This window comes from Pongo abelii, chromosome 7 (genome assembly GCF_028885655.2).
Source record: "Pongo abelii isolate AG06213 chromosome 7, NHGRI_mPonAbe1-v2.0_pri, whole genome shotgun sequence".
Taxonomy (NCBI): domain Eukaryota; kingdom Metazoa; phylum Chordata; class Mammalia; order Primates; family Hominidae; genus Pongo; species Pongo abelii.
The window spans coordinates 9,634,264-9,706,352 of NC_071992.2; positions in this window are offsets into that span (position 1 = coordinate 9,634,264).

Consider the following 72,089-nt stretch of genomic DNA (forward strand, 5'->3'; position numbering starts at 1 on the left):
TCTATGCTGTGCTGGTCCACGCCGGGTGGAGCTGTCACAACGGACATTACTTCTCTTATGTCAAAGCTCAAGAAGGCCAGTGGTATAAAATGGATGATGCCGAGGTCACTGCCTCTGGCATCACTTCTGTCCTGAGTCAACAGGCCTATGTCCTCTTTTACATCCAGAAGAGTGAATGGGAAAGACACAGTGAGAGTGTGTCAAGAGGCAGGGAAGCAAGAGCCCTTGGCGCTGAAGACACAGACAGGCGAGCAACGCAAGGAGAGCTCAAGAGAGACCCCTGCCTCCAGGTACCCGAGTTGGACGAGCACTTGGTGGAAACGGCCACTCAGGAAAGCACCTTAGACCACTGGAAATTCCTCCAAGAGCAAAACAAAACCAAGCCTGACTTCAACGTCAGAAAAGTCGAAGGTACCCTGCCTCCCAACGTACTTGTGATTCATCAATCGAAATACAAGTGTGGGGTGAAAAACCACCATCCTGAACAGCAAAGCTCCCTGCTAAACCTCTCCTCAACGAACCCGACAGATCACGAGTCCATGAACACTGGCACACTCGCTTCTCTGCAAGGGAGGACCAGGAGATCCAAAGGGAAGAACAAACACAGCAAGAGGGCTCTGCTTCTGTGCCAGTGAGCTCAGTGGATGTGCCGACCCACACATAGGGGTGCGCAAACACACACACACACCCACAAGCACGCACGCAAACACACACACACCCACACAAACACGAACACTGCCAATCCTAAGTAAAGTAATGAGGAGCCCAAGTTTCTGTCTGTACAACACGGACAACGCAGACAACCTCTGGAGGGACTGTCTGTGTGTTTGTGTTCACGGTAGATGACTTTCAGTGTGTATTTCTGAATATGACCTGTTGACGTGTAGGTTTGCGTGTGAGGTTATTGCAGGGGACTGGGTTGACTATTTTCTCCTGGGGTGTGTTTCACTCGTCAGTTGTCGGTCGGCATGAGAAGGTGAAATTTTGTTAATGTGGGACATCCGTGGATCCTTCTCGCCATCTTGAGTCGTGGAAACTGGAATGCATTTGGAAGATAGGAACGGTGCTCTTCTTTCTTACCCTGACTCGCCGTTTTTACACTGGTTTTTGAATGGACCTCAGGCGCCCTAGGACTTGTGCTCTTGGTGGAACCCACAGAACGCCGGAAACAGACAGACCGACTTGCCTGTTTCACGGTGTCCAATTCCAATGAGTTGAAACGGAAAATTTTCCCACTGGCATGTAAGTCATTTGGAAGTAAGTCGTATTGATAGTCAAGGAAGTCACACACAGGAGTGTGTGTCTTCAACGAAACTAAATTCAGAAAGCCCTGAAATCAATCTCATTTGGTGTGTTTACAGACGGCATCTGGGGAGATTCCGGGTCATTCGTCCAGCTGCGAAAGGTGCATCTCTGAAGCCCAGTCCCTGTCCTGCAATCAGACTTATTTATCCGACGTGGTGTTTCAGTGGAAATGATTCTGGGAAATGACCCCTTCCTTTTCTGTATTTGCTGATTAGATTTCATGGTCCCCGTCTCGTTAGGTGCAGTGATCAAAATTGACCAACCCCTGAGGAAGGTTGTCCAGTGCACAACCCAGGGCTCGGTAGAACCGCAGAATCTTGGGTGCAACCCTGCTCAAGCACCCAAATGTGCACACGAACAGGGTTTCTGTGTGACGTGTGTGAAAACTACAGTGTGATGCGAATGACTCGCAGACAGTTTATCCATTGGGCTCCCCTCAAAATCAGTTATGAGCATGAAAGGACACCGATGCCCAGGTCCCGGCTCCAGGAATAAGACCCTCCAGGGTCTAGTGTGAAGCCACGGCATCTGGATTGCTCAGGCTTCTGGGGATCATTCTCCTGAGAATGGTGGCTCCTTTCTCCCTGTGGAGCATCTTTCAAAACAGTGCTCCTTTCTTCCCCCAGGACACTCGACATCAGGCGCAGGAAGCCTTCTGATTGAGCACACCTGGCCCATGAAAAGACAAGGGAAAGAAACGGGGCCGAAGGTCACAGTCCTCTCATTCCACCATCCTTCTTCAAATCATCCTAATTTCATGGGCCCTGAGGCCAGGGCTGTTTCTTTACACCTCGAGGCCTTGGCGCCGGGACTCAATCCTGCCCTGTTGCTTACTGTCTGAGACATTTTGGGAAAATCCCTAGAGCCAGGATCTCCATTCCTGGTAAGCCAGAGAGCCTGAAGACACACCCAAATTCTGACCCTCTTAGCTCAGGGAACATGTCCACCTTCGTCAGCATTAAAATTTTTGCACCAGATGTGCTAACTGCAATTCCACCCTACGATGCCTAACTGGAAATGGAGGCAACATCTCAGATCCTGAACAATTGATGCGGGAATCCGTGAGACACACGGCTTATTTGGGCCTTTTGCCACTGAAACAAGGGCCAGTATTAACAACGTTATACAATCCTCTGATTCACTCCCTGCTTTTCAATCTCTGCGATGCTTTCTTCTTGAGACAGGGCCTCACTCCCGTCACCCGGGCTTTTCTACGGTATAATTTTCCTTGTTTGCTTTTGTCAAATTGAGAACTTTTTATTTCATCTCTATCAAATGTTGATCCATTATCACATACGTATGAAAATATTACCACCCATACTGTGAGATATGTTGCTTTTATTTTCATCATTTCTTTCATAAACCAAAGGTTTTAGTTGGGATACCTTCTGATATCTCAAGACTTTTGTTTCATGTTTTCTTAAACTGCCGTCGGACGTCTGAAACCGCTGACTGTAGCATGTCATGACTATTTCTCTTTTCTGGTAAACCTCAATTTGGGGAATGTCATCAATTAGTCTCTCGGTGATTGCGTGATTTCACGAAAGTCTTTCACATTCTACTTTGTGCACTGGGTATCTCTTCAAACTTCAGTGCATGTTTCTACCACTTGATGCTTTATTATATGGGAATCTAACTTTCACAAGAGCATTTCAGGCAAAGACTTGTCTTGTTCCCCACTGGCAGGCAATTTCACTCGGATACACAATCAATAGGCTGAGCATGGAAAGGTTATCGCTGGAAGGTCTGTTTGATTCCACGGATCTCTCCTTTCTTATTGAGGAAAAAAAAATACGCTGTGCTAATTACTGTACTTCATTGACTATTCTCCAGTCAGAAAGCGCACTTCCGACTTCTTGTCCTTCAATCGCTGAAGGGATGATGGTATCTGCCAAAAGCACACACTTGAAAGTACATCCCAGCACAAACACACACACACACACACACACACACACAAACACGGACACACACACACAAGCGCGCACACACACACGGCTTCATAGGTAAAGATTTCTTCCCTGACATTGTTTTACCTAAAATAAGGCAAGTGTGTGGCCACTGTCCCAACCCGGTTACACTCGTATTCTACGTGCCTATCAGCCTGAGGAGTAATTGGATTCAGGTGCTCTGGAAAGCATGATGTGGGCTGTGTCTGTTGAATTCCCAGCAATGCAAGGGGACACACCCTGTGACTCCTTCCTTAATTGAGTGCTGATATTTGATTGGTTTATCGCGCACCTGATGGGTGGGTGGGGTGTTCGCGGTTGGTGGGGGTGAGGTATATAAGGGCTGATGCGGCCAGACAGCTCCTCATTTGAACACCCTCTCGGCAGAGATAGCGTCTTTCTGCAACCCGCGGTCCCAGCAGAAAAACCTTGTGATCCTTGTTCCAGGCGACATGGAGGACGACTCACTCTGCTTGGGAGGGGAGTGGCAGTTGAACCGCTTTTCAAAACTCACAAGTTCTGGGCCAGGTGCAGCTTTTGCTGAAATCCAGCGGACTTCTCTCCCTGAGAAGTCACCACTCTCATCTGAGATCCGTGTCGACCTCTGTGATGATTTGGCTCCTGTGGTAAGACAGCTTGCTCCCAGGGAGCAGCTTCCTCTGAGTAGCAGGAGACCTGCTGCGGTGGGGGCTGGGCTCCAGAATATGGGAAATACCTGCTACGTGAATGCTTCCCTGCAGTGCCTGACATACACACCGCCCCTTGCCAACTACATGCTGTCCCGGGAGCACTCTCAAACTTGTCATGGTCACAAGGGCTGCATGCTCTGTACTATGCAAGCTCACATCACACGGGCCCTCCACCGTCCTGGCCATGTCATCCAGCCCTCACGGGCATTGGCTGCTGGCTTCCATAGAGGCAAGCAGGAAGACGCCCATGAATTTCTGATGTTCACTGTGGATGCCATGAAAAAGGCATGCCTTCCCGGGCACAAGCTGGTAGATCATCACTCTAAGGACACCACCCTCATGCACCAAATATTTGGAGGGTACTGGAGATCTCAAATCAAGTGTCTCCACTGCCAGGGCATTTCAGACACCTTTGACCCTTACCTGGACATCGCCCTGGATATCCAGGCAGCTCAGAGTGTGAAGCAAGCTTTGGAACAGTTGGTGAAGCCGGAAGAACTCAATGGAGAGAATGCCTATCATTGTGGTCTTTGTCTCCAGAAGGCGCCGGCCTCCAAGACGTTAACTTTGCACACTTCTGCCAAGGTCCTCATCCTTGTATTGAAGAGATTCTCCCATGTCACAGGCAACAAACTTGCCAAGAGTGTGCAATATCCTGAGTGCCTTGACATGCAGCCATACATGTCTCAGCAGAACGCAGGACCTCTTGTCTATGTCCTCTATGCTGTGCTGGTCCACGCCGGGTGGAGCTGTCACAACGGACATTACTTCTCTTATGTCAAAGCTCAAGAAGGCCAGTGGTATAAAATGGATGATGCCGAGGTCACTGCCTCTGGCATCACTTCTGTCCTGAGTCAACAGGCCTATGTCCTCTTTTACATCCAGAAGAGTGAATGGGAAAGACACAGTGAGAGTGTGTCAAGAGGCAGGGAAGCAAGAGCCCTTGGCGCTGAAGACACAGACAGGCGAGCAACGCAAGGAGAGCTCAAGAGAGACCCCTGCCTCCAGGTACCCGAGTTGGACGAGCACTTGGTGGAAACGGCCACTCAGGAAAGCACCTTAGACCACTGGAAATTCCTCCAAGAGCAAAACAAAACCAAGCCTGACTTCAACGTCAGAAAAGTCGAAGGTACCCTGCCTCCCAACGTACTTGTGATTCATCAATCGAAATACAAGTGTGGGGTGAAAAACCACCATCCTGAACAGCAAAGCTCCCTGCTAAACCTCTCCTCAACGAACCCGACAGATCACGAGTCCATGAACACTGGCACACTCGCTTCTCTGCAAGGGAGGACCAGGAGATCCAAAGGGAAGAACAAACACAGCAAGAGGGCTCTGCTTCTGTGCCAGTGAGCTCAGTGGATGTGCCGACCCACACATAGGGGTGCGCAAACACACACACACACCCACAAGCACGCACGCAAACACACACACACCCACACAAACACGAACACTGCCAATCCTAAGTAAAGTAATGAGGAGCCCAAGTTTCTGTCTGTACAACACGGACAACGCAGACAACCTCTGGAGGGACTGTCTGTGTGTTTGTGTTCACGGTAGATGACATTCAGTGTGTATTTCTGAATATGACCTGTTGACGTGTAGGTTTGCGTGTGAGGTTATTGCAGGGGACTGGGTTGACTATTTTCTCCTGGGGTGTGTTTCACTCGTCAGTTGTTGGTCGGCATGAGAAGGTGAAATTTTGTTAATGTGGGACATCCGTGGATCCTTCTCGCCACCTTGAGTCGTGGAAACTGGAATGCATTTGGAAGATAGGAACGGTGCTCTTCTTTCTTACCCTGACTCGCCGTTTTTACACTGGTTTTTGAATGGACCTCAGGCGCCCTAGGACTTGTGCTCTTGGTGGAACCCACAGAACGCCGGAAACAGACAGACCGACTTGCCTGTTTCACGGTGTCCAATTCCAATGAGTTGAAACGGAAAATTTTCCCACTGGCATGTAAGTCATTTGGAAGTAAGTCGTATTGATAGTCAAGGAAGTCACACACAGGAGTGTGTGTCTTCAACGAAACTAAATTCAGAAAGCCCTGAAATCAATCTCATTTGGTGTGTTTACAGACGGCATCTGGGGAGATTCCGGGTCATTCGTCCAGCTGCGAAAGGTGCATCTCTGAAGCCCAGTCCCTGTCCTGCAATCAGACTTATTTATCCGACGTGGTGTTTCAGTGGAAATGATTGTGGGAAATGACCCCTTCCTTTTCTGTATTTGCTGATTAGATTTCATGGTCCCCGTCTCGTTAGGTGCAGTGATCAAAATTGACCAACCCCTGAGGAAGGTTGTCCAGTGCACAACCCAGGGCTCGGTAGAACCGCAGAATCTTGGGTGCAACCCTGCTCAAGCACCCAAATGTGCACACGAACAGGGTTTCTGTGTGACGTGTGTGAAAACTACAGTCTGATGCGAATGACTCGCAGACAGTTTATCCATTGGGCTCCCCTCAAAATCAGTTATGAGCATGAAAGGACACCGATGCCCAGGTCCCGGCTCCAGGAATAAGACCCTCCAGGGTCTAGTGTGAAGCCACGGCATCTGGATTGCTCAGGCTTCTGGGGATCATTCTCCTGAGAATGGTGGCTCCTTTCTCCCTGTGGAGCATCTTTCAAAACAGTGCTCCTTTCTTCCCCCAGGACACTCGACATCAGGCGCAGGAAGCCTTCTGATTGAGCACACCTGGCCCATGAAAAGACAAGGGAAAGAAACGGGGCCGAAGGTCACAGTCCTCTCATTCCACCATCCTTCTTCAAATCATCCTAATTTCATGGGCCCTGAGGCCAGGGCTGTTTCTTTACACCTCGAGGCCTTGGCGCCGGGACTCAATCCTGCCCTGTTGCTTACTGTCTGAGACATTTTGGGAAAATCCCTAGAGCCAGGATCTCCATTCCTGGTAAGCCAGAGAGCCTGAAGACACACCCAAATTCTGACCCTCTTAGCTCAGGGAACATGTCCACCTTCGTCAGCATTAAAATTTTTGCACCAGATGTGCTAACTGCAATTCCACCCTACGATGCCTAACTGGAAATGGAGGCAACATCTCAGATCCTGAACAATTGATGCGGGAATCCGTGAGACACACGGCTTATTTGGGCCTTTTGCCACTGAAACAAGGGCCAGTATTAACAACGTTATACAATCCTCTGATTCACTCCCTGCTTTTCAATCTCTGCGATGCTTTCTTCTTGAGACAGGGCCTCACTCCCGTCACCCGGGCTTTTCTACGGTATAATTTTCCTTGTTTGCTTTTGTCAAATTGAGAACTTTTTATTTCATCTCTATCAAATGTTGATCCATTATCACATACGTATGAAAATATTACCACCCATACTGTGAGATATGTTGCTTTTATTTTCATCATTTCTTTCATAAACCAAAGGTTTTAGTTGGGATACCTTCTGATATCTCAAGACTTTTGTTACATGTTTTCTTAAACTGCCGTCGGACGTCTGAAACCGCTGACTGTAGCATGTCATGACTATTTCTCTTTTCTGGTAAACCTCAATTTGGGGAATGTCATCAATTAGTCTCTCGGTGATTGCGTGATTTCACGAAAGTCTTTCACATTCTACCTTGTGCACTGGGTATCTCTTCAAACTCCAGTGCATGTTTCTACCACTTGATGCTTTATTATATGGGAATCTAACTTTCACAAGAGCATTTCATTCAAAGACTTGTCTTGTTCCCCACTGGCAGGCAATTTCACTCGGATACACAATCAATAGGCTGAGCATGGAAAGGTTATCGCTGGAAGGTCTGTTTGATTCCACGGATCTCTCCTTTCTTATTGAGGAAAAAAAAATACGCTGTGCTAATTACTGTACTTCATTGACTATTCTCCAGTCAGAAAGCGCACTTCCGACTTCTTGTCCTTCAATCGCTGAAGGGATGATGGTATCTGCCAAAAGCACACACTTGAAAGTACATCCCAGCACAAACACACACACACACACACACACACACAAACACGGACACACACACACAAGCGCGCACACACACACGGCTTCATAGGTAAAGATTTCTTCCCTGACATTGTTTTACCTAAAATAAGGCAAGTGTGTGGCCACTGTCCTAACCCGGTTACACTCGTATTCTACGTGCCTATCAGCCTGAGGAGTAATTGGATTCAGGTGCTCTGGAAAGCATGATGTGGGCTGTGTCTGTTGAATTCCCAGCAATGCAAGCGGACACACCCTGAGACTCCTTCCTTAATTGAGTGCTGATATTTGATTGGTTTATCGCGCACCTGATGGGTGGGTGGGGTGTTCGCGGTTGGTGGGGGTGAGGTATATAAGGGCTGATGCGGCCAGACAGCTCCTCATTTGAACACCCTCTCGGCAGAGATAGCGTCTTTCTGCAACCCGCGGTCCCAGCAGAAAAACCTTGTGATCCTTGTTCCAGGCGACATGGAGGACGACTCACTCTGCTTGGGAGGGGAGTGGCAGTTGAACCGCTTTTCAAAACTCACAAGTTCTGGGCCAGGTGCAGCTTTTGCTGAAATCCAGCGGACTTCTCTCCCTGAGAAGTCACCACTCTCATCTGAGACCCGTGTCGACCTCTGTGATGATTTGGCTCCTGTGGCAAGACAGCTTGCTCCCAGGGAGCAGCTTCCTCTGAGTAGCAGGAGACCTGCTGCGGTGGGGGCTGGGCTCCAGAATATGGGAAATACCTGCTACGTGAATGCTTCCCTGCAGTGCCTGACATACACACCGCCCCTTGCCAACTACATGCTGTCCCGGGAGCACTCTCAAACTTGTCATGGTCACAAGGGCTGCATGCTCTGTACTATGCAAGCTCACATCACACGGGCCCTCCACCGTCCTGGCCATGTCATCCAGCCCTCACGGGCATTGGCTGCTGGCTTCCATAGAGGCAAGCAGGAAGACGCCCATGAATTTCTGATGTTCACTGTGGATGCCATGAAAAAGGCATGCCTTCCCGGGCACAAGCTGGTAGATCATCACTCTAAGGACACCACCCTCATGCACCAAATATTTGGAGGGTACTGGAGATCTCAAATCAAGTGTCTCCACTGCCAGGGCATTTCAGACACCTTTGACCCTTACCTGGACATCGCCCTGGATATCCAGGCAGCTCAGAGTGTGAAGCAAGCTTTGGAACAGTTGGTGAAGCCGGAAGAACTCAATGGAGAGAATGCCTATCATTGTGGTCTTTGTCTCCAGAAGGCGCCGGCCTCCAAGACGTTAACTTTGCACACTTCTGCCAAGGTCCTCATCCTTGTATTGAAGAGATTCTCCCATGTCACAGGCAACAAACTTGCCAAGAGTGTGCAATATCCTGAGTGCCTTGACATGCAGCCATACATGTCTCAGCAGAACGCAGGACCTCTTGTCTATGTCCTCTATGCTGTGCTGGTCCACGCCGGGTGGAGCTGTCACAACGGACATTACTTCTCTTATGTCAAAGCTCAAGAAGGCCAGTGGTATAAAATGGATGATGCCGAGGTCACTGCCTCTGGCATCACTTCTGTCCTGAGTCAACAGGCCTATGTCCTCTTTTACATCCAGAAGAGTGAATGGGAAAGACACAGTGAGAGTGTGTCAAGAGGCAGGGAAGCAAGAGCCCTTGGCGCTGAAGACACAGACAGGCGAGCAACGCAAGGAGAGCTCAAGAGAGACCCCTGCCTCCAGGTACCCGAGTTGGACGAGCACTTGGTGGAAACGGCCACTCAGGAAAGCACCTTAGACCACTGGAAATTCCTCCAAGAGCAAAACAAAACCAAGCCTGACTTCAACGTCAGAAAAGTCGAAGGTACCCTGCCTCCCAACGTACTTGTGATTCATCAATCGAAATACAAGTGTGGGATGAAAAACCACCATCCTGAACAGCAAAGCTCCCTGCTAAACCTCTCCTCAACGAACCCGACAGATCACGAGTCCATGAGCACTGGCACACTCGCTTCTCTGCAAGGGAGGACCAGGAGATCCAAAGGGAAGAACAAACACAGCAAGAGGGCTCTGCTTCTGTGCCAGTGAGCTCAGTGGATGTGCCGACCCACACATAGGGGTGCGCAAACACACACACACACCCACAAGCACGCACGCAAACACACACACACCCACACAAACACGAACACTGCCAATCCTAAGTAAAGTAATGAGGAGCCCAAGTTTCTGTCTGTACAACACGGACAACGCAGACAACCTCTGGAGGGACTGTCTGTGTGTTTGTGTTCACGGTAGATGACTTTCAGTGTGTATTTCTGAATATGACCTGTTGACGTGTAGGTTTGCGTGTGAGGTTATTGCAGGGGACTGGGTTGACTATTTTCTCCTGGGGTGTGTTTCACTCGTCAGTTGTTGGTCGGCATGAGAAGGTGAAATTTTGTTAATGTGGGACATCCGTGGATCCTTCTCGCCACCTTGAGTCGTGGAAACTGGAATGCATTTGGAAGATAGGAACGGTGCTCTTCTTTCTTACCCTGACTCGCCGTTTTTACACTGGTTTTTGAATGGACCTCAGGCGCCCTAGGACTTGTGCTCTTGGTGGAACCCACAGAACGCCGGAAACAGACAGACCGACTTGCCTGTTTCACGGTGTCCAATTCCAATGAGTTGAAACGGAAAATTTTCCCACTGGCATGTAAGTCATTTGGAAGTAAGTCGTATTGATAGTCAAGGAAGTCACACACAGGAGTGTGTGTCTTCAACGAAACTAAATTCAGAAAGCCCTGAAATCAATCTCATTTGGTGTGTTTACAGACGGCATCTGGGGAGATTCCGGGTCATTCGTCCAGCTGCGAAAGGTGCATCTCTGAAGCCCAGTCCCTGTCCTGCAATCAGACTTATTTATCCGACGTGGTGTTTCAGTGGAAATGATTGTGGGAAATGACCCCTTCCTTTTCTGTATTTGCTGATTAGATTTCATGGTCCCTGTCTCGTTAGGTGCAGTGATCAAAATTGACCAACCCCTGAGGAAGGTTGTCCAGTGCACAACCCAGGGCTCGGTAGAACCGCAGAATCTTGGGTGCAACCCTGCTCAAGCACCCAAATGTGCACACGAACAGGGTTTCTGTGTGACGTGTGTGAAAACTACAGTGTGATGCGAATGACTCGCAGACAGTTTATCCATTGGGCTCCCCTCAAAATCAGTTATGAGGATGAAAGGACACCGATGCCCAGGTCCCGGCTCCAGGAATAAGACCCTCCAGGGTCTAGTGTGAAGCCACGGCATCTGGATTGCTCAGGCTTCTGGGGATCATTCTCCTGAGAATGGTGGCTCCTTTCTCCCTGTGGAGCATCTTTCAAAACAGTGCTCCTTTCTTCCCCCAGGATACTCGACATCAGGCAGAGGAAGCCTTCTGATCGAGCACACCTGGCCCATAAAAAGACAAGGGAAAGAAACGGGGCCGAAGGTCACAGTCCTCTCATTCCACCATCCTTCTTCAAATCATCCTAATTTCATGGGCCCTGAGGCCAGGGCTGTTTCTTTACACCTCGAGGCCTTGGCGCCGGGACTCAATCCTGCCCTGTTGCTTACTGTCTGAGACATTTTGGGAAAATCCCTAGAGCCAGGATCTCCATTCCTGGTAAGCCAGAGAGCCTGAAGACACACCCAAATTCTGACCCTCTTAGCTCAGGGAACATGTCCACCTTCGTCAGCATTAAAACTTTTGCACCAGATGTGCTAACTGCAATTCCACCCTACGATGCCTAACTGGAAATGGAGGCAACATCTCAGATCCTGAACAATTGATGCGGGAATCCGTGAGACACACGGCTTATTTGGGCCTTTTGCCACTGAAACAAGGGCCAGTATTAACAACGTTATACAATCCTCTGATTCACTCCCTGCTTTTCAATCTCTGCGATGCTTTCTTCTTGAGACAGGGCCTCACTCCCGTCACCCGGGCTTTTCTACGGTATAATTTTCCTTGTTTGCTTTTGTCAAATTGAGAACTTTTTATTTCATCTCTATCAAATGTTGATCCATTATCACATACGTATGAAAATATTACCACCCATACTGTGAGATATGTTGCTTTTATTTTCATCATTTCTTTCATAAACCAAAGGTTTTAGTTGGGATACCTTCTGCTATCTCAAGACTTTTGTTTCATGTTTTCTTAAACTGCCGTCGGACGTCTGAAACCGCTGACTGTAGCATGTCATGACTATTTCTCTTTTCTGGTAAACCTCAATTTGGGGAATGTCATCAATTAGTCTCTCGGTGATTGCGTGATTTCACGAAAGTCTTTCACATTCTACTTTGTGCACTGGGTATCTCTTCAAACTTCAGTGCATGTTTCTACCACTTGATGCTTTATTATATGGGAATCTAACTTTCACAAGAGCATTTCAGGCAAAGACTTGTCTTGTTCCCCACTGGCAGGCAATTTCACTCGGATACACAATCAATAGGCTGAGCATGGAAAGGTTATCGCTGGAAGGTCTGTTTGATTCCACGGATCTCTCCTTTCTTATTGAGGAAAAAAAAATACGCTGTGCTAATTACTGTACTTCATTGACTATTCTCCAGTCAGAAAGCGCACTTCCGACTTCTTGTCCTTCAATCGCTGAAGGGATGATGGTATCTGCCAAAAGCACACACTTGAAAGTACATCCCAGCACAAACACACACACACACACACACACACAAACACACACACAAACACGGACACACACACACAAGCGCGCACACACACACGGCTTCATAGGTAAAGATTTCTTCCCTGACATTGTTTTACCTAAAATAAGGCAAGTGTGTGGCCACTGTCCCAACCCGGTTACACTCGTATTCTACGTGCCTATCAGCCTGAGGAGTAATTGGATTCAGGTGCTCTGGAAAGCATGATGTGGGCTGTGTCTGTTGAATTCCCAGCAATGCAAGGGGACACACCCTGTGACTCCTTCCTTAATTGAGTGCTGATATTTGATTGGTTTATCGCGCACCTGATGGGTGGGTGGGGTGTTCGCGGTTGGTGGGGGTGAGGTATATAAGGGCTGATGCGGCCAGACAGCTCCTCATTTGAACACCCTCTCGGCAGAGATAGCGTCTTTCTGCAACCCGCGGTCCCAGCAGAAAAACCTTGTGATCCTTGTTCCAGGCGACATGGAGGACGACTCACTCTGCTTGGGAGGGGAGTGGCAGTTGAACCGCTTTTCAAAACTCACAAGTTCTGGGCCAGGTGCAGCTTTTGCTGAAATCCAGCGGACTTCTCTCCCTGAGAAGTCACCACTCTCATCTGAGACCCGTGTCGACCTCTGTGATGATTTGGCTCCTGTGTTAAGACAGCTTGCTCCCAGGGAGCAGCTTCCTCTGAGTAGCAGGAGACCTGCTGCGGTGGGGGCTGGGCTCCAGAATATGGGAAATACCTGCTACGTGAATGCTTCCCTGCAGTGCCTGACATACACACCGCCCCTTGCCAACTACATGCTGTCCCGGGAGCACTCTCAAACTTGTCATGGTCACAAGGGCTGCATGCTCTGTACTATGCAAGCTCACATCACACGGGCCCTCCACCGTCCTGGCCATGTCATCCAGCCCTCACGGGCATTGGCTGCTGGCTTCCATACAGGCAAGCAGGAAGACGCCCATGAATTTCTGATGTTCACTGTGGATGCCATGAAAAAGGCATGCCTTCCCGGGCACAAGCTGGTAGATCATCACTCTAAGGACACCACCCTCATGCACCAAATATTTGGAGGGTACTGGAGATCTCAAATCAGGTGTCTCCACTGCCAGGGCATTTCAGACACCTTTGACCCTTACCTCGACATCGCCCTGGATATCCAGGCAGCTCAGAGTGTGAAGCAAGCTTTGGAACAGTTGGTGAAGCCCGAAGAACTCAATGGAGAGAATGCCTATCATTGTGGTCTTTGTCTCCAGAAGGCGCCGGCCTCCAAGACGTTAACTTTGCACACTTCTGCCAAGGTCCTCATCCTTGTATTGAAGAGATTCTCCCATGTCACAGGCAACAAACTTGCCAAGAGTGTGCAATATCCTGAGTGCCTTGACATGCAGCCATACATGTCTCAGCAGAACGCAGGACCTCTTGTCTATGTCCTCTATGCTGTGCTGGTCCACGCCGGGTGGAGCTGTCACAACGGACATTACTTCTCTTATGTCAAAGCTCAAGAAGGCCAGTGGTATAAAATGGATGATGCCGAGGTCACTGCCTCTGGCATCACATCTGTACTCAGTCAACAGGCCTATGTCCTCTTTTACATCCAGAAGAGTGAATGGGAAAGACACAGTGAGAGTGTGTCAAGAGGCAGGGAAGCAAGAGCCCTTGGCGCTGAAGACACAGACAGGCGAGCAACGCAAGGAGAGCTCAAGAGAGACCCCTGCCTCCAGGTACCCAAGTTGGACGAGCACTTGGTGGAAACGGCCACTCAGGAAAGCACCTTAGACCACTGGAAATTCCTCCAAGAGCAAAACAAAACCAAGCCTGACTTCAACGTCAGAAAAGTCGAAGGTACCCTGCCTCCCAACGTACTTGTGATTCATCAATCGAAATACAAGTGTGGGGTGAAAAACCACCATCCTGAACAGCAAAGCTCCCTGCTAAACCTCTCCTCAACGAACCCGACAGATCACGAGTCCATGAACACTGGCACACTCGCTTCTCTGCAAGGGAGGACCAGGAGATCCAAAGGGAAGAACAAACACAGCAAGAGGGCTCTGCTTCTGTGCCAGTGAGCTCAGTGGATGTGCCGACCCACACATAGGGGTGCGCAAACACACACACACACCCACAAGCACGCACGCAAACACACACACACCCACACAAACACGAACACTGCCAATCCTAAGTAAAGTAATGAGGAGCCCAAGTTTCTGTCTGTACAACACGGACAACGCAGACAACCTCTGGAGGGACTGTCTGTGTGTTTGTGTTCACGGTAGATGACTTTCAGTGTGTATTTCTGAATATGACCTGTTGACGTGTAGGTTTGCGTGTGAGGTTATTGCAGGGGACTGGGTTGACTATTTTCTCCTGGGGTGTGTTTCACTCGTCAGTTGTTGGTCGGCATGAGAAGGTGAAATTTTGTTAATGTGGGACATCCGTGGATCCTTCTCGCCACCTTGAGTCGTGGAAACTGGAATGCATTTGGAAGATAGGAACGGTGCTCTTCTTTCTTACCCTGACTCGCCGTTTTTACACTGGTTTTTGAATGGACCTCAGGCGCCCTAGGACTTGTGCTCTTGGTGGAACCCACAGAACGCCGGAAACAGACAGACCGACTTGCCTGTTTCACGGTGTCCAATTCCAATGAGTTGAAACGGAAAATTTTCCCACTGGCATGTAAGTCATTTGGAAGTAAGTCGTATTGATAGTCAAGGAAGTCACACACAGGAGTGTGTGTCTTCAACGAAACTAAATTCAGAAAGCCCTGAAATCAATCTCATTTGGTGTGTTTACAGACGGCATCTGGGGAGATTCCGGGTCATTCGTCCAGCTGCGAAAGGTGCATCTCTGAAGCCCAGTCCCTGTCCTGCAATCAGACTTATTTATCCGACGTGGTGTTTCAGTGGAAATGATTGTGGGAAATGACCCCTTCCTTTTCTGTATTCGCTGATTAGATTTCATGGTCCCTGTCTCGTTAGGTGCAGTGATCAAAATTGACCAACCCCTGAGGAAGGTTGTCCAGTGCACAACCCAGGGCTCGGTAGAACCGCAGAATCTTGGGTGCAACCCTGCTCAAGCACCCAAATGTGCACACGAACAGGGTTTCTGTGTGACGTGTGTGAAAACTACAGTGTGATGCGAATGACTCGCAGACAGTTTATCCATTGGGCTCCCCTCAAAATCAGTTATGAGCATGAAAGGACACCGATGCCCAGGTCCCGGCTCCAGGAATAAGACCCTCCAGGGTCTAGTGTGAAGCCACGGCATCTGGATTGCTCAGGCTTCTGGGGATCATTCTCCTGAGAATGGTGGCTCCTTTCTCCCTGTGGAGCATCTTTCAAAACAGTGCTCCTTTCTTCCCCCAGGACACTCGACATCAGGCGCAGGAAGCCTTCTGATTGAGCACACCTGGCCCATGAAAAGACAAGGGAAAGAAACGGGGCCGAAGGTCACAGTCCTCTCATTCCACCATCCTTCTTCAAATCATCCTAATTTCATGGGCCCTGAGGCCAGGGCTGTTTCTTTACACCTCGAGGCCTTGGCGCCGGGACTCAATCCTGCCCTGTTGCTTACTGTCTGAGACATTTTGGGAAAATCCCTAGAGCCAGGATCTCCATTCCTGGTAAGCCAGAGAGCCTGAAGACACACCCAAATTCTGACCCTCTTAGCTCAGGGAACATGTCCACCTTCGTCAGCATTAAAATTTTTGCACCAGATGTGCTAACTGCAATTCCACCCTACGATGCCTAACTGGAAATGGAGGCAACATCTCAGATCCTGAACAATTGATGCGGGAATCCGTGAGACACACGGCTTCTTTGGGCATTTTGCCACTGAAACAAGGGCCAGTATTAACAACGTTATACAATCCTCTGATTCACTCCCTGCTTTTCAATCTCTGCGATGCTTTCTTCTTGAGACAGGGCCTCACTCCCGTCACCCGGGCTTTTCTACGGTATAATTTTCCTTGTTTGCTTTTGTCAAATTGAGAACTTTTTATTTCATCTCTATCAAATGTTGATCCATTATCACATACGTATGAAAATATTACCACCCATACTGTGAGATATGTTGCTTTTATTTTCATCATTTCTTTCATAAACCAAAGGTTTTAGTTGGGATACCTTCTGATATCTCAAGACTTTTGTTTCATGTTTTCTTAAACTGCCGTCGGACGTCTGAAACCGCTGACTGTAGCATGTCATGACTATTTCTCTTTTCTGGTAAACCTCAATTTGGGGAATGTCATCAATTAGTCTCTCGGTGATTGCGTGATTTCACGAAAGTCTTTCACATTCTACTTTGTGCACTGGGTATCTCTTCAAACTTCAGTGCATGTTTCTACCACTTGATGCTTTATTATATGGGAATCTAACTTTCACAAGAGCATTTCAGGCAAAGACTTGTCTTGTTCCCCACTGGCAGGCAATTTCACTCGGATACACAATCAATAGGCTGAGCATGGAAAGGTTATCGCTGGAAGGTCTGTTTGATTCCACGGATCTCTCCTTTCTTATTGAGGAAAAAAAAATACGCTGTGCTAATTACTGTACTTCATTGACTATTCTCCAGTCAGAAAGCGCACTTCCGACTTCTTGTCCTTCAATCGCTGAAGGGATGATGGTATCTGCCAAAAGCACACACTTGAAAGTACATCCCAGCACAAACACACACACACACACACACACACACAAACACGGACACACACACACAAGCGCGCACACACACACGGCTTCATAGGTAAAGATTTCTTCCCTGACATTGTTTTACCTAAAATAAGGCAAGTGTGTGGCCACTGTCCCAACCCGGTTACACTCGTATTCTACGTGCCTATCAGCCTGAGGAGTAATTGGATTCAGGTGCTCTGGAAAGCATGATGTGGGCTGTGTCTGTTGAATTCCCAGCAATGCAAGGGGACACACCCTGTGACTCCTTCCTTAATTGAGTGCTGATATTTGATTGGTTTATCGCGCACCTGATGGGTGGGTGGGGTGTTCGCGGTTGGTGGGGGTGAGGTATATAAGGGCTGATGCGGCCAGACAGCTCCTCATTTGAACACCCTCTCGGCAGAGATAGCGTCTTTCTGCAACCCGCGGTCCCAGCAGAAAAACCTTGTGATCCTTGTTCCAGGCGACATGGAGGACGACTCACTCTGCTTGGGAGGGGAGTGGCAGTTGAACCGCTTTTCAAAACTCACAAGTTCTGGGCCAGGTGCAGCTTTTGCTGAAATCCAGCGGACTTCTCTCCCTGAGAAGTCACCACTCTCATCTGAGACCCGTGTCGACCTCTGTGATGATTTGGCTCCTGTGGTAAGACAGCTTGCTCCCAGGGAGCAGCTTCCTCTGAGTAGCAGGAGACCTGCTGCGGTGGGGGCTGGGCTCCAGAATATGGGAAATACCTGCTACGTGAATGCTTCCCTGCAGTGCCTGACATACACACCGCCCCTTGCCAACTACATGCTGTCCCGGGAGCACTCTCAAACTTGTCATGGTCACAAGGGCTGCATGCTCTGTACTATGCAAGCTCACATCACACGGGCCCTCCACCGTCCTGGCCATGTCATCCAGCCGTCACGGGCATTGGCTGCTGGCTTCCATAGAGGCAAGCAGGAAGACGCCCATGAATTTCTGATGTTCACTGTGGATGCCATGAAAAAGGCATGCCTTCCCGGGCACAAGCTGGTAGATCATCACTCTAAGGACACCACCCTCATGCACCAAATATTTGGAGGGTACTGGAGATCTCAAATCAAGTGTCTCCACTGCCAGGGCATTTCAGACACCTTTGACCCTTACCTGGACATCGCCCTGGATATCCAGGCAGCTCAGAGTGTGAAGCAAGCTTTGGAACAGTTGGTGAAGCCCGAAGAACTCAATGGAGAGAATGCCTATCATTGTGGTCTTTGTCTCCAGAAGGCGCCGGCCTCCAAGACGTTAACTTTGCACACTTCTGCCAAGGTCCTCATCCTTGTATTGAAGAGATTCTCCCATGTCACAGGCAACAAACTTGCCAAGAGTGTGCAATATCCTGAGTGCCTTGACATGCAGCCATACATGTCTCAGCAGAACGCAGGACCTCTTGTCTATGTCCTCTATGCTGTGCTGGTCCACGCCGGGTGGAGCTGTCACAACGGACATTACTTCTCTTATGTCAAAGCTCAAGAAGGCCAGTGGTATAAAATGGATGATGCCGAGGTCACTGCCTCTGGCATCACTTCTGTCCTGAGTCAACAGGCCTATGTCCTCTTTTACATCCAGAAGAGTGAATGGGAAAGACACAGTGAGAGTGTGTCAAGAGGCAGGGAAGCAAGAGCCCTTGGCGCTGAAGACACAGACAGGCGAGCAACGCAAGGAGAGCTCAAGAGAGACCCCTGCCTCCAGGTACCCGAGTTGGACGAGCACTTGGTGGAAACGGCCACTCAGGAAAGCACCTTAGACCACTGGAAATTCCTCCAAGAGCAAAACAAAACCAAGCCTGACTTCAACGTCAGAAAAGTCGAAGGTACCCTGCCTCCCAACGTACTTGTGATTCATCAATCGAAATACAAGTGTGGGATGAAAAACCACCATCCTGAACAGCAAAGCTCCCTGCTAAACCTCTCCTCAACGAACCCGACAGATCACGAGTCCATGAGCACTGGCACACTCGCTTCTCTGCAAGGGAGGACCAGGAGATCCAAAGGGAAGAACAAACACAGCAAGAGGGCTCTGCTTCTGTGCCAGTGAGCTCAGTGGATGTGCCGACCCACACATAGGGGTGCGCAAACACACACACACACCCACAAGCACGCACGCAAACACACACACACCCACACAAACACGAACACTGCCAATCCTAAGTAAAGTAATGAGGAGCCCAAGTTTCTGTCTGTACAACACGGACAACGCAGACAACCTCTGGAGGGACTGTCTGTGTGTTTGTGTTCACGGTAGATGACTTTCAGTGTGTATTTCTGAATATGACCTGTTGACGTGTAGGTTTGCGTGTGAGGTTATTGCAGGGGACTGGGTTGACTATTTTCTCCTGGGGTGTGTTTCACTCGTCAGTTGTTGGTCGGCATGAGAAGGTGAAATTTTGTTAATGTGGGACATCCGTGGATCCTTCTCGCCACCTTGAGTCGTGGAAACTGGAATGCATTTGGAAGATAGGAACGGTGCTCTTCTTTCTTACCCTGACTCGCCGTTTTTACACTGGTTTTTGAATGGACCTCAGGCGCCCTAGGACTTGTGCTCTTGGTGGAACCCACAGAACGCCGGAAACAGACAGACCGACTTGCCTGTTTCACGGTGTCCAATTCCAATGAGTTGAAACGGAAAATTTTCCCACTGGCATGTAAGTCATTTGGAAGTAAGTCGTATTGATAGTCAAGGAAGTCACACACAGGAGTGTGTGTCTTCAACGAAACTAAATTCAGAAAGCCCTGAAATCAATCTCATTTGGTGTGTTTACAGACGGCATCTGGGGAGATTCCGGGTCATTCGTCCAGCTGCGAAAGGTGCATCTCTGAAGCCCAGTCCCTGTCCTGCAATCAGACTTATTTATCCGACGTGGTGTTTCAGTGGAAATGATTGTGGGAAATGACCCCTTCCTTTTCTGTATTCGCTGATTAGATTTCATGGTCCCTGTCTCGTTAGGTGCAGTGATCAAAATTGACCAACCCCTGAGGAAGGTTGTCCAGTGCACAACCCAGGGCTCGGTAGAACCGCAGAATCTTGGGTGCAACCCTGCTCAAGCACCCAAATGTGCACACGAACAGGGTTTCTGTGTGACGTGTGTGAAAACTACAGTGTGATGCGAATGACTCGCAGACAGTTTATCCATTGGGCTCCCCTCAAAATCAGTTATGAGCATGAAAGGACACCGATGCCCAGGTCCCGGCTCCAGGAATAAGACCCTCCAGGGTCTAGTGTGAAGCCACGGCATCTGGATTGCTCAGGCTTCTGGGGATCATTCTCCTGAGAATGGTGGCTCCTTTCTCCCTGTGGAGCATCTTTCAAAACAGTGCTCCTTTCTTCCCCCAGGACACTCGACATCAGGCGCAGGAAGCCTTCTGATTGAGCACACCTGGCCCATGAAAAGACAAGGGAAAGAAACGGGGCCGAAGGTCACAGTCCTCTCATTCCACCATCCTTCTTCAAATCATCCTAATTTCATGGGCCCTGAGGCCAGGGCTGTTTCTTTACACCTCGAGGCCTTGGCGCCGGGACTCAATCCTGCCCTGTTGCTTACTGTCTGAGACATTTTGGGAAAATCCCTAGAGCCAGGATCTCCATTCCTGGTAAGCCAGAGAGCCTGAAGACACACCCAAATTCTGACCCTCTTAGCTCAGGGAACATGTCCACCTTCGTCAGCATTAAAATTTTTGCACCAGATGTGCTAACTGCAATTCCACCCTACGATGCCTAACTGGAAATGGAGGCAACATCTCAGATCCTGAACAATTGATGCGGGAATCCGTGAGACACACGGCTTCTTTGGGCATTTTGCCACTGAAACAAGGGCCAGTATTAACAACGTTATACAATCCTCTGATTCACTCCCTGCTTTTCAATCTCTGCGATGCTTTCTTCTTGAGACAGGGCCTCACTCCCGTCACCCGGGCTTTTCTACGGTATAATTTTCCTTGTTTGCTTTTGTCAAATTGAGAACTTTTTATTTCATCTCTATCAAATGTTGATCCATTATCACATACGTATGAAAATATTACCACCCATACTGTGAGATATGTTGCTTTTATTTTCATCATTTCTTTCATAAACCAAAGGTTTTAGTTGGGATACCTTCTGATATCTCAAGACTTTTGTTTCATGTTTTCTTAAACTGCCGTCGGACGTCTGAAACCGCTGACTGTAGCATGTCATGACTATTTCTCTTTTCTGGTAAACCTCAATTTGGGGAATGTCATCAATTAGTCTCTCGGTGATTGCGTGATTTCACGAAAGTCTTTCACATTCTACTTTGTGCACTGGGTATCTCTTCAAACTTCAGTGCATGTTTCTACCACTTGATGCTTTATTATATGGGAATCTAACTTTCACAAGAGCATTTCAGGCAAAGACTTGTCTTGTTCCCCACTGGCAGGCAATTTCACTCGGATACACAATCAATAGGCTGAGCATGGAAAGGTTATCGCTGGAAGGTCTGTTTGATTCCACGGATCTCTCCTTTCTTATTGAGGAAAAAAAAATACGCTGTGCTAATTACTGTACTTCATTGACTATTCTCCAGTCAGAAAGCGCACTTCCGACTTCTTGTCCTTCAATCGCTGAAGGGATGATGGTATCTGCCAAAAGCACACACTTGAAAGTACATCCCAGCACAAACACACACACACACACACACACACACAAACACGGACACACACACACAAGCGCGCACACACACACGGCTTCATAGGTAAAGATTTCTTCCCTGACATTGTTTTACCTAAAATAAGGCAAGTGTGTGGCCACTGTCCCAACCCGGTTACACTCGTATTCTACGTGCCTATCAGCCTGAGGAGTAATTGGATTCAGGTGCTCTGGAAAGCATGATGTGGGCTGTGTCTGTTGAATTCCCAGCAATGCAAGGGGACACACCCTGTGACTCCTTCCTTAATTGAGTGCTGATATTTGATTGGTTTATCGCGCACCTGATGGGTGGGTGGGGTGTTCGCGGTTGGTGGGGGTGAGGTATATAAGGGCTGATGCGGCCAGACAGCTCCTCATTTGAACACCCTCTCGGCAGAGATAGCGTCTTTCTGCAACCCGCGGTCCCAGCAGAAAAACCTTGTGATCCTTGTTCCAGGCGACATGGAGGACGACTCACTCTGCTTGGGAGGGGAGTGGCAGTTGAACCGCTTTTCAAAACTCACAAGTTCTGGGCCAGGTGCAGCTTTTGCTGAAATCCAGCGGACTTCTCTCCCTGAGAAGTCACCACTCTCATCTGAGACCCGTGTCGACCTCTGTGATGATTTGGCTCCTGTGGTAAGACAGCTTGCTCCCAGGGAGCAGCTTCCTCTGAGTAGCAGGAGACCTGCTGCGGTGGGGGCTGGGCTCCAGAATATGGGAAATACCTGCTACGTGAATGCTTCCCTGCAGTGCCTGACATACACACCGCCCCTTGCCAACTACATGCTGTCCCGGGAGCACTCTCAAACTTGTCATGGTCACAAGGGCTGCATGCTCTGTACTATGCAAGCTCACATCACACGGGCCCTCCACCGTCCTGGCCATGTCATCCAGCCGTCACGGGCATTGGCTGCTGGCTTCCATAGAGGCAAGCAGGAAGACGCCCATGAATTTCTGATGTTCACTGTGGATGCCATGAAAAAGGCATGCCTTCCCGGGCACAAGCTGGTAGATCATCACTCTAAGGACACCACCCTCATGCACCAAATATTTGGAGGGTACTGGAGATCTCAAATCAAGTGTCTCCACTGCCAGGGCATTTCAGACACCTTTGACCCTTACCTGGACATCGCCCTGGATATCCAGGCAGCTCAGAGTGTGAAGCAAGCTTTGGAACAGTTGGTGAAGCCCGAAGAACTCAATGGAGAGAATGCCTATCATTGTGGTCTTTGTCTCCAGAAGGCGCCGGCCTCCAAGACGTTAACTTTGCACACTTCTGCCAAGGTCCTCATCCTTGTATTGAAGAGATTCTCCCATGTCACAGGCAACAAACTTGCCAAGAGTGTGCAATATCCTGAGTGCCTTGACATGCAGCCATACATGTCTCAGCAGAACGCAGGACCTCTTGTCTATGTCCTCTATGCTGTGCTGGTCCACGCCGGGTGGAGCTGTCACAACGGACATTACTTCTCTTATGTCAAAGCTCAAGAAGGCCAGTGGTATAAAATGGATGATGCCGAGGTCACTGCCTCTGGCATCACTTCTGTACTGAGTCAACAGGCCTATGTCCTCTTTTACATCCAGAAGAGTGAATGGGAAAGACACAGTGAGAGTGTGTCAAGAGGCAGGGAAGCAAGAGCCCTTGGCGCTGAAGACACAGACAGGCGAGCAACGCAAGGAGAGCTCAAGAGAGACCCCTGCCTCCAGGTACCCGAGTTGGACGAGCACTTGGTGGAAACGGCCACTCAGGAAAGCACCTTAGACCACTGGAAATTCCTCCAAGAGCAAAACAAAACCAAGCCTGACTTCAACGTCAGAAAAGTCGAAGGTACCCTGCCTCCCAACGTACTTGTGATTCATCAATCGAAATACAAGTGTGGGATGAAAAACCACCATCCTGAACAGCAAAGCTCCCTGCTAAACCTCTCCTCAACGAACCCGACAGATCACGAGTCCATGAGCACTGGCACACTCGCTTCTCTGCAAGGGAGGACCAGGAGATCCAAAGGGAAGAACAAACACAGCAAGAGGGCTCTGCTTCTGTGCCAGTGAGCTCAGTGGATGTGCCGACCCACACATAGGGGTGCGCAAACACACACACACACCCACAAGCACGCACGCAAACACACACACACCCACACAAACACGAACACTGCCAATCCTAAGTAAAGTAATGAGGAGCCCAAGTTTCTGTCTGTACAACACGGACAACGCAGACAACCTCTGGAGGGACTGTCTGTGTGTTTGTGTTCACGGTAGATGACTTTCAGTGTGTATTTCTGAATATGACCTGTTGACGTGTAGGTTTGCGTGTGAGGTTATTGCAGGGGACTGGGTTGACTATTTTCTCCTGGGGTGTGTTTCACTCGTCAGTTGTTGGTCGGCATGAGAAGGTGAAATTTTGTTAATGTGGGACATCCGTGGATCCTTCTCGCCACCTTGAGTCGTGGAAACTGGAATGCATTTGGAAGATAGGAACGGTGCTCTTCTTTCTTACCCTGACTCGCCGTTTTTACACTGGTTTTTGAATGGACCTCAGGCGCCCTAGGACTTGTGCTCTTGGTGGAACCCACAGAACGCCGGAAACAGACAGACCGACTTGCCTGTTTCACGGTGTCCAATTCCAATGAGTTGAAACGGAAAATTTTCCCACTGGCATGTAAGTCATTTGGAAGTAAGTCGTATTGATAGTCAAGGAAATCACACACAGGAGTGTGTGTCTTCAACGAAACTAAATTCAGAAAGCCCTGAAATCAATCTCATTTGGTGTGTTTACAGACGGCATCTGGGGAGATTCCGGGTCATTCGTCCAGCTGTGAAAGGTGCATCTCTGAAGCCCAGTCCCTGTCCTGCAATCAGACTTATTTATCCGACGTGGTGTTTCAGTGGAAATGATTGTGGGAAATGACCCCTTCCTTTTCTGTATTTGCTGATTAGATTTCATGGTCCCTGTCTCGTTAGGTGCAGTGATCAAAATTGACCAACCCCTGAGGAAGGTTGTCCAGTGCACAACCCAGGGCTCGGTAGAACCGCAGAATCTTGGGTGCAACCCTGCTCAAGCACCCAAATGTGCACACGAACAGGGTTTCTGTGTGACGTGTGTGAAAACTACAGTGTGATGCGAATGACTCGCAGACAGTTTATCCATTGGGCTCCCCTCAAAATCAGTTATGAGCATGAAAGGACACCGATGCCCAGGTCCCGGCTCCAGGAATAAGACCCTCCAGGGTCTAGTGTGAAGCCACGGCATCTGGATTGCTCAGGCTTCTGGGGATCATTCTCCTGAGAATGGTGGCTCCTTTCTCCCTGTGGAGCATCTTTCAAAACAGTGCTCCTTTCTTCCCCCAGGACACTCGACATCAGGCGCAGGAAGCCTTCTGATTGAGCACACCTGGCCCATGAAAAGACAAGGGAAAGAAACGGGGCCGAAGGTCACAGTCCTCTCATTCCACCATCCTTCTTCAAATCATCCTAATTTCATGGGCCCTGAGGCCAGGGCTGTTTCTTTACACCTCGAGGCCTTGGCGCCGGGACTCAATCCTGCCCTGCTGCTTACTGTCTGAGACATTTTCGGAAAATCCCTAGAGCCAGGATCTCCATTCCTGGTAAGCCAGAGAGCCTGAAGACACACCCAAATTCTGACCCTCTTAGCTCAGGGAACATGTCCACCTTCGTCAGCATTAAAACTTTTGCACCAGATGTGCTAACTGCAATTCCACCCTACGATGCCTAACTGGAAATGGAGGCAACATCTCAGATCCTGAACAATTGATGCGGGAATCCGTGAGACACACGGCTTATTTGGGCCTTTTGCCACTGAAACAAGGGCCAGTATTAACAACGTTATACAATCCTCTGATTCACTCCCTGCTTTTCAATCTCTGCGATGCTTTCTTCTTGAGACAGGGCCTCACTCCCGTCACCCGGGCTTTTCTACGGTATAATTTTCCTTGTTTGCTTTTGTCAAATTGAGAACTTTTTATTTCATCTCTATCAAATGTTGATCCATTATCACATACGTATGAAAATATTACCACCCATACTGTGAGATATGTTGCTTTTATTTTCATCATTTCTTTCATAAACCAAAGGTTTTAGTTGGGATACCTTCTGATATCTCAAGACTTTTGTTTCATGTTTTCTTAAACTGCCGTCGGACGTCTGAAACCGCTGACTGTAGCATGTCATGACTATTTCTCTTTTCTGGTAAACCTCAATTTGGGGAATGTCATCAATTAGTCTCTCGGTGATTGCGTGATTTCACGAAAGTCTTTCACATTCTACTTTGTGCACTGGGTATCTCTTCAAACTTCAGTGCATGTTTCTACCACTTGATGCTTTATTATATGGGAATCTAACTTTCACAAGAGCATTTCAGGCAAAGACTTGTCTTGTTCCCCACTGGCAGGCAATTTCACTCGGATACACAATCAATAGGCTGAGCATGGAAAGGTTATCGCTGGAAGGTCTGTTTGATTCCACGGATCTCTCCTTTCTTATTGAGGAAAAAAAAATACGCTGTGCTAATTACTGTACTTCATTGACTATTCTCCAGTCAGAAAGCGCACTTCCGACTTCTTGTCCTTCAATCGCTGAAGGGATGATGGTATCTGCCAAAAGCACACACTTGAAAGTACATCCCAGCACAAACACACACACACACACACACACACACACAAACACGGACACACACACACAAGCGCGCACACACACACGGCTTCATAGGTAAAGATTTCTTCCCTGACATTGTTTTACCTAAAATAAGGCAAGTGTGTGGCCACTGTCCCAACCCGGTTACACTCGTATTCTACGTGCCTATCAGCCTGAGGAGTAATTGGATTCAGGTGCTCTGGAAAGCATGATGTGGGCTGTGTCTGTTGAATTCCCAGCAATGCAAGGGGACACACCCTGTGACTCCTTCCTTAATTGAGTGCTGATATTTGATTGGTTTATCGCGCACCTGATGGGTGGGTGGGGTGTTCGCGGTTGGTGGGGGTGAGGTATATAAGGGCTGATGCGGCCAGACAGCTCCTCATTTGAACACCCTCTCGGCAGAGATAGCGTCTTTCTGCAACCCGCGGTCCCAGCAGAAAAACCTTGTGATCCTTGTTCCAGGTGACATGGAGGACGACTCACTCTGCTTGGGAGGGGAGTGGCAGTTGAACCGCTTTTCAAAACTCACAAGTTCTGGGCCAGGTGCAGCTTTTGCTGAAATCCAGCGGACTTTTCTCCCTGAGAAGTCACCACTCTCATCTGAGATCCGTGTCGACCTCTGTGATGATTTGGCTCCTGTGGCAAGACAGCTTGCTCCCAGGGAGCAGCTTCCTCTGAGTAGCAGGAGACCTGCTGCGGTGGGGGCTGGGCTCCAGAATATGGGAAATACCTGCTACGTGAATGCTTCCCTGCAGTGCCTGACATACACACCGCCCCTTGCCAACTACATGCTGTCCCGGGAGCACTCTCAAACTTGTCATGGTCACAAGGGCTGCATGCTCTGTACTATGCAAGCTCACATCACACGGGCCCTCCACCGTCCTGGCCATGTCATCCAGCCCTCACGGGCATTGGCTGCTGGCTTCCATACAGGCAAGCAGGAAGACGCCCATGAATTTCTGATGTTCACTGTGGATGCCATGAAAAAGGCATGCCTTCCCGGGCACAAGCTGGTAGATCATCACTCTAAGGACACCACCCTCATGCACCAAATATTTGGAGGGTACTGGAGATCTCAAATCAAGTGTCTCCACTGCCAGGGCATTTCAGACACCTTTGACCCTTACCTGGACATCGCCCTGGATATCCAGGCAGCTCAGAGTGTGAAGCAAGCTTTGGAACAGTTGGTGAAGCCCGAAGAACTCAATGGAGAGAATGCCTATCATTGTGGTCTTTGTCTCCAGAAGGCGCCGGCCTCCAAGACGTTAACTTTGCACACTTCTGCCAATGTCCTCATCCTTGTATTGAAGAGATTCTCCCATGTCACAGGCAACAAACTTGCCAAGAGTGTGCAATATCCTGAGTGCCTTGACATGCAGCCATACATGTCTCAGCAGAACGCAGGACCTCTTGTCTATGTCCTCTATGCTGTGCTGGTCCACGCCGGGTGGAGCTGTCACAACGGACATTACTTCTCTTATGTCAAAGCTCAAGAAGGCCAGTGGTATAAAATGGATGATGCCGAGGTCACTGCCTCTGGCATCACTTCTGTCCTGAGTCAACAGGCCTATGTCCTCTTTTACATCCAGAAGAGTGAATGGGAAAGACACAGTGAGAGTGTGTCAAGAGGCAGGGAAGCAAGAGCCCTTGGCGCTGAAGACACAGACAGGCGAGCAACGCAAGGAGAGCTCAAGAGAGACCCCTGCCTCCAGGTACCCGAGTTGGACGAGCACTTGGTGGAAACGGCCACTCAGGAAAGCACCTTAGACCACTGGAAATTCCTCCAAGAGCAAAACAAAACCAAGCCTGACTTCAACGTCAGAAAAGTCGAAGGTACCCTGCCTCCCAACGTACTTGTGATTCATCAATCGAAATACAAGTGTGGGGTGAAAAACCACCATCCTGAACAGCAAAGCTCCCTGCTAAACCTCTCCTCAACGAACCCGACAGATCACGAGTCCATGAACACTGGCACACTCGCTTCTCTGCAAGGGAGGACCAGGAGATCCAAAGGGAAGAACAAACACAGCAAGAGGGCTCTGCTTCTGTGCCAGTGAGCTCAGTGGATGTGCCGACCCACACATAGGGGTGCGCAAACACACACACACACCCACAAGCACGCACGCAAACACACACACACCCACACAAACACGAACACTGCCAATCCTAAGTAAAGTAATGAGGAGCCCAAGTTTCTGTCTGTACAACACGGACAACGCAGACAACCTCTGGAGGGACTGTCTGTGTGTTTGTGTTCACGGTAGATGACTTTCAGTGTGTATTTCTGAATATGACCTGTTGACGTGTAGGTTTGCGTGTGAGGTTATTGCAGGGGACTGGGTTGACTATTTTCTCCTGGGGTGTGTTTCACTCGTCAGTTGTCGGTCGGCATGAGAAGGTGAAATTTTGTTAATGTGGGACATCCGTGGATCCTTCTCGCCATCTTGAGTCGTGGAAACTGGAATGCATTTGGAAGATAGGAACGGTGCTCTTCTTTCTTACCCTGACTCGCCGTTTTTACACTGGTTTTTGAATGGACCTCAGGCGCCCTAGGACTTGTGCTCTTGGTGGAACCCACAGAACGCCGGAAACAGACAGACCGACTTGCCTGTTTCACGGTGTCCAATTCCAATGAGTTGAAACGGAAAATTTTCCCACTGGCATGTAAGTCATTTGGAAGTAAGTCGTATTGATAGTCAAGGAAGTCACACACAGGAGTGTGTGTCTTCAACGAAACTAAATTCAGAAAGCCCTGAAATCAATCTCATTTGGTGTGTTTACAGACGGCATCTGGGGAGATTCCGGGTCATTCGTCCAGCTGCGAAAGGTGCATCTCTGAAGCCCAGTCCCTGTCCTGCAATCAGACTTATTTATCCGACGTGGTGTTTCAGTGGAAATGATTCTGGGAAATGACCCCTTCCTTTTCTGTATTTGCTGATTAGATTTCATGGTCCCCGTCTCGTTAGGTGCAGTGATCAAAATTGACCAACCCCTGAGGAAGGTTGTCCAGTGCACAACCCAGGGCTCGGTAGAACCGCAGAATCTTGGGTGCAACCCTGCTCAAGCACCCAAATGTGCACACGAACAGGGTTTCTGTGTGACGTGTGTGAAAACTACAGTGTGATGCGAATGACTCGCAGACAGTTTATCCATTGGGCTCCCCTCAAAATCAGTTATGAGCATGAAAGGACACCGATGCCCAGGTCCCGGCTCCAGGAATAAGACCCTCCAGGGTCTAGTGTGAAGCCACGGCATCTGGATTGCTCAGGCTTCTGGGGATCATTCTCCTGAGAATGGTGGCTCCTTTCTCCCTGTGGAGCATCTTTCAAAACAGTGCTCCTTTCTTCCCCCAGGACACTCGACATCAGGCGCAGGAAGCCTTCTGATTGAGCACACCTGGCCCATGAAAAGACAAGGGAAAGAAACGGGGCCGAAGGTCACAGTCCTCTCATTCCACCATCCTTCTTCAAATCATCCTAATTTCATGGGCCCTGAGGCCAGGGCTGTTTCTTTACACCTCGAGGCCTTGGCGCCGGGACTCAATCCTGCCCTGTTGCTTACTGTCTGAGACATTTTGGGAAAATCCCTAGAGCCAGGATCTCCATTCCTGGTAAGCCAGAGAGCCTGAAGACACACCCAAATTCTGACCCTCTTAGCTCAGGGAACATGTCCACCTTCGTCAGCATTAAAATTTTTGCACCAGATGTGCTAACTGCAATTCCACCCTACGATGCCTAACTGGAAATGGAGGCAACATCTCAGATCCTGAACAATTGATGCGGGAATCCGTGAGACACACGGCTTATTTGGGCCTTTTGCCACTGAAACAAGGGCCAGTATTAACAACGTTATACAATCCTCTGATTCACTCCCTGCTTTTCAATCTCTGCGATGCTTTCTTCTTGAGACAGGGCCTCACTCCCGTCACCCGGGCTTTTCTACGGTATAATTTTCCTTGTTTGCTTTTGTCAAATTGAGAACTTTTTATTTCATCTCTATCAAATGTTGATCCATTATCACATACGTATGAAAATATTACCACCCATACTGTGAGATATGTTGCTTTTATTTTCATCATTTCTTTCATAAACCAAAGGTTTTAGTTGGGATACCTTCTGATATCTCAAGACTTTTGTTTCATGTTTTCTTAAACTGCCGTCGGACGTCTGAAACCGCTGACTGTAGCATGTCATGACTATTTCTCTTTTCTGGTAAACCTCAATTTGGGGAATGTCATCAATTAGTCTCTCGGTGATTGCGTGATTTCACGAAAGTCTTTCACATTCTACTTTGTGCACTGGGTATCTCTTCAAACTTCAGTGCATGTTTCTACCACTTGATGCTTTATTATATGGGAATCTAACTTTCACAAGAGCATTTCAGGCAAAGACTTGTCTTGTTCCCCACTGGCAGGCAATTTCACTCGGATACACAATCAATAGGCTGAGCATGGAAAGGTTATCGCTGGAAGGTCTGTTTGATTCCACGGATCTCTCCTTTCTTATTGAGGAAAAAAAAATACGCTGTGCTAATTACTGTACTTCATTGACTATTCTCCAGTCAGAAAGCGCACTTCCGACTTCTTGTCCTTCAATCGCTGAAGGGATGATGGTATCTGCCAAAAGCACACACTTGAAAGTACATCCCAGCACAAACACACACACACACACACACACACACACAAACACGGACACACACACACAAGCGCGCACACACACACGGCTTCATAGGTAAAGATTTCTTCCCTGACATTGTTTTACCTAAAATAAGGCAAGTGTGTGGCCACTGTCCCAACCCGGTTACACTCGTATTCTACGTGCCTATCAGCCTGAGGAGTAATTGGATTCAGGTGCTCTGGAAAGCATGATGTGGGCTGTGTCTGTTGAATTCCCAGCAATGCAAGGGGACACACCCTGTGACTCCTTCCTTAATTGAGTGCTGATATTTGATTGGTTTATCGCGCACCTGATGGGTGGGTGGGGTGTTCGCGGTTGGTGGGGGTGAGGTATATAAGGGCTGATGCGGCCAGACAGCTCCTCATTTGAACACCCTCTCGGCAGAGATAGCGTCTTTCTGCAACCCGCGGTCCCAGCAGAAAAACCTTGTGATCCTTGTTCCAGGCGACATGGAGGACGACTCACTCTGCTTGGGAGGGGAGTGGCAGTTGAACCGCTTTTCAAAACTCACAAGTTCTGGGCCAGGTGCAGCTTTTGCTGAAATCCAGCGGACTTCTCTCCCTGAGAAGTCACCACTCTCATCTGAGATCCGTGTCGACCTCTGTGATGATTTGGCTCCTGTGGTAAGACAGCTTGCTCCCAGGGAGCAGCTTCCTCTGAGTAGCAGGAGACCTGCTGCGGTGGGGGCTGGGCTCCAGAATATGGGAAATACCTGCTACGTGAATGCTTCCCTGCAGTGCCTGACATACACACCGCCCCTTGCCAACTACATGCTGTCCCGGGAGCACTCTCAAACTTGTCATGGTCACAAGGGCTGCATGCTCTGTACTATGCAAGCTCACATCACACGGGCCCTCCACCGTCCTGGCCATGTCATCCAGCCCTCACGGGCATTGGCTGCTGGCTTCCATAGAGGCAAGCAGGAAGACGCCCATGAATTTCTGATGTTCACTGTGGATGCCATGAAAAAGGCATGCCTTCCCGGGCACAAGCTGGTAGATCATCACTCTAAGGACACCACCCTCATGCACCAAATATTTGGAGGGTACTGGAGATCTCAAATCAAGTGTCTCCACTGCCAGGGCATTTCAGACACCTTTGACCCTTACCTGGACATCGCCCTGGATATCCAGGCAGCTCAGAGTGTGAAGCAAGCTTTGGAACAGTTGGTGAAGCCGGAAGAACTCAATGGAGAGAATGCCTATCATTGTGGTCTTTGTCTCCAGAAGGCGCCGGCCTCCAAGACGTTAACTTTGCACACTTCTGCCAAGGTCCTCATCCTTGTATTGAAGAGATTCTCCCATGTCACAGGCAACAAACTTGCCAAGAGTGTGCAATATCCTGAGTGCCTTGACATGCAGCCATACATGTCTCAGCAGAACGCAGGACCTCTTGTCTATGTCCTCTATGCTGTGCTGGTCCACGCCGGGTGGAGCTGTCACAACGGACATTACTTCTCTTATGTCAAAGCTCAAGAAGGCCAGTGGTATAAAATGGATGATGCCGAGGTCACTGCCTCTGGCATCACTTCTGTCCTGAGTCAACAGGCCTATGTCCTCTTTTACATCCAGAAGAGTGAATGGGAAAGACACAGTGAGAGTGTGTCAAGAGGCAGGGAAGCAAGAGCCCTTGGCGCTGAAGACACAGACAGGCGAGCAACGCAAGGAGAGCTCAAGAGAGACCCCTGCCTCCAGGTACCCGAGTTGGACGAGCACTTGGTGGAAACGGCCACTCAGGAAAGCACCTTAGACCACTGGAAATTCCTCCAAGAGCAAAACAAAACCAAGCCTGACTTCAACGTCAGAAAAGTCGAAGGTACCCTGCCTCCCAACGTACTTGTGATTCATCAATCGAAATACAAGTGTGGGGTGAAAAACCACCATCCTGAACAGCAAAGCTCCCTGCTAAACCTCTCCTCAACGAACCCGACAGATCACGAGTCCATGAACACTGGCACACTCGCTTCTCTGCAAGGGAGGACCAGGAGATCCAAAGGGAAGAACAAACACAGCAAGAGGGCTCTGCTTCTGTGCCAGTGAGCTCAGTGGATGTGCCGACCCACACATAGGGGTGCGCAAACACACACACACACCCACAAGCACGCACGCAAACACACACACACCCACACAAACACGAACACTGCCAATCCTAAGTAAAGTAATGAGGAGCCCAAGTTTCTGTCTGTACAACACGGACAACGCAGACAACCTCTGGAGGGACTGTCTGTGTGTTTGTGTTCACGGTAGATGACATTCAGTGTGTATTTCTGAATATGACCTGTTGACGTGTAGGTTTGCGTGTGAGGTTATTGCAGGGGACTGGGTTGACTATTTTCTCCTGGGGTGTGTTTCACTCGTCAGTTGTTGGTCGGCATGAGAAGGTGAAATTTTGTTAATGTGGGACATCCGTGGATCCTTCTCGCCACCTTGAGTCGTGGAAACTGGAATGCATTTGGAAGATAGGAACGGTGCTCTTCTTTCTTACCCTGACTCGCCGTTTTTACACTGGTTTTTGAATGGACCTCAGGCGCCCTAGGACTTGTGCTCTTGGTGGAACCCACAGAACGCCGGAAACAGACAGACCGACTTGCCTGTTTCACGGTGTCCAATTCCAATGAGTTGAAACGGAAAATTTTCCCACTGGCATGTAAGTCATTTGGAAGTAAGTCGTATTGATAGTCAAGGAAGTCACACACAGGAGTGTGTGTCTTCAACGAAACTAAATTCAGAAAGCCCTGAAATCAATCTCATTTGGTGTGTTTACAGACGGCATCTGGGGAGATTCCGGGTCATTCGTCCAGCTGCGAAAGGTGCATCTCTGAAGCCCAGTCCCTGTCCTGCAATCAGACTTATTTATCCGACGTGGTGTTTCAGTGGAAATGATTGTGGGAAATGACCCCTTCCTTTTCTGTATTTGCTGATTAGATTTCATGGTCCCCGTCTCGTTAGGTGCAGTGATCAAAATTGACCAACCCCTGAGGAAGGTTGTCCAGTGCACAACCCAGGGCTCGGTAGAACCGCAGAATCTTGGGTGAAACCCTGCTCAAGCACCCAAATGTGCACACGAACAGGGTTTCTGTGTGACGTGTGTGAAAACTACAGTCTGATGCGAATGACTCGCAGACAGTTTATCCATTGGGCTCCCCTCAAAATCAGTTATGAGCATGAAAGGACACCGATGCCCAGGTCCCGGCTCCAGGAATAAGACCCTCCAGGGTCTAGTGTGAAGCCACGGCATCTGGATTGCTCAGGCTTCTGGGGATCATTCTCCTGAGAATGGTGGCTCCTTTCTCCCTGTGGAGCATCTTTCAAAACAGTGCTCCTTTCTTCCCCCAGGACACTCGACATCAGGCGCAGGAAGCCTTCTGATTGAGCACACCTGGCCCATGAAAAGACAAGGGAAAGAAACGGGGCCGAAGGTCACAGTCCTCTCATTCCACCATCCTTCTTCAAATCATCCTAATTTCATGGGCCCTGAGGCCAGGGCTGTTTCTTTACACCTCGAGGCCTTGGCGCCGGGACTCAATCCTGCCCTGTTGCTTACTGTCTGAGACATTTTGGGAAAATCCCTAGAGCCAGGATCTCCATTCCTGGTAAGCCAGAGAGCCTGAAGACACACCCAAATTCTGACCCTCTTAGCTCAGGGAACATGTCCACCTTCGTCAGCATTAAAATTTTTGCACCAGATGTGCTAACTGCAATTCCACCCTACGATGCCTAACTGGAAATGGAGGCAACATCTCAGATCCTGAACAATTGATGCGGGAATCCGTGAGACACACGGCTTATTTGGGCCTTTTGCCACTGAAACAAGGGCCAGTATTAACAACGTTATACAATCCTCTGATTCACTCCCTGCTTTTCAATCTCTGCGATGCTTTCTTCTTGAGACAGGGCCTCACTCCCGTCACCCGGGCTTTTCTACGGTATAATTTTCCTTGTTTGCTTTTGTCAAATTGAGAACTTTTTATTTCATCTCTATCAAATGTTGATCCATTATCACATACGTATGAAAATATTACCACCCATACTGTGAGATATGTTGCTTTTATTTTCATCATTTCTTTCATAAACCAAAGGTTTTAGTTGGGATACCTTCTGATATCTCAAGACTTTTGTTACATGTTTTCTTAAACTGCCGTCGGACGTCTGAAACCGCTGACTGTAGCATGTCATGACTATTTCTCTTTTCTGGTAAACCTCAATTTGGGGAATGTCATCAATTAGTCTCTCGGTGATTGCGTGATTTCACGAAAGTCTTTCACATTCTACCTTGTGCACTGGGTATCTCTTCAAACTCCAGTGCATGTTTCTACCACTTGATGCTTTATTATATGGGAATCTAACTTTCACAAGAGCATTTCATTCAAAGACTTGTCTTGTTCCCCACTGGCAGGCAATTTCACTCGGATACACAATCAATAGGCTGAGCATGGAAAGGTTATCGCTGGAAGGTCTGTTTGATTCCACGGATCTCTCCTTTCTTATTGAGGAAAAAAAAATACGCTGTGCTAATTACTGTACTTCATTGACTATTCTCCAGTCAGAAAGCGCACTTCCGACTTCTTGTCCTTCAATCGCTGAAGGGATGATGGTATCTGCCAAAAGCACACACTTGAAAGTACATCCCAGCACAAACACACACACACACACACACACACACAAACACGGACACACACACACAAGCGCGCACACACACACGGCTTCATAGGTAAAGATTTCTTCCCTGACATTGTTTTACCTAAAATAAGGCAAGTGTGTGGCCACTGTCCTAACCCGGTTACACTCGTATTCTACGTGCCTATCAGCCTGAGGAGTAATTGGATTCAGGTGCTCTGGAAAGCATGATGTGGGCTGTGTCTGTTGAATTCCCAGCAATGCAAGCGGACACACCCTGAGACTCCTTCCTTAATTGAGTGCTGATATTTGATTGGTTTATCGCGCACCTGATGGGTGGGTGGGGTGTTCGCGGTTGGTGGGGGTGAGGTATATAAGGGCTGATGCGGCCAGACAGCTCCTCATTTGAACACCCTCTCGGCAGAGATAGCGTCTTTCTGCAACCCGCGGTCCCAGCAGAAAAACCTTGTGATCCTTGTTCCAGGCGACATGGAGGACGACTCACTCTGCTTGGGAGGGGAGTGGCAGTTGAACCGCTTTTCAAAACTCACAAGTTCTGGGCCAGGTGCAGCTTTTGCTGAAATCCAGCGGACTTCTCTCCCTGAGAAGTCACCACTCTCATCTGAGACCCGTGTCGACCTCTGTGATGATTTGGCTCCTGTGGCAAGACAGCTTGCTCCCAGGGAGCAGCTTCCTCTGAGTAGCAGGAGACCTGCTGCGGTGGGGGCTGGGCTCCAGAATATGGGAAATACCTGCTACGTGAATGCTTCCCTGCAGTGCCTGACATACACACCGCCCCTTGCCAACTACATGCTGTCCCGGGAGCACTCTCAAACTTGTCATGGTCACAAGGGCTGCATGCTCTGTACTATGCAAGCTCACATCACATGGGCCCTCCACCGTCCTGGCCATGTCATCCAGCCCTCACGGGCATTGGCTGCTGGCTTCCATAGAGGCAAGCAGGAAGACGCCCATGAATTTCTGATGTTCACTGTGGATGCCATGAAAAAGGCATGCCTTCCCGGGCACAAGCTGGTAGATCATCACTCTAAGGACACCACCCTCATGCACCAAATATTTGGAGGGTACTGGAGATCTCAAATCAAGTGTCTCCACTGCCAGGGCATTTCAGACACCTTTGACCCTTACCTGGACATCGCCCTGGATATCCAGGCAGCTCAGAGTGTGAAGCAAGCTTTGGAACAGTTGGTGAAGCCGGAAGAACTCAATGGAGAGAATGCCTATCATTGTGGTCTTTGTCTCCAGAAGGCGCCGGCCTCCAAGACGTTAACTTTGCACACTTCTGCCAAGGTCCTCATCCTTGTATTGAAGAGATTCTCCCATGTCACAGGCAACAAACTTGCCAAGAGTGTGCAATATCCTGAGTGCCTTGACATGCAGCCATACATGTCTCAGCAGAACGCAGGACCTCTTGTCTATGTCCTCTATGCTGTGCTGGTCCACGCCGGGTGGAGCTGTCACAACGGACATTACTTCTCTTATGTCAAAGCTCAAGAAGGCCAGTGGTATAAAATGGATGATGCCGAGGTCACTGCCTCTGGCATCACTTCTGTCCTGAGTCAACAGGCCTATGTCCTCTTTTACATCCAGAAGAGTGAATGGGAAAGACACAGTGAGAGTGTGTCAAGAGGCAGGGAAGCAAGAGCCCTTGGCGCTGAAGACACAGACAGGCGAGCAACGCAAGGAGAGCTCAAGAGAGACCCCTGCCTCCAGGTACCCGAGTTGGACGAGCACTTGGTGGAAACGGCCACTCAGGAAAGCACCTTAGACCACTGGAAATTCCTCCAAGAGCAAAACAAAACCAAGCCTGACTTCAACGTCAGAAAAGTCGAAGGTACCCTGCCTCCCAACGTACTTGTGATTCATCAATCGAAATACAAGTGTGGGGTGAAAAACCACCATCCTGAACAGCAAAGCTCCCTGCTAAACCTCTCCTCAACGAACCCGACAGATCACGAGTCCATGAACACTGGCACACTCGCTTCTCTGCAAGGGAGGACCAGGAGATCCAAAGGGAAGAACAAACACAGCAAGAGGGCTCTGCTTCTGTGCCAGTGAGCTCAGTGGATGTGCCGACCCACACATAGGGGTGCGCAAACACACACACACACCCACAAGCACGCACGCAAACACACACACACCCACACAAACACGAACACTGCCAATCCTAAGTAAAGTAATGAGGAGCCCAAGTTTCTGTCTGTACAACACGGACAACGCGGACAACCTCTGGAGGGACTGTCTGTGTGTTTGTGTTCACGGTAGATGACATTCAGTGTGTATTTCTGAATATGACCTGTTGACGTGTAGGTTTGCGTGTGAGGTTATTGCAGGGGACTGGGTTGACTATTTTCTCCTGGGGTGTGTTTCACTCGTCAGTTGTTGGTCGGCATGAGAAGGTGAAATTTTGTTAATGTGGGACATCCGTGGATCCTTCTCGCCACCTTGAGTCGTGGAAACTGGAATGCATTTGGAAGATAGGAACGGTGCTCTTCTTTCTTACCCTGACTCGCCGTTTTTACACTGGTTTTTGAATGGACCTCAGGCGCCCTAGGACTTGTGCTCTTGGTGGAACCCACAGAACGCCGGAAACAGACAGACCGACTTGCCTGTTTCACGGTGTCCAATTCCAATGAGTTGAAACGGAAAATTTTCCCACTGGCATGTAAGTCATTTGGAAGTAAGTCGTATTGATAGTCAAGGAAGTCACACACAGGAGTGTGTGTCTTCAACGAAACTAAATTCAGAAAGCCCTGAAATCAATCTCATTTGGTGTGTTTACAGACGGCATCTGGGGAGATTCCGGGTCATTCGTCCAGCTGCGAAAGGTGCATCTCTGAAGCCCAGTCCCTGTCCTGCAATCAGACTTATTTATCCGACGTGGTGTTTCAGTGGAAATGATTGTGGGAAATGACCCCTTCCTTTTCTGTATTCGCTGATTAGATTTCATGGTCCCTGTCTCGTTAGGTGCAGTGATCAAAATTGACCAACCCCTGAGGAAGGTTGTCCAGTGCACAACCCAGGGCTCGGTAGAACCGCAGAATCTTGGGTGCAACCCTGCTCAAGCACCCAAATGTGCACACGAACAGGGTTTCTGTGTGACGTGTGTGAAAACTACAGTGTGATGCGAATGACTCGCAGACAGTTTATCCATTGGGCTCCCCTCAAAATCAGTTATGAGCATGAAAGGACACCGATGCCCAGGTCCCGGCTCCAGGAATAAGACCCTCCAGGGTCTAGTGTGAAGCCACGGCATCTGGATTGCTCAGGCTTCTGGGGATCATTCTCCTGAGAATGGTGGCTCCTTTCTCCCTGTGGAGCATCTTTCAAAACAGTGCTCCTTTCTTCCCCCAGGACACTCGACATCAGGCGCAGGAAGCCTTCTGATTGAGCACACCTGGCCCATGAAAAGACAAGGGAAAGAAACGGGGCCGAAGGTCACAGTCCTCTCATTCCACCATCCTTCTTCAAATCATCCTAATTTCATGGGCCCTGAGGCCAGGGCTGTTTCTTTACACCTCGAGGCCTTGGCGCCGGGACTCAATCCTGCCCTGTTGCTTACTGTCTGAGACATTTTGGGAAAATCCCTAGAGCCAGGATCTCCATTCCTGGTAAGCCAGAGAGCCTGAAGACACACCCAAATTCTGACCCTCTTAGCTCAGGGAACATGTCCACCTTCGTCAGCATTAAAATTTTTGCACCAGATGTGCTAACTGCAATTCCACCCTACGATGCCTAACTGGAAATGGAGGCAACATCTCAGATCCTGAACAATTGATGCGGGAATCCGTGAGACACACGGCTTATTTGGGCATTTTGCCACTGAAACAAGGGCCAGTATTAACAACGTTATACAATCCTCTGATTCACTCCCTGCTTTTCAATCTCTGCGATGCTTTCTTCTTGAGACAGGGCCTCACTCCCGTCACCCGGGCTTTTCTACGGTATAATTTTCCTTGTTTGCTTTTGTCAAATTGAGAACTTTTTATTTCATCTCTATCAAATGTTGATCCATTATCACATACGTATGAAAATATTACCACCCATACTGTGAGATATGTTGCTTTTATTTTCATCATTTCTTTCATAAACCAAAGGTTTTAGTTGGGATACCTTCTGATATCTCAAGACTTTTGTTTCATGTTTTCTTAAACTGCCGTCGGACGTCTGAAACCGCTGACTGTAGCATGTCATGACTATTTCTCTTTTCTGGTAAACCTCAATTTGGGGAATGTCATCAATTAGTCTCTCGGTGATTGCGTGATTTCACGAAAGTCTTTCACATTCTACTTTGTGCACTGGGTATCTCTTCAAACTTCAGTGCATGTTTCTACCACTTGATGCTTTATTATATGGGAATCTAACTTTCACAAGAGCATTTCAGGCAAAGACTTGTCTTGTTCCCCACTGGCAGGCAATTTCACTCGGATACACAATCAATAGGCTGAGCATGGAAAGGTTATCGCTGGAAGGTCTGTTTGATTCCACGGATCTCTCCTTTCTTATTGAGGAAAAAAAAATACGCTGTGCTAATTACTGTACTTCATTGACTATTCTCCAGTCAGAAAGCGCACTTCCGACTTCTTGTCCTTCAATCGCTGAAGGGATGATGGTATCTGCCAAAAGCACACACTTGAAAGTACATCCCAGCACAAACACACACACACACACACACACACACACACAAACACGGACACACACACACAAGCGCGCACACACACACGGCTTCATAGGTAAAGATTTCTTCCCTGACATTGTTTTACCTAAAATAAGGCAAGTGTGTGGCCACTGTCCCAACCCGGTTACACTCGTATTCTACGTGCCTATCAGCCTGAGGAGTAATTGGATTCAGGTGCTCTGGAAAGCATGATGTGGGCTGTGTCTGTTGAATTCCCAGCAATGCAAGGGGACACACCCTGTGACTCCTTCCTTAATTGAGTGCTGATATTTGATTGGTTTATCGCGCACCTGATGGGTGGGTGGGGTGTTCGCGGTTGGTGGGGGTGAGGTATATAAGGGCTGATGCGGCCAGACAGCTCCTCATTTGAACACCCTCTCGGCAGAGATAGCGTCTTTCTGCAACCCGCGGTCCCAGCAGAAAAACCTTGTGATCCTTGTTCCAGGCGACATGGAGGACGACTCACTCTGCTTGGGAGGGGAGTGGCAGTTGAACCGCTTTTCAAAACTCACAAGTTCTGGGCCAGGTGCAGCTTTTGCTGAAATCCAGCGGACTTCTCTCCCTGAGAAGTCACCACTCTCATCTGAGACCCGTGTCGACCTCTGTGATGATTTGGCTCCTGTGGTAAGACAGCTTGCTCCCAGGGAGCAGCTTCCTCTGAGTAGCAGGAGACCTGCTGCGGTGGGGGCTGGGCTCCAGAATATGGGAAATACCTGCTACGTGAATGCTTCCCTGCAGTGCCTGACATACACACCGCCCCTTGCCAACTACATGCTGTCCCGGGAGCACTCTCAAACTTGTCATGGTCACAAGGGCTGCATGCTCTGTACTATGCAAGCTCACATCACACGGGCCCTCCACCGTCCTGGCCATGTCATCCAGCCGTCACGGGCATTGGCTGCTGGCTTCCATACAGGCAAGCAGGAAGACGCCCATGAATTTCTGATGTTCACTGTGGATGCCATGAAAAAGGCATGCCTTCCCGGGCACAAGCTGGTAGATCATCACTCTAAGGACACCACCCTCATGCACCAAATATTTGGAGGGTACTGGAGATCTCAAATCAAGTGTCTCCACTGCCAGGGCATTTCAGACACCTTTGACCCTTACCTGGACATCGCCCTGGATATCCAGGCAGCTCAGAGTGTGAAGCAAGCTTTGGAACAGTTGGTGAAGCCCGAAGAACTCAATGGAGAGAATGCCTATCATTGTGGTCTTTGTCTCCAGAAGGCGCCGGCCTCCAAGACGTTAACTTTGCACACTTCTGCCAAGGTCCTCATCCTTGTATTGAAGAGATTCTCCCATGTCACAGGCAACAAACTTGCCAAGAGTGTGCAATATCCTGAGTGCCTTGACATGCAGCCATACATGTCTCAGCAGAACGCAGGACCTCTTGTCTATGTCCTCTATGCTGTGCTGGTCCACGCCGGGTGGAGCTGTCACAACGGACATTACTTCTCTTATGTCAAAGCTCAAGAAGGCCAGTGGTATAAAATGGATGATGCCGAGGTCACTGCCTCTGGCATCACTTCTGTACTGAGTCAACAGGCCTATGTCCTCTTTTACATCCAGAAGAGTGAATGGGAAAGACACAGTGAGAGTGTGTCAAGAGGCAGGGAAGCAAGAGCCCTTGGCGCTGAAGACACAGACAGGCGAGCAACGCAAGGAGAGCTCAAGAGAGACCCCTGCCTCCAGGTACCCGAGTTGGACGAGCACTTGGTGGAAACGGCCACTCAGGAAAGCACCTTAGACCACTGGAAATTCCTCCAAGAGCAAAACAAAACCAAGCCTGACTTCAACGTCAGAAAAGTCGAAGGTACCCTGCCTCCCAACGTACTTGTGATTCATCAATCGAAATACAAGTGTGGGATGAAAAACCACCATCCTGAACAGCAAAGCTCCCTGCTAAACCTCTCCTCAACGAACCCGACAGATCACGAGTCCATGAGCACTGGCACACTCGCTTCTCTGCAAGGGAGGACCAGGAGATCCAAAGGGAAGAACAAACACAGCAAGAGGGCTCTGCTTCTGTGCCAGTGAGCTCAGTGGATGTGCCGACCCACACATAGGGGTGCGCAAACACACACACACACCCACAAGCACGCACGCAAACACACACACACCCACACAAACACGAACACTGCCAATCCTAAGTAAAGTAATGAGGAGCCCAAGTTTCTGTCTGTACAACACGGACAACGCAGACAACCTCTGGAGGGACTGTCTGTGTGTTTGTGTTCACGGTAGATGACTTTCAGTGTGTATTTCTGAATATGACCTGTTGACGTGTAGGTTTGCGTGTGAGGTTATTGCAGGGGACTGGGTTGACTATTTTCTCCTGGGGTGTGTTTCACTCGTCAGTTGTTGGTTGGCATGAGAAGGTGAAATTTTGTTAATGTGGGACATCCGTGGATCCTTCTCGCCACCTTGAGTCGTGGAAACTGGAATGCATTTGGAAGATAGGAACGGTGCTCTTCTTTCTTACCCTGACTCGCCGTTTTTACACTGGTTTTTGAATGGACCTCAGGCGCCCTAGGACTTGTGCTCTTGGTGGAACCCACAGAACGCCAGAAACAGACAGACCGACTTGCCTGTTTCACGGTGTCCAATTCCAATGAGTTGAAACGGAAAATTTTCCCACTGGCATGTAAGTCATTTGGAAGTAAGTCGTATTGATAGTCAAGGAAATCACACACAGGAGTGTGTGTCTTCAACGAAACTAAATTCAGAAAGCCCTGAAATCAATCTCATTTGGTGTGTTTACAGACGGCATCTGGGGAGATTCCGGGTCATTCGTCCAGCTGTGAAAGGTGCATCTCTGAAGCCCAGTCCCTGTCCTGCAATCAGACTTATTTATCCGACGTGGTGTTTCAGTGGAAATGATTGTGGGAAATGACCCCTTCCTTTTCTGTATTTGCTGATTAGATTTCATGGTCCCTGTCTCGTTAGGTGCAGTGATCAAAATTGACCAACCCCTGAGGAAGGTTGTCCAGTGCACAACCCAGGGCTCGGTAGAACCGCAGAATCTTGGGTGCAACCCTGCTCAAGCACCCAAATGTGCACACGAACAGGGTTTCTGTGTGACGTGTGTGAAAACTACAGTCTGATGCGAATGACTCGCAGACAGTTTATCCATTGGGCTCCCCTCAAAATCAGTTATGAGCATGAAAGGACACCGATGCCCAGGTCCCGGCTCCAGGAATAAGACCCTCCAGGGTCTAGTGTGAAGCCACGGCATCTGGATTGCTCAGGCTTCTGGGGATCATTCTCCTGAGAATGGTGGCTCCTTTCTCCCTGTGGAGCATCTTTCAAAACAGTGCTCCTTTCTTCCCCCAGGACACTCGACATCAGGCGCAGGAAGCCTTCTGATTGAGCACACCTGGCCCATGAAAAGACAAGGGAAAGAAACGGGGCCGAAGGTCACAGTCCTCTCATTCCACCATCCTTCTTCAAATCATCCTAATTTCATGGGCCCTGAGGCCAGGGCTGTTTCTTTACACCTCGAGGCCTTGGGGCCGGGACTCAATCCTGCCCTGCTGCTTACTGTCTGAGACATTTTCGGAAAATCCCTAGAGCCAGGATCTCCATTCCTGGTAAGCCAGAGAGCCTGAAGACACACCCAAATTCTGACCCTCTTAGCTCAGGGAACATGTCCACCTTCGTCAGCATTAAAATTTTTGCACCAGATGTGCTAACTGCAATTCCACCCTATGATGCCTAACTGGAAATGGAGGCAACATCTCAGATCCTGAACAATTGATGCGAGAATCCGTGAGAAACACGGCTTATTTGGGCCTTTTGCCACTGAAACAAGGGCCAGTATTAACAACGTTATACAATCCTCTGATTCACTCCCTGCTTTTCAATCTCTACGATGCTTTCTTCTTGAGACAGGGCCTCACTCCCGTCACCCGGGCTTTTCTACGGTATGATTTTCCTTGTTTGCTTTTGTCAAATTGAGAACTTTTTATTTCATCTCTATCAAATGTTGATCCATTATCACATACGTATGAAAATATTACCACCCATACTGTGAGATATGTTGCTTTTATTTTCATCATTTCTTTCATAAACCAAAGGTTTTAGTTGGGATACCTTCTGATATCTCAAGACTTTTGTTACATGTTTTCTTAAACTGCCGTCGGACGTCTGAAACCGCTGACTGTAGCATGTCATGACTATTTCTCTTTTCTGGTAAACCTCAATTTGGGGAATGTCATCAATTAGTCTCTCGGTGATTGCGTGATTTCACGAAAGTCTTTCACATTCTACCTTGTGCACTGGGTATCTCTTCAAACTCCAGTGCATGTTTCTACCACTTGATGCTTTATTATATGGGAATCTAACTTTCACAAGAGCATTTCATTCAAAGACTTGTCTTGTTCCCCACTGGCAGGCAATTTCACTCGGATACACAATCAATAGGCTGAGCATGGAAAGGTTATCGCTGGAAGGTCTGTTTGATTCCACGGATCTCTCCTTTCTTATTGAGGAAAAAAAAATACGCTGTGCTAATTACTGTACTTCATTGACTATTCTCCAGTCAGAAAGCGCACTTCCGACTTCTTGTCCTTCAATCGCTGAAGGGATGATGGTATCTGCCAAAAGCACACACTTGAAAGTACATCCCAGCACAAACACACACACACACACACAGACACACACAAACACGGACACACACACACAAGCGCGCACACACACACGGCTTCATAGGTAAAGATTTCTTCCCTGACATTGTTTTACCTAAAATAAGGCAAGTGTGTGGCCACTGTCCCAACCCGGTTACACTCGTATTCTACGTGCCTATCAGCCTGAGGAGTAATTGGATTCAGGTGCTCTGGAAAGCATGATGTGGGCTGTGTCTGTTGAATTCCCAGCAATGCAAGCGGACACACCCTGTGACTCCTTCCTTAATTGAGTGCTGATATTTGATTGGTTTATCGCGCACCTGATGGGTGGGTGGGGTGTTCGCGGTTGGTGGGGGTGAGGTATATAAGGGCTGATGCGGCCAGACAGCTCCTCATTTGAACACCCTCTCGGCAGAGATAGCGTCTTTCTGCAACCCGCGGTCCCAGCAGAAAAACCTTGTGATCCTTGTTCCAGGCGACATGGAGGACGACTCACTCTGCTTGGGAGGGGAGTGGCAGTTGAACCGCTTTTCAAAACTCACAAGTTCTGGGCCAGGTGCAGCTTTTGCTGAAATCCAGCGGACTTCTCTCCCTGAGAAGTCACCACTCTCATCTGAGACCCGTGTCGACCTCTGTGATGATTTGGCTCCTGTGGCAAGACAGCTTGCTCCCAGGGAGCAGCTTCCTCTGAGTAGCAGGAGACCTGCTGCGGTGGGGGCTGGGCTCCAGAATATGGGAAATACCTGCTACGTGAATGCTTCCCTGCAGTGCCTGACATACACACCGCCCCTTGCCAACTACATGCTGTCCCGGGAGCACTCTCAAACTTGTCATGGTCACAAGGGCTGCATGCTCTGTACTATGCAAGCTCACATCACACGGGCCCTCCACCGTCCTGGCCATGTCATCCAGCCCTCACGGGCATTGGCTGCTGGCTTCCATAGAGGCAAGCAGGAAGACGCCCATGAATTTCTGATGTTCACTGTGGATGCCATGAAAAAGGCATGCCTTCCCGGGCACAAGCTGGTAGATCATCACTCTAAGGACACCACCCTCATGCACCAAATATTTGGAGGGTACTGGAGATCTCAAATCAAGTGTCTCCACTGCCAGGGCATTTCAGACACCTTTGACCCTTACCTGGACATCGCCCTGGATATCCAGGCAGCTCAGAGTGTGAAGCAAGCTTTGGAACAGTTGGTGAAGCCGGAAGAACTCAATGGAGAGAATGCCTATCATTGTGGTCTTTGTCTCCAGAAGGCGCCGGCCTCCAAGACGTTAACTTTGCACACTTCTGCCAAGGTCCTCATCCTTGTATTGAAGAGATTCTCCCATGTCACAGGCAACAAACTTGCCAAGAGTGTGCAATATCCTGAGTGCCTTGACATGCAGCCATACATGTCTCAGCAGAACGCAGGACCTCTTGTCTATGTCCTCTATGCTGTGCTGGTCCACGCCGGGTGGAGCTGTCACAACGGACATTACTTCTCTTATGTCAAAGCTCAAGAAGGCCAGTGGTATAAAATGGATGATGCCGAGGTCACTGCCTCTGGCATCACTTCTGTCCTGAGTCAACAGGCCTATGTCCTCTTTTACATCCAGAAGAGTGAATGGGAAAGACACAGTGAGAGTGTGTCAAGAGGCAGGGAAGCAAGAGCCCTTGGCGCTGAAGACACAGACAGGCGAGCAACGCAAGGAGAGCTCAAGAGAGACCCCTGCCTCCAGGTACCCGAGTTGGACGAGCACTTGGTGGAAACGGCCACTCAGGAAAGCACCTTAGACCACTGGAAATTCCTCCAAGAGCAAAACAAAACCAAGCCTGACTTCAACGTCAGAAAAGTCGAAGGTACCCTGCCTCCCAACGTACTTGTGATTCATCAATCGAAATACAAGTGTGGGGTGAAAAACCACCATCCTGAACAGCAAAGCTCCCTGCTAAACCTCTCCTCAACGAACCCGACAGATCACGAGTCCATGAACACTGGCACACTCGCTTCTCTGCAAGGGAGGACCAGGAGATCCAAAGGGAAGAACAAACACAGCAAGAGGGCTCTGCTTCTGTGCCAGTGAGCTCAGTGGATGTGCCGACCCACACATAGGGGTGCGCAAACACACACACACACCCACAAGCACGCACGCAAACACACACACACCCACACAAACACGAACACTGCCAATCCTAAGTAAAGTAATGAGGAGCCCAAGTTTCTGTCTGTACAACACGGACAACGCAGAGAACCTCTGGAGGGACTGTCTGTGTGTTTGTGTTCACGGTAGATGACATTCAGTGTGTATTTCTGAATATGACCTGTTGACGTGTAGGTTTGCGTGTGAGGTTATTGCAGGGGACTGGGTTGACTATTTTCTCCTGGGGTGTGTTTCACTCGTCAGTTGTTGGTCGGCATGAGAAGGTGAAATTTTGTTAATGTGGGACATCCGTGGATCCTTCTCGCCACCTTGAGTCGTGGAAACTGGAATGCATTTGGAAGATAGGAACGGTGCTCTTCTTTCTTACCCTGACTCGCCGTTTTTACACTGGTTTTTGAATGGACCTCAGGCGCCCTAGGACTTGTGCTCTTGGTGGAACCCACAGAACGCCGGAAACAGACAGACCGACTTGCCTGTTTCACGGTGTCCAATTCCAATGAGTTGAAACGGAAAATTTTCCCACTGGCATGTAAGTCATTTGGAAGTAAGTCGTATTGATAGTCAAGGAAGTCACACACAGGAGTGTGTGTCTTCAACGAAACTAAATTCAGAAAGCCCTGAAATCAATCTCATTTGGTGTGTTTACAGACGGCATCTGGGGAGATTCCGGGTCATTCGTCCAGCTGCGAAAGGTGCATCTCTGAAGCCCAGTCCCTGTCCTGCAATCAGACTTATTTATCCGACGTGGTGTTTCAGTGGAAATGATTGTGGGAAATGACCCCTTCCTTTTCTGTATTTGCTGATTAGATTTCATGGTCCCTGTCTCGTTAGGTGCAGTGATCAAAATTGACCAACCCCTGAGGAAGGTTGTCCAGTGCACAACCCAGGGCTCGGTAGAACCGCAGAATCTTGGGTGCAACCCTGCTCAAGCACCCAAATGTGCACACGAACAGGGTTTCTGTGTGACGTGTGTGAAAACTACAGTCTGATGCGAATGACTCGCAGACAGTTTATCCATTGGGCTCCCCTCAAAATCAGTTATGAGCATGAAAGGACACCGATGCCCAGGTCCCGGCTCCAGGAATAAGACCCTCCAGGGTCTAGTGTGAAGCCACGGCATCTGGATTGCTCAGGCTTCTGGGGATCATTCTCCTGAGAATGGTGGCTCCTTTCTCCCTGTGGAGCATCTTTCAAAACAGTGCTCCTTTCTTCCCCCAGGACACTCGACATCAGGCGCAGGAAGCCTTCTGATTGAGCACACCTGGCCCATGAAAAGACAAGGGAAAGAAACGGGGCCGAAGGTCACAGTCCTCTCATTCCACCATCCTTCTTCAAATCATCCTAATTTCATGGGCCCTGAGGCCAGGGCTGTTTCTTTACACCTCGAGGCCTTGGCGCCGGGACTCAATCCTGCCCTGTTGCTTACTGTCTGAGACATTTTGGGAAAATCCCTAGAGCCAGGATCTCCATTCCTGGTAAGCCAGAGAGCCTGAAGACACACCCAAATTCTGACCCTCTTAGCTCAGGGAACATGTCCACCTTCGTCAGCATTAAAATTTTTGCACCAGATGTGCTAACTGCAATTCCACCCTACGATGCCTAACTGGAAATGGAGGCAACATCTCAGATCCTGAACAATTGATGCGGGAATCCGTGAGACACACGGCTTATTTGGGCCTTTTGCCACTGAAACAAGGGCCAGTATTAACAACGTTATACAATCCTCTGATTCACTCCCTGCTTTTCAATCTCTGCGATGCTTTCTTCTTGAGACAGGGCCTCACTCCCGTCACCCGGGCTTTTCTACGGTATAATTTTCCTTGTTTGCTTTTGTCAAATTGAGAACTTTTTATTTCATCTCTATCAAATGTTGATCCATTATCACATACGTATGAAAATATTACCACCCATACTGTGAGATATGTTGCTTTTATTTTCATCATTTCTTTCATAAACCAAAGGTTTTAGTTGGGATACCTTCTGATATCTCAAGACTTTTGTTTCATGTTTTCTTAAACTGCCGTCGGACGTCTGAAACCGCTGACTGTAGCATGTCATGACTATTTCTCTTTTCTGGTAAACCTCAATTTGGGGAATGTCATCAATTAGTCTCTCGGTGATTGCGTGATTTCACGAAAGTCTTTCACATTCTACTTTGTGCACTGGGTATCTCTTCAAACTTCAGTGCATGTTTCTACCACTTGATGCTTTATTATATGGGAATCTAACTTTCACAAGAGCATTTCAGGCAAAGACTTGTCTTGTTCCCCACTGGCAGGCAATTTCACTCGGATACACAATCAATAGGCTGAGCATGGAAAGGTTATCGCTGGAAGGTCTGTTTGATTCCACGGATCTCTCCTTTCTTATTGAGGAAAAAAAAATACGCTGTGCTAATTACTGTACTTCATTGACTATTCTCCAGTCAGAAAGCGCACTTCCGACTTCTTGTCCTTCAATCGCTGAAGGGATGATGGTATCTGCCAAAAGCACACACTTGAAAGTACATCCCAGCACAAACACACACACACACACACACACACACACACAAACACGGACACACACACACAAGCGCGCACACACACACGGCTTCATAGGTAAAGATTTCTTCCCTGACATTGTTTTACCTAAAATAAGGCAAGTGTGTGGCCACTGTCCCAACCCGGTTACACTCGTATTCTACGTGCCTATCAGCCTGAGGAGTAATTGGATTCAGGTGCTCTGGAAAGCATGATGTGGGCTGTGTCTGTTGAATTCCCAGCAATGCAAGGGGACACACCCTGTGACTCCTTCCTTAATTGAGTGCTGATATTTGATTGGTTTATCGCGCACCTGATGGGTGGGTGGGGTGTTCGCGGTTGGTGGGGGTGAGGTATATAAGGGCTGATGCGGCCAGACAGCTCCTCATTTGAACACCCTCTCGGCAGAGATAGCGTCTTTCTGCAACCCGCGGTCCCAGCAGAAAAACCTTGTGATCCTTGTTCCAGGCGACATGGAGGACGACTCACTCTGCTTGGGAGGGGAGTGGCAGTTGAACCGCTTTTCAAAACTCACAAGTTCTGGGCCAGGTGCAGCTTTTGCTGAAATCCAGCGGACTTCTCTCCCTGAGAAGTCACCACTCTCATCTGAGACCCGTGTCGACCTCTGTGATGATTTGGCTCCTGTGGTAAGACAGCTTGCTCCCAGGGAGCAGCTTCCTCTGAGTAGCAGGAGACCTGCTGCGGTGGGGGCTGGGCTCCAGAATATGGGAAATACCTGCTACGTGAATGCTTCCCTGCAGTGCCTGACATACACACCGCCCCTTGCCAACTACATGCTGTCCCGGGAGCACTCTCAAACTTGTCATGGTCACAAGGGCTGCATGCTCTGTACTATGCAAGCTCACATCACACGGGCCCTCCACCGTCCTGGCCATGTCATCCAGCCGTCACGGGCATTGGCTGCTGGCTTCCATAGAGGCAAGCAGGAAGACGCCCATGAATTTCTGATGTTCACTGTGGATGCCATGAAAAAGGCATGCCTTCCCGGGCACAAGCTGGTAGATCATCACTCTAAGGACACCACCCTCATGCACCAAATATTTGGAGGGTACTGGAGATCTCAAATCAAGTGTCTCCACTGCCAGGGCATTTCAGACACCTTTGACCCTTACCTGGACATCGCCCTGGATATCCAGGCAGCTCAGAGTGTGAAGCAAGCTTTGGAACAGTTGGTGAAGCCCGAAGAACTCAATGGAGAGAATGCCTATCATTGTGGTCTTTGTCTCCAGAAGGCGCCGGCCTCCAAGACGTTAACTTTGCACACTTCTGCCAAGGTCCTCATCCTTGTATTGAAGAGATTCTCCCATGTCACAGGCAACAAACTTGCCAAGAGTGTGCAATATCCTGAGTGCCTTGACATGCAGCCATACATGTCTCAGCAGAACGCAGGACCTCTTGTCTATGTCCTCTATGCTGTGCTGGTCCACGCCGGGTGGAGCTGTCACAACGGACATTACTTCTCTTATGTCAAAGCTCAAGAAGGCCAGTGGTATAAAATGGATGATGCCGAGGTCACTGCCTCTGGCATCACTTCTGTACTGAGTCAACAGGCCTATGTCCTCTTTTACATCCAGAAGAGTGAATGGGAAAGACACAGTGAGAGTGTGTCAAGAGGCAGGGAAGCAAGAGCCCTTGGCGCTGAAGACACAGACAGGCGAGCAACGCAAGGAGAGCTCAAGAGAGACCCCTGCCTCCAGGTACCCGAGTTGGACGAGCACTTGGTGGAAACGGCCACTCAGGAAAGCACCTTAGACCACTGGAAATTCCTCCAAGAGCAAAACAAAACCAAGCCTGACTTCAACGTCAGAAAAGTCGAAGGTACCCTGCCTCCCAACGTACTTGTGATTCATCAATCGAAATACAAGTGTGGGATGAAAAACCACCATCCTGAACAGCAAAGCTCCCTGCTAAACCTCTCCTCAACGAACCCGACAGATCACGAGTCCATGAGCACTGGCACACTCGCTTCTCTGCAAGGGAGGACCAGGAGATCCAAAGGGAAGAACAAACACAGCAAGAGGGCTCTGCTTCTGTGCCAGTGAGCTCAGTGGATGTGCCGACCCACACATAGGGGTGCGCAAACACACACACACACCCACAAGCACGCACGCAAACACACACACACCCACACAAACACGAACACTGCCAATCCTAAGTAAAGTAATGAGGAGCCCAAGTTTCTGTCTGTACAACACGGACAACGCAGACAACCTCTGGAGGGACTGTCTGTGTGTTTGTGTTCACGGTAGATGACTTTCAGTGTGTATTTCTGAATATGACCTGTTGACGTGTAGGTTTGCGTGTGAGGTTATTGCAGGGGACTGGGTTGACTATTTTCTCCTGGGGTGTGTTTCACTCGTCAGTTGTTGGTTGGCATGAGAAGGTGAAATTTTGTTAATGTGGGACATCCGTGGATCCTTCTCGCCACCTTGAGTCGTGGAAACTGGAATGCATTTGGAAGATAGGAACGGTGCTCTTCTTTCTTACCCTGACTCGCCGTTTTTACACTGGTTTTTGAATGGACCTCAGGCGCCCTAGGACTTGTGCTCTTGGTGGAACCCACAGAACGCCAGAAACAGACAGACCGACTTGCCTGTTTCACGGTGTCCAATTCCAATGAGTTGAAACGGAAAATTTTCCCACTGGCATGTAAGTCATTTGGAAGTAAGTCGTATTGATAGTCAAGGAAATCACACACAGGAGTGTGTGTCTTCAACGAAACTAAATTCAGAAAGCCCTGAAATCAATCTCATTTGGTGTGTTTACAGACAGCATCTGGGGAGATTCCGGGTCATTCGTCCAGCTGTGAAAGGTGCATCTCTGAAGCCCAGTCCCTGTCCTGCAATCAGACTTATTTATCCGACGTGGTGTTTCAGTGGAAATGATTGTGGGAAATGACCCCTTCCTTTTCTGTATTTGCTGATTAGATTTCATGGTCCCTGTCTCGTTAGGTGCAGTGATCAAAATTGACCAACCCCTGAGGAAGGTTGTCCAGTGCACAACCCAGGGCTCGGTAGAACCGCAGAATCTTGGGTGCAACCCTGCTCAAGCACCCAAATGTGCACACGAACAGGGTTTCTGTGTGACGTGTGTGAAAACTACAGTCTGATGCGAATGACTCGCAGACAGTTTATCCATTGGGCTCCCCTCAAAATCAGTTATGAGCATGAAAGGACACCGATGCCCAGGTCCCGGCTCCAGGAATAAGACCCTCCAGGGTCTAGTGTGAAGCCACGGCATCTGGATTGCTCAGGCTTCTGGGGATCATTCTCCTGAGAATGGTGGCTCCTTTCTCCCTGTGGAGCATCTTTCAAAACAGTGCTCCTTTCTTCCCCCAGGACACTCGACATCAGGCGCAGGAAGCCTTCTGATTGAGCACACCTGGCCCATGAAAAGACAAGGGAAAGAAACGGGGCCGAAGGTCACAGTCCTCTCATTCCACCATCCTTCTTCAAATCATCCTAATTTCATGGGCCCTGAGGCCAGGGCTGTTTCTTTACACCTCGAGGCCTTGGGGCCGGGACTCAATCCTGCCCTGCTGCTTACTGTCTGAGACATTTTCGGAAAATCCCTAGAGCCAGGATCTCCATTCCTGGTAAGCCAGAGAGCCTGAAGACACACCCAAATTCTGACCCTCTTAGCTCAGGGAACATGTCCACCTTCGTCAGCATTAAAATTTTTGCACCAGATGTGCTAACTGCAATTCCACCCTATGATGCCTAACTGGAAATGGAGGCAACATCTCAGATCCTGAACAATTGATGCGAGAATCCGTGAGAAACACGGCTTATTTGGGCCTTTTGCCACTGAAACAAGGGCCAGTATTAACAACGTTATACAATCCTCTGATTCACTCCCTGCTTTTCAATCTCTACGATGCTTTCTTCTTGAGACAGGGCCTCACTCCCGTCACCCGGGCTTTTCTACGGTATGATTTTCCTTGTTTGCTTTTGTCAAATTGAGAACTTTTTATTTCATCTCTATCAAATGTTGATCCATTATCACATACGTATGAAAATATTACCACCCATACTGTGAGATATGTTGCTTTTATTTTCATCATTTCTTTCATAAACCAAAGGTTTTAGTTGGGATACCTTCTGATATCTCAAGACTTTTGTTACATGTTTTCTTAAACTGCCGTCGGACGTCTGAAACCGCTGACTGTAGCATGTCATGACTATTTCTCTTTTCTGGTAAACCTCAATTTGGGGAATGTCATCAATTAGTCTCTCGGTGATTGCGTGATTTCACGAAAGTCTTTCACATTCTACCTTGTGCACTGGGTATCTCTTCAAACTCCAGTGCATGTTTCTACCACTTGATGCTTTATTATATGGGAATCTAACTTTCACAAGAGCATTTCATTCAAAGACTTGTCTTGTTCCCCACTGGCAGGCAATTTCACTCGGATACACAATCAATAGGCTGAGCATGGAAAGGTTATCGCTGGAAGGTCTGTTTGATTCCACGGATCTCTCCTTTCTTATTGAGGAAAAAAAAATACGCTGTGCTAATTACTGTACTTCATTGACTATTCTCCAGTCAGAAAGCGCACTTCCGACTTCTTGTCCTTCAATCGCTGAAGGGATGATGGTATCTGCCAAAAGCACACACTTGAAAGTACATCCCAGCACAAACACACACACACACACACAGACACACACAAACACGGACACACACACACAAGCGCGCACACACACACGGCTTCATAGGTAAAGATTTCTTCCCTGACATTGTTTTACCTAAAATAAGGCAAGTGTGTGGCCACTGTCCCAACCCGGTTACACTCGTATTCTACGTGCCTATCAGCCTGAGGAGTAATTGGATTCAGGTGCTCTGGAAAGCATGATGTGGGCTGTGTCTGTTGAATTCCCAGCAATGCAAGCGGACACACCCTGTGACTCCTTCCTTAATTGAGTGCTGATATTTGATTGGTTTATCGCGCACCTGATGGGTGGGTGGGGTGTTCGCGGTTGGTGGGGGTGAGGTATATAAGGGCTGATGCGGCCAGACAGCTCCTCATTTGAACACCCTCTCGGCAGAGATAGCGTCTTTCTGCAACCCGCGGTCCCAGCAGAAAAACCTTGTGATCCTTGTTCCAGGCGACATGGAGGACGACTCACTCTGCTTGGGAGGGGAGTGGCAGTTGAACCGCTTTTCAAAACTCACAAGTTCTGGGCCAGGTGCAGCTTTTGCTGAAATCCAGCGGACTTCTCTCCCTGAGAAGTCACCACTCTCATCTGAGACCCGTGTCGACCTCTGTGATGATTTGGCTCCTGTGGCAAGACAGCTTGCTCCCAGGGAGCAGCTTCCTCTGAGTAGCAGGAGACCTGCTGCGGTGGGGGCTGGGCTCCAGAATATGGGAAATACCTGCTACGTGAATGCTTCCCTGCAGTGCCTGACATACACACCGCCCCTTGCCAACTACATGCTGTCCCGGGAGCACTCTCAAACTTGTCATGGTCACAAGGGCTGCATGCTCTGTACTATGCAAGCTCACATCACACGGGCCCTCCACCGTCCTGGCCATGTCATCCAGCCCTCACGGGCATTGGCTGCTGGCTTCCATAGAGGCAAGCAGGAAGACGCCCATGAATTTCTGATGTTCACTGTGGATGCCATGAAAAAGGCATGCCTTCCCGGGCACAAGCTGGTAGATCATCACTCTAAGGACACCACCCTCATGCACCAAATATTTGGAGGGTACTGGAGATCTCAAATCAAGTGTCTCCACTGCCAGGGCATTTCAGACACCTTTGACCCTTACCTGGACATCGCCCTGGATATCCAGGCAGCTCAGAGTGTGAAGCAAGCTTTGGAACAGTTGGTGAAGCCGGAAGAACTCAATGGAGAGAATGCCTATCATTGTGGTCTTTGTCTCCAGAAGGCGCCGGCCTCCAAGACGTTAACTTTGCACACTTCTGCCAAGGTCCTCATCCTTGTATTGAAGAGATTCTCCCATGTCACAGGCAACAAACTTGCCAAGAGTGTGCAATATCCTGAGTGCCTTGACATGCAGCCATACATGTCTCAGCAGAACGCAGGACCTCTTGTCTATGTCCTCTATGCTGTGCTGGTCCACGCCGGGTGGAGCTGTCACAACGGACATTACTTCTCTTATGTCAAAGCTCAAGAAGGCCAGTGGTATAAAATGGATGATGCCGAGGTCACTGCCTCTGGCATCACTTCTGTCCTGAGTCAACAGGCCTATGTCCTCTTTTACATCCAGAAGAGTGAATGGGAAAGACACAGTGAGAGTGTGTCAAGAGGCAGGGAAGCAAGAGCCCTTGGCGCTGAAGACACAGACAGGCGAGCAACGCAAGGAGAGCTCAAGAGAGACCCCTGCCTCCAGGTACCCGAGTTGGACGAGCACTTGGTGGAAACGGCCACTCAGGAAAGCACCTTAGACCACTGGAAATTCCTCCAAGAGCAAAACAAAACCAAGCCTGACTTCAACGTCAGAAAAGTCGAAGGTACCCTGCCTCCCAACGTACTTGTGATTCATCAATCGAAATACAAGTGTGGGGTGAAAAACCACCATCCTGAACAGCAAAGCTCCCTGCTAAACCTCTCCTCAACGAACCCGACAGATCACGAGTCCATGAACACTGGCACACTCGCTTCTCTGCAAGGGAGGACCAGGAGATCCAAAGGGAAGAACAAACACAGCAAGAGGGCTCTGCTTCTGTGCCAGTGAGCTCAGTGGATGTGCCGACCCACACATAGGGGTGCGCAAACACACACACACACCCACAAGCACGCACGCAAACACACACACACCCACACAAACACGAACACTGCCAATCCTAAGTAAAGTAATGAGGAGCCCAAGTTTCTGTCTGTACAACACGGACAACGCGGACAACCTCTGGAGGGACTGTCTGTGTGTTTGTGTTCACGGTAGATGACATTCAGTGTGTATTTCTGAATATGACCTGTTGACGTGTAGGTTTGCGTGTGAGGTTATTGCAGGGGACTGGGTTGACTATTTTCTCCTGGGGTGTGTTTCACTCGTCAGTTGTTGGTTGGCATGAGAAGGTGAAATTTTGTTAATGTGGGACATCCGTGGATCCTTCTCGCCACCTTGAGTCGTGGAAACTGGAATGCATTTGGAAGATAGGAACGGTGCTCTTCTTTCTTACCCTGACTCGCCGTTTTTACACTGGTTTTTGAATGGACCTCAGGCGCCCTAGGACTTGTGCTCTTGGTGGAACCCACAGAACGCCAGAAACAGACAGACCGACTTGCCTGTTTCACGGTGTCCAATTCCAATGAGTTGAAACGGAAAATTTTCCCACTGGCATGTAAGTCATTTGGAAGTAAGTCGTATTGATAGTCAAGGAAGTCACACACAGGAGTGTGTGTCTTCAACGAAACTAAATTCAGAAAGCCCTGAAATCAATCTCATTTGGTGTGTTTACAGACGGCATCTGGGGAGATTCCGGGTCATTCGTCCAGCTGTGAAAGGTGCATCTCTGAAGCCCAGTCCCTGTCCTGCAATCAGACTTATTTATCCGACGTGGTGTTTCAGTGGAAATGATTGTGGGAAATGACCCCTTCCTTTTCTGTATTTGCTGATTAGATTTCATGGTCCCTGTCTCGTTAGGTGCAGTGATCAAAATTGACCAACCCCTGAGGAAGGTTGTCCAGTGCACAACCCAGGGCTCGGTAGAACCGCAGAATCTTGGGTGCAACCCTGCTCAAGCACCCAAATGTGCACACGAACAGGGTTTCTGTGTGACGTGTGTGAAAACTACAGTCTGATGCGAATGACTCGCAGACAGTTTATCCATTGGGCTCCCCTCAAAATCAGTTATGAGCATGAAAGGACACCGATGCCCAGGTCCCGGCTCCAGGAATAAGACCCTCCAGGGTCTAGTGTGAAGCCACGGCATCTGGATTGCTCAGGCTTCTGGGGATCATTCTCCTGAGAATGGTGGCTCCTTTCTCCCTGTGGAGCATCTTTCAAAACAGTGCTCCTTTCTTCCCCCAGGACACTCGACATCAGGCGCAGGAAGCCTTCTGATTGAGCACACCTGGCCCATGAAAAGACAAGGGAAAGAAACGGGGCCGAAGGTCACAGTCCTCTCATTCCACCATCCTTCTTCAAATCATCCTAATTTCATGGGCCCTGAGGCCAGGGCTGTTTCTTTACACCTCGAGGCCTTGGCGCCGGGACTCAATCCTGCCCTGCTGCTTACTGTCTGAGACATTTTCGGAAAATCCCTAGAGCCAGGATCTCCATTCCTGGTAAGCCAGAGAGCCTGAAGACACACCCAAATTCTGACCCTCTTAGCTCAGGGAACATGTCCACCTTCGTCAGCATTAAAATTTTTGCACCAGATGTGCTAACTGCAATTCCACCATACAATGCCTAACTGGAAATGGAGGCAACATCTCAGATCCTGAACAATTGATGCGGGAATCCGTGAGACACACGGCTTATTTGGGCCTTTTGCCACTGAAACAAGGGCCAGTATTAACAACGTTATACAATCCTCTGATTCACTCCCTGCTTTTCAATCTCTGCGATGCTTTCTTCTTGAGACAGGGCCTCACTCCCGTCACCCGGGCTTTTCTACGGTATAATTTTCCTTGTTTGCTTTTGTCAAATTGAGAACTTTTTATTTCATCTCTATCAAATGTTGATCCATTATCACATACGTATGAAAATATTACCACCCATACTGTGAGATATGTTGCTTTTATTTTCATCATTTCTTTCATAAACCAAAGGTTTTAGTTGGGATACCTTCTGATATCTCAAGACTTTTGTTTCATGTTTTCTTAAACTGCCGTCGGACGTCTGAAACCGCTGACTGTAGCATGTCATGACTATTTCTCTTTTCTGGTAAACCTCAATTTGGGGAATGTCATCAATTAGTCTCTCGGTGATTGCGTGATTTCACGAAAGTCTTTCACATTCTACTTTGTGCACTGGGTATCTCTTCAAACTTCAGTGCATGTTTCTACCACTTGATGCTTTATTATATGGGAATCTAACTTTCACAAGAGCATTTCAGGCAAAGACTTGTCTTGTTCCCCACTGGCAGGCAATTTCACTCGGATACACAATCAATAGGCTGAGCATGGAAAGGTTATCGCTGGAAGGTCTGTTTGATTCCACGGATCTCTCCTTTCTTATTGAGGAAAAAAAAATACGCTGTGCTAATTACTGTACTTCATTGACTATTCTCCAGTCAGAAAGCGCACTTCCGACTTCTTGTCCTTCAATCGCTGAAGGGATGATGGTATCTGCCAAAAGCACACACTTGAAAGTACATCCCAGCACAAACACACACACACACACACAGACACACACAAACACGGACACACACACACAAGCGCGCACACACACACGGCTTCATAGGTAAAGATTTCTTCCCTGACATTGTTTTACCTAAAATAAGGCAAGTGTGTGGCCACTGTCCCAACCCGGTTACACTCGTATTCTACGTGCCTATCAGCCTGAGGAGTAATTGGATTCAGGTGCTCTGGAAAGCATGATGTGGGCTGTGTCTGTTGAATTCCCAGCAATGCAAGGGGACACACCCTGTGACTCCTTCCTTAATTGAGTGCTGATATTTGATTGGTTTATCGCGCACCTGATGGGTGGGTGGGGTGTTCGCGGTTGGTGGGGGTGAGGTATATAAGGGCTGATGCGGCCAGACAGCTCCTCATTTGAACACCCTCTCGGCAGAGATAGCGTCTTTCTGCAACCCGCGGTCCCAGCAGAAAAACCTTGTGATCCTTGTTCCAGGCGACATGGAGGACGACTCACTCTGCTTGGGAGGGGAGTGGCAGTTGAACCGCTTTTCAAAACTCACAAGTTCTGGGCCAGGTGCAGCTTTTGCTGAAATCCAGCGGACTTCTCTCCCTGAGAAGTCACCACTCTCATCTGAGACCCGTGTCGACCTCTGTGATGATTTGGCTCCTGTGGCAAGACAGCTTGCTCCCAGGGAGCAGCTTCCTCTGAGTAGCAGGAGACCTGCTGCGGTGGGGGCTGGGCTCCAGAATATGGGAAATACCTGCTACGTGAATGCTTCCCTGCAGTGCCTGACATACACACCGCCCCTTGCCAACTACATGCTGTCCCGGGAGCACTCTCAAACTTGTCATGGTCACAAGGGCTGCATGCTCTGTACTATGCAAGCTCACATCACACGGGCCCTCCACCGTCCTGGCCATGTCATCCAGCCCTCACGGGCATTGGCTGCTGGCTTCCATAGAGGCAAGCAGGAAGACGCCCATGAATTTCTGATGTTCACTGTGGATGCCATGAAAAAGGCATGCCTTCCCGGGCACAAGCTGGTAGATCATCACTCTAAGGACACCACCCTCATGCACCAAATATTTGGAGGGTACTGGAGATCTCAAATCAAGTGTCTCCACTGCCAGGGCATTTCAGACACCTTTGACCCTTACCTGGACATCGCCCTGGATATCCAGGCAGCTCAGAGTGTGAAGCAAGCTTTGGAACAGTTGGTGAAGCCGGAAGAACTCAATGGAGAGAATGCCTATCATTGTGGTCTTTGTCTCCAGAAGGCGCCGGCCTCCAAGACGTTAACTTTGCACACTTCTGCCAAGGTCCTCATCCTTGTATTGAAGAGATTCTCCCATGTCACAGGCAACAAACTTGCCAAGAGTGTGCAATATCCTGAGTGCCTTGACATGCAGCCATACATGTCTCAGCAGAACGCAGGACCTCTTGTCTATGTCCTCTGTGCTGTGCTGGTCCACGCCGGGTGGAGCTGTCACAACGGACATTACTTCTCTTATGTCAAAGCTCAAGAAGGCCAGTGGTATAAAATGGATGATGCCGAGGTCACTGCCTCTGGCATCACTTCTGTCCTGAGTCAACAGGCCTATGTCCTCTTTTACATCCAGAAGAGTGAATGGGAAAGACACAGTGAGAGTGTGTCAAGAGGCAGGGAAGCAAGAGCCCTTGGCGCTGAAGACACAGACAGGCGAGCAACGCAAGGAGAGCTCAAGAGAGACCCCTGCCTCCAGGTACCCGAGTTGGACGAGCACTTGGTGGAAACGGCCACTCAGGAAAGCACCTTAGACCACTGGAAATTCCTCCAAGAGCAAAACAAAACCAAGCCTGACTTCAACGTCAGAAAAGTCGAAGGTACCCTGCCTCCCAACGTACTTGTGATTCATCAATCGAAATACAAGTGTGGGGTGAAAAACCACCATCCTGAACAGCAAAGCTCCCTGCTAAACCTCTCCTCAACGAACCCGACAGATCACGAGTCCATGAACACTGGCACACTCGCTTCTCTGCAAGGGAGGACCAGGAGATCCAAAGGGAAGAACAAACACAGCAAGAGGGCTCTGCTTCTGTGCCAGTGAGCTCAGTGGATGTGCCGACCCACACATAGGGGTGCGCAAACACACACACACACCCACAAGCACGCACGCAAACACACACACACCCACACAAACACGAACACTGCCAATCCTAAGTAAAGTAATGAGGAGCCCAAGTTTCTGTCTGTACAACACGGACAACGCAGACAACCTCTGGAGGGACTGTCTGTGTGTTTGTGTTCACGGTAGATGACTTTCCGTGTGTATTTCTGAATATGACCTGTTGACGTGTAGGTTTGCGTGTGAGGTTATTGCAGGGGACTGGGTTGACTATTTTCTCCTGGGGTGTGTTTCACTCGTCAGTTGTTGGTCGGCATGAGAAGGTGAAATTTTGTTAATGTGGGACATCCGTGGATCCTTCTCGCCACCTTGAGTCGTGGAAACTGGAATGCATTTGGAAGATAGGAACGGTGCTCTTCTTTCTTACCCTGACTCGCCGTTTTTACACTGGTTTTTGAATGGACCTCAGGCGCCCTAGGACTTGTGCTCTTGGTGGAACCCACAGAACGCCGGAAACAGACAGACCGACTTGCCTGTTTCACGGTGTCCAATTCCAATGAGTTGAAACGGAAAATTTTCCCACTGGCATGTAAGTCATTTGGAAGTAAGTCGTATTGATAGTCAAGGAAGTCACACACAGGAGTGTGTGTCTTCAACGAAACTAAATTCAGAAAGCCCTGAAATCAATCTCATTTGGTGTGTTTACAGACGGCATCTGGGGAGATTCCGGGTCATTCGTCCAGCTGCGAAAGGTGCATCTCTGAAGCCCAGTCCCTGTCCTGCAATCAGACTTATTTATCCGACGTGGTGTTTCAGTGGAAATGATTGTGGGAAATGACCCCTTCCTTTTCTGTATTTGCTGATTAGATTTCATGGTCCCCGTCTCGTTAGGTGCAGTGATCAAAATTGACCAACCCCTGAGGAAGGTTGTCCAGTGCACAACCCAGGGCTCGGTAGAACCGCAGAATCTTGGGTGCAACCCTGCTCAAGCACCCAAATGTGCACACGAACAGGGTTTCTGTGTGACGTGTGTGAAAACTACAGTGTGATGCGAATGACTCGCAGACAGTTTATCCATTGGGCTCCCCTCAAAATCAGTTATGAGCATGAAAGGACACCGATGCCCAGGTCCCGGCTCCAGGAATAAGACCCTCCAGGGTCTAGTGTGAAGCCACGGCATCTGGATTGCTCAGGCTTCTGGGGATCATTCTCCTGAGAATGGTGGCTCCTTTCTCCCTGTGGAGCATCTTTCAAAACAGTGCTCCTTTCTTCCCCCAGGACACTCGACATCAGGCGCAGGAAGCCTTCTGATTGAGCACACCTGGCCCATGAAAAGACAAGGGAAAGAAACGGGGCCGAAGGTCACAGTCCTCTCATTCCACCATCCTTCTTCAAATCATCCTAATTTCATGGGCCCTGAGGCCAGGGCTGTTTCTTTACACCTCGAGGCCTTGGCGCCGGGACTCAATCCTGCCCTGTTGCTTACTGTCTGAGACATTTTGGGAAAATCCCTAGAGCCAGGATCTCCATTCCTGGTAAGCCAGAGAGCCTGAAGACACACCCAAATTCTGACCCTCTTAGCTCAGGGAACATGTCCACCTTCGTCAGCATTAAAATTTTTGCACCAGATGTGCTAACTGCAATTCCACCCTACGATGCCTAACTGGAAATGGAGGCAACATCTCAGATCCTGAACAATTGATGCGGGAATCCGTGAGACACACGGCTTATTTGGGCCTTTTGCCACTGAAACAAGGGCCAGTATTAACAACGTTATACAATCCTCTGATTCACTCCCTGCTTTTCAATCTCTGCGATGCTTTCTTCTTGAGACAGGGCCTCACTCCCGTCACCCGGGCTTTTCTACGGTATAATTTTCCTTGTTTGCTTTTGTCAAATTGAGAACTTTTTATTTCATCTCTATCAAATGTTGATCCATTATCACATACGTATGAAAATATTACCACCCATACTGTGAGATATGTTGCTTTTATTTTCATCATTTCTTTCATAAACCAAAGGTTTTAGTTGGGATACCTTCTGATATCTCAAGACTTTTGTTTCATGTTTTCTTAAACTGCCGTCGGACGTCTGAAACCGCTGACTGTAGCATGTCATGACTATTTCTCTTTTCTGGTAAACCTCAATTTGGGGAATGTCATCAATTAGTCTCTCGGTGATTGCGTGATTTCACGAAAGTCTTTCACATTCTACTTTGTGCACTGGGTATCTCTTCAAACTTCAGTGCATGTTTCTACCACTTGATGCTTTATTATATGGGAATCTAACTTTCACAAGAGCATTTCAGGCAAAGACTTGTCTTGTTCCCCACTGGCAGGCAATTTCACTCGGATACACAATCAATAGGCTGAGCATGGAAAGGTTATCGCTGGAAGGTCTGTTTGATTCCACGGATCTCTCCTTTCTTATTGAGGAAAAAAAAATACGCTGTGCTAATTACTGTACTTCATTGACTATTCTCCAGTCAGAAAGCGCACTTCCGACTTCTTGTCCTTCAATCGCTGAAGGGATGATGGTATCTGCCAAAAGCACACACTTGAAAGTACATCCCAGCACAAACACACACACACACACACACACACACACAAACACGGACACACACACACAAGCGCGCACACACACACGGCTTCATAGGTAAAGATTTCTTCCCTGACATTGTTTTACCTAAAATAAGGCAAGTGTGTGGCCACTGTCCCAACCCGGTTACACTCGTATTCTACGTGCCTATCAGCCTGAGGAGTAATTGGATTCAGGTGCTCTGGAAAGCATGATGTGGGCTGTGTCTGTTGAATTCCCAGCAATGCAAGGGGACACACCCTGTGACTCCTTCCTTAATTGAGTGCTGATATTTGATTGGTTTATCGCGCACCTGATGGGTGGGTGGGGTGTTCGCGGTTGGTGGGGGTGAGGTATATAAGGGCTGATGCGGCCAGACAGCTCCTCATTTGAACACCCTCTCGGCAGAGATAGCGTCTTTCTGCAACCCGCGGTCCCAGCAGAAAAACCTTGTGATCCTTGTTCCAGGCGACATGGAGGACGACTCACTCTGCTTGGGAGGGGAGTGGCAGTTGAACCGCTTTTCAAAACTCACAAGTTCTGGGCCAGGTGCAGCTTTTGCTGAAATCCAGCGGACTTCTCTCCCTGAGAAGTCACCACTCTCATCTGAGACCCGTGTCGACCTCTGTGATGATTTGGCTCCTGTGGTAAGACAGCTTGCTCCCAGGGAGCAGCTTCCTCTGAGTAGCAGGAGACCTGCTGCGGTGGGGGCTGGGCTCCAGAATATGGGAAATACCTGCTACGTGAATGCTTCCCTGCAGTGCCTGACATACACACCGCCCCTTGCCAACTACATGCTGTCCCGGGAGCACTCTCAAACTTGTCATGGTCACAAGGGCTGCATGCTCTGTACTATGCAAGCTCACATCACACGGGCCCTCCACCGTCCTGGCCATGTCATCCAGCCGTCACGGGCATTGGCTGCTGGCTTCCATACAGGCAAGCAGGAAGACGCCCATGAATTTCTGATGTTCACTGTGGATGCCATGAAAAAGGCATGCCTTCCCGGGCACAAGCTGGTAGATCATCACTCTAAGGACACCACCCTCATGCACCAAATATTTGGAGGGTACTGGAGATCTCAAATCAAGTGTCTCCACTGCCAGGGCATTTCAGACACCTTTGACCCTTACCTGGACATCGCCCTGGATATCCAGGCAGCTCAGAGTGTGAAGCAAGCTTTGGAACAGTTGGTGAAGCCCGAAGAACTCAATGGAGAGAATGCCTATCATTGTGGTCTTTGTCTCCAGAAGGCGCCGGCCTCCAAGACGTTAACTTTGCACACTTCTGCCAAGGTCCTCATCCTTGTATTGAAGAGATTCTCCCATGTCACAGGCAACAAACTTGCCAAGAGTGTGCAATATCCTGAGTGCCTTGACATGCAGCCATACATGTCTCAGCAGAACGCAGGACCTCTTGTCTATGTCCTCTATGCTGTGCTGGTCCACGCCGGGTGGAGCTGTCACAACGGACATTACTTCTCTTATGTCAAAGCTCAAGAAGGCCAGTGGTATAAAATGGATGATGCCGAGGTCACTGCCTCTGGCATCACTTCTGTACTGAGTCAACAGGCCTATGTCCTCTTTTACATCCAGAAGAGTGAATGGGAAAGACACAGTGAGAGTGTGTCAAGAGGCAGGGAAGCAAGAGCCCTTGGCGCTGAAGACACAGACAGGCGAGCAACGCAAGGAGAGCTCAAGAGAGACCCCTGCCTCCAGGTACCCGAGTTGGACGAGCACTTGGTGGAAACGGCCACTCAGGAAAGCACCTTAGACCACTGGAAATTCCTCCAAGAGCAAAACAAAACCAAGCCTGACTTCAACGTCAGAAAAGTCGAAGGTACCCTGCCTCCCAACGTACTTGTGATTCATCAATCGAAATACAAGTGTGGGATGAAAAACCACCATCCTGAACAGCAAAGCTCCCTGCTAAACCTCTCCTCAACGAACCCGACAGATCACGAGTCCATGAGCACTGGCACACTCGCTTCTCTGCAAGGGAGGACCAGGAGATCCAAAGGGAAGAACAAACACAGCAAGAGGGCTCTGCTTCTGTGCCAGTGAGCTCAGTGGATGTGCCGACCCACACATAGGGGTGCGCAAACACACACACACACCCACAAGCACGCACGCAAACACACACACACCCACACAAACACGAACACTGCCAATCCTAAGTAAAGTAATGAGGAGCCCAAGTTTCTGTCTGTACAACACGGACAACGCAGACAACCTCTGGAGGGACTGTCTGTGTGTTTGTGTTCACGGTAGATGACTTTCAGTGTGTATTTCTGAATATGACCTGTTGACGTGTAGGTTTGCGTGTGAGGTTATTGCAGGGGACTGGGTTGACTATTTTCTCCTGGGGTGTGTTTCACTCGTCAGTTGTTGGTTGGCATGAGAAGGTGAAATTTTGTTAATGTGGGACATCCGTGGATCCTTCTCGCCACCTTGAGTCGTGGAAACTGGAATGCATTTGGAAGATAGGAACGGTGCTCTTCTTTCTTACCCTGACTCGCCGTTTTTACACTGGTTTTTGAATGGACCTCAGGCGCCCTAGGACTTGTGCTCTTGGTGGAACCCACAGAACGCCAGAAACAGACAGACCGACTTGCCTGTTTCACGGTGTCCAATTCCAATGAGTTGAAACGGAAAATTTTCCCACTGGCATGTAAGTCATTTGGAAGTAAGTCGTATTGATAGTCAAGGAAGTCACACACAGGAGTGTGTGTCTTCAACGAAACTAAATTCAGAAAGCCCTGAAATCAATCTCATTTGGTGTGTTTACAGACGGCATCTGGGGAGATTCCGGGTCATTCGTCCAGCTGTGAAAGGTGCATCTCTGAAGCCCAGTCCCTGTCCTGCAATCAGACTTATTTATCCGACGTGGTGTTTCAGTGGAAATGATTGTGGGAAATGACCCCTTCCTTTTCTGTATTTGCTGATTAGATTTCATGGTCCCTGTCTCGTTAGGTGCAGTGATCAAAATTGACCAACCCCTGAGGAAGGTTGTCCAGTGCACAACCCAGGGCTCGGTAGAACCGCAGAATCTTGGGTGCAACCCTGCTCAAGCACCCAAATGTGCACACGAACAGGGTTTCTGTGTGACGTGTGTGAAAACTACAGTCTGATGCGAATGACTCGCAGACAGTTTATCCATTGGGCTCCCCTCAAAATCAGTTATGAGCATGAAAGGACACCGATGCCCAGGTCCCGGCTCCAGGAATAAGACCCTCCAGGGTCTAGTGTGAAGCCACGGCATCTGGATTGCTCAGGCTTCTGGGGATCATTCTCCTGAGAATGGTGGCTCCTTTCTCCCTGTGGAGCATCTTTCAAAACAGTGCTCCTTTCTTCCCCCAGGACACTCGACATCAGGCGCAGGAAGCCTTCTGATTGAGCACACCTGGCCCATGAAAAGACAAGGGAAAGAAACGGGGCCGAAGGTCACAGTCCTCTCATTCCACCATCCTTCTTCAAATCATCCTAATTTCATGGGCCCTGAGGCCAGGGCTGTTTCTTTACACCTCGAGGCCTTGGCGCCGGGACTCAATCCTGCCCTGCTGCTTACTGTCTGAGACATTTTCGGAAAATCCCTAGAGCCAGGATCTCCATTCCTGGTAAGCCAGAGAGCCTGAAGACACACCCAAATTCTGACCCTCTTAGCTCAGGGAACATGTCCACCTTCGTCAGCATTAAAATTTTTGCACCAGATGTGCTAACTGCAATTCCACCATACAATGCCTAACTGGAAATGGAGGCAACATCTCAGATCCTGAACAATTGATGCGGGAATCCGTGAGACACACGGCTTATTTGGGCCTTTTGCCACTGAAACAAGGGCCAGTATTAACAACGTTATACAATCCTCTGATTCACTCCCTGCTTTTCAATCTCTGCGATGCTTTCTTCTTGAGACAGGGCCTCACTCCCGTCACCCGGGCTTTTCTACGGTATAATTTTCCTTGTTTGCTTTTGTCAAATTGAGAACTTTTTATTTCATCTCTATCAAATGTTGATCCATTATCACATACGTATGAAAATATTACCACCCATACTGTGAGATATGTTGCTTTTATTTTCATCATTTCTTTCATAAACCAAAGGTTTTAGTTGGGATACCTTCTGATATCTCAAGACTTTTGTTACATGTTTTCTTAAACTGCCGTCGGACGTCTGAAACCGCTGACTGTAGCATGTCATGACTATTTCTCTTTTCTGGTAAACCTCAATTTGGGGAATGTCATCAATTAGTCTCTCGGTGATTGCGTGATTTCACGAAAGTCTTTCACATTCTACCTTGTGCACTGGGTATCTCTTCAAACTCCAGTGCATGTTTCTACCACTTGATGCTTTATTATATGGGAATCTAACTTTCACAAGAGCATTTCATTCAAAGACTTGTCTTGTTCCCCACTGGCAGGCAATTTCACTCGGATACACAATCAATAGGCTGAGCATGGAAAGGTTATCGCTGGAAGGTCTGTTTGATTCCACGGATCTCTCCTTTCTTATTGAGGAAAAAAAAATACGCTGTGCTAATTACTGTACTTCATTGACTATTCTCCAGTCAGAAAGCGCACTTCCGACTTCTTGTCCTTCAATCGCTGAAGGGATGATGGTATCTGCCAAAAGCACACACTTGAAAGTACATCCCAGCACAAACACACACACACACACACAGACACACACAAACACGGACACACACACACAAGCGCGCACACACACACGGCTTCATAGGTAAAGATTTCTTCCCTGACATTGTTTTACCTAAAATAAGGCAAGTGTGTGGCCACTGTCCCAACCCGGTTACACTCGTATTCTACGTGCCTATCAGCCTGAGGAGTAATTGGATTCAGGTGCTCTGGAAAGCATGATGTGGGCTGTGTCTGTTGAATTCCCAGCAATGCAAGCGGACACACCCTGTGACTCCTTCCTTAATTGAGTGCTGATATTTGATTGGTTTATCGCGCACCTGATGGGTGGGTGGGGTGTTCGCGGTTGGTGGGGGTGAGGTATATAAGGGCTGATGCGGCCAGACAGCTCCTCATTTGAACACCCTCTCGGCAGAGATAGCGTCTTTCTGCAACCCGCGGTCCCAGCAGAAAAACCTTGTGATCCTTGTTCCAGGCGACATGGAGGACGACTCACTCTGCTTGGGAGGGGAGTGGCAGTTGAACCGCTTTTCAAAACTCACAAGTTCTGGGCCAGGTGCAGCTTTTGCTGAAATCCAGCGGACTTCTCTCCCTGAGAAGTCACCACTCTCATCTGAGACCCGTGTCGACCTCTGTGATGATTTGGCTCCTGTGGCAAGACAGCTTGCTCCCAGGGAGCAGCTTCCTCTGAGTAGCAGGAGACCTGCTGCGGTGGGGGCTGGGCTCCAGAATATGGGAAATACCTGCTACGTGAATGCTTCCCTGCAGTGCCTGACATACACACCGCCCCTTGCCAACTACATGCTGTCCCGGGAGCACTCTCAAACTTGTCATGGTCACAAGGGCTGCATGCTCTGTACTATGCAAGCTCACATCACACGGGCCCTCCACCGTCCTGGCCATGTCATCCAGCCCTCACGGGCATTGGCTGCTGGCTTCCATAGAGGCAAGCAGGAAGACGCCCATGAATTTCTGATGTTCACTGTGGATGCCATGAAAAAGGCATGCCTTCCCGGGCACAAGCTGGTAGATCATCACTCTAAGGACACCACCCTCATGCACCAAATATTTGGAGGGTACTGGAGATCTCAAATCAAGTGTCTCCACTGCCAGGGCATTTCAGACACCTTTGACCCTTACCTGGACATCGCCCTGGATATCCAGGCAGCTCAGAGTGTGAAGCAAGCTTTGGAACAGTTGGTGAAGCCGGAAGAACTCAATGGAGAGAATGCCTATCATTGTGGTCTTTGTCTCCAGAAGGCGCCGGCCTCCAAGACGTTAACTTTGCACACTTCTGCCAAGGTCCTCATCCTTGTATTGAAGAGATTCTCCCATGTCACAGGCAACAAACTTGCCAAGAGTGTGCAATATCCTGAGTGCCTTGACATGCAGCCATACATGTCTCAGCAGAACGCAGGACCTCTTGTCTATGTCCTCTATGCTGTGCTGGTCCACGCCGGGTGGAGCTGTCACAACGGACATTACTTCTCTTATGTCAAAGCTCAAGAAGGCCAGTGGTATAAAATGGATGATGCCGAGGTCACTGCCTCTGGCATCACTTCTGTCCTGAGTCAACAGGCCTATGTCCTCTTTTACATCCAGAAGAGTGAATGGGAAAGACACAGTGAGAGTGTGTCAAGAGGCAGGGAAGCAAGAGCCCTTGGCGCTGAAGACACAGACAGGCGAGCAACGCAAGGAGAGCTCAAGAGAGACCCCTGCCTCCAGGTACCCGAGTTGGACGAGCACTTGGTGGAAACGGCCACTCAGGAAAGCACCTTAGACCACTGGAAATTCCTCCAAGAGCAAAACAAAACCAAGCCTGACTTCAACGTCAGAAAAGTCGAAGGTACCCTGCCTCCCAACGTACTTGTGATTCATCAATCGAAATACAAGTGTGGGGTGAAAAACCACCATCCTGAACAGCAAAGCTCCCTGCTAAACCTCTCCTCAACGAACCCGACAGATCACGAGTCCATGAACACTGGCACACTCGCTTCTCTGCAAGGGAGGACCAGGAGATCCAAAGGGAAGAACAAACACAGCAAGAGGGCTCTGCTTCTGTGCCAGTGAGCTCAGTGGATGTGCCGACCCACACATAGGGGTGCGCAAACACACACACACACCCACAAGCACGCACGCAAACACACACACACCCACACAAACACGAACACTGCCAATCCTAAGTAAAGTAATGAGGAGCCCAAGTTTCTGTCTGTACAACACGGACAACGCGGACAACCTCTGGAGGGACTGTCTGTGTGTTTGTGTTCACGGTAGATGACATTCAGTGTGTATTTCTGAATATGACCTGTTGACGTGTAGGTTTGCGTGTGAGGTTATTGCAGGGGACTGGGTTGACTATTTTCTCCTGGGGTGTGTTTCACTCGTCAGTTGTTGGTTGGCATGAGAAGGTGAAATTTTGTTAATGTGGGACATCCGTGGATCCTTCTCGCCACCTTGAGTCGTGGAAACTGGAATGCATTTGGAAGATAGGAACGGTGCTCTTCTTTCTTACCCTGACTCGCCGTTTTTACACTGGTTTTTGAATGGACCTCAGGCGCCCTAGGACTTGTGCTCTTGGTGGAACCCACAGAACGCCAGAAACAGACAGACCGACTTGCCTGTTTCACGGTGTCCAATTCCAATGAGTTGAAACGGAAAATTTTCCCACTGGCATGTAAGTCATTTGGAAGTAAGTCGTATTGATAGTCAAGGAAGTCACACACAGGAGTGTGTGTCTTCAACGAAACTAAATTCAGAAAGCCCTGAAATCAATCTCATTTGGTGTGTTTACAGACGGCATCTGGGGAGATTCCGGGTCATTCGTCCAGCTGTGAAAGGTGCATCTCTGAAGCCCAGTCCCTGTCCTGCAATCAGACTTATTTATCCGACGTGGTGTTTCAGTGGAAATGATTGTGGGAAATGACCCCTTCCTTTTCTGTATTTGCTGATTAGATTTCATGGTCCCTGTCTCGTTAGGTGCAGTGATCAAAATTGACCAACCCCTGAGGAAGGTTGTCCAGTGCACAACCCAGGGCTCGGTAGAACCGCAGAATCTTGGGTGCAACCCTGCTCAAGCACCCAAATGTGCACACGAACAGGGTTTCTGTGTGACGTGTGTGAAAACTACAGTCTGATGCGAATGACTCGCAGACAGTTTATCCATTGGGCTCCCCTCAAAATCAGTTATGAGCATGAAAGGACACCGATGCCCAGGTCCCGGCTCCAGGAATAAGACCCTCCAGGGTCTAGTGTGAAGCCACGGCATCTGGATTGCTCAGGCTTCTGGGGATCATTCTCCTGAGAATGGTGGCTCCTTTCTCCCTGTGGAGCATCTTTCAAAACAGTGCTCCTTTCTTCCCCCAGGACACTCGACATCAGGCGCAGGAAGCCTTCTGATTGAGCACACCTGGCCCATGAAAAGACAAGGGAAAGAAACGGGGCCGAAGGTCACAGTCCTCTCATTCCACCATCCTTCTTCAAATCATCCTAATTTCATGGGCCCTGAGGCCAGGGCTGTTTCTTTACACCTCGAGGCCTTGGCGCCGGGACTCAATCCTGCCCTGCTGCTTACTGTCTGAGACATTTTCGGAAAATCCCTAGAGCCAGGATCTCCATTCCTGGTAAGCCAGAGAGCCTGAAGACACACC